At 36.9% G+C, this 71329-nt stretch overlaps 5 protein-coding genes and 1 long non-coding RNA gene across 10 annotated transcripts; 2 read left to right on the top strand and 4 right to left on the bottom strand.

The window, feature by feature from the left end:
- Positions 1-11534: 11534 nt before the first annotated feature.
- Positions 11535-14572, bottom strand: LOC107827260 (gibberellin-regulated protein 5). The gene is made up of 4 exons (XM_016654355.2): positions 14316-14572; positions 14120-14188; positions 13885-13927; positions 11535-11989 (listed from the first exon to the last, which is right to left on the bottom strand). The coding sequence occupies exons 1-4, from the start codon at positions 14382-14384 to the stop codon at positions 11721-11723; spliced, it is 450 nt and encodes a 149-aa protein (XP_016509841.1). The 5' UTR covers positions 14385-14572; the 3' UTR covers positions 11535-11720.
- Positions 14573-16867: 2295 nt separating this feature from the next.
- LOC107827261 (alpha-mannosidase I MNS5) lies at positions 16868-22792 on the bottom strand. Its single transcript, XM_016654356.2, has 15 exons — positions 22528-22792; positions 22223-22265; positions 22041-22106; positions 21871-21932; positions 21674-21773; positions 21273-21455; positions 20161-20209; positions 19839-20018; positions 19576-19696; positions 19340-19421; positions 19067-19152; positions 18816-18916; positions 18549-18690; positions 18260-18410; positions 16868-17321 (listed from the first exon to the last, which is right to left on the bottom strand). The coding sequence occupies exons 1-15, from the start codon at positions 22668-22670 to the stop codon at positions 17094-17096; spliced, it is 1737 nt and encodes a 578-aa protein (XP_016509842.1). The 5' UTR covers positions 22671-22792; the 3' UTR covers positions 16868-17093.
- A 1105-nt stretch (positions 22793-23897) lies between these two features.
- Positions 23898-37543, top strand: LOC107827262 (uncharacterized). 4 transcript variants are annotated; one of them, XM_075256029.1, is made up of 5 exons: positions 23898-24104; positions 24255-24316; positions 25243-27357; positions 32782-32842; positions 33418-37543. In XM_075256029.1, exons 3-4 carry the CDS (start codon positions 26607-26609, stop codon positions 32814-32816), a joined length of 786 nt encoding a protein of 261 aa, XP_075112130.1. In that variant the 5' UTR covers positions 23898-24104; positions 24255-24316; positions 25243-26606; the 3' UTR covers positions 32817-32842; positions 33418-37543. The 4 variants fall into 4 exon arrangements, 2 of the variants coding, with proteins under 2 accessions (XP_075112130.1, XP_075112129.1); XM_075256028.1 differs by lacking the exon at positions 33418-37543 and having other exon boundaries at positions 23902-24104; positions 25243-25303; positions 25892-27357; positions 32782-33374; XR_012710992.1 differs by lacking the exon at positions 33418-37543 and having other exon boundaries at positions 23930-24104; positions 25243-25303; positions 32782-33374.
- Positions 37544-37768: 225 nt separating this feature from the next.
- On the bottom strand, positions 37769-44771 carry LOC107760355 (putative DNA glycosylase At3g47830). 2 transcript variants are annotated; one of them, XM_016578390.2, is made up of 4 exons: positions 44278-44769; positions 42527-42727; positions 40168-40224; positions 37769-40099 (listed from the first exon to the last, which is right to left on the bottom strand). In XM_016578390.2, the coding sequence occupies exons 1-4, from the start codon at positions 44695-44697 to the stop codon at positions 39866-39868; spliced, it is 912 nt and encodes a 303-aa protein (XP_016433876.1). In that variant the 5' UTR covers positions 44698-44769; the 3' UTR covers positions 37769-39865. The 2 variants fall into 2 exon arrangements, with proteins under 2 accessions (XP_016433876.1, XP_016433877.1); XM_016578391.2 differs by having other exon boundaries at positions 39849-40090; positions 44278-44771.
- On the bottom strand, positions 37982-38626 carry LOC107760352 (zinc finger protein 5-like). Its single transcript, XM_016578389.1, has one exon. The coding sequence runs from the start codon at positions 38624-38626 to the stop codon at positions 37982-37984; it is 645 nt and encodes a 214-aa protein (XP_016433875.1).
- Positions 44772-54432: 9661 nt separating the features above from the next.
- Positions 54433-57796, top strand: LOC142182098 (uncharacterized). The gene is made up of 2 exons (XR_012710990.1): positions 54433-55421; positions 57497-57796. It is a non-coding gene; the product is annotated as an uncharacterized LOC142182098 (long non-coding RNA).
- The last annotated feature ends 13533 nt before the right edge of the window (positions 57797-71329 follow it).

Here is a 71329-nt window from a genome sequence, read left to right as displayed (position 1 = left end):
ACACCTTCTAGTTTGAACCCGCTACCTAACTTAAGATCCGCCGCCTGCCGTTGTAAATATTGACAAACCAGCTACCATTTCGATTCAGTTCAACTTTAGCTTTATTATATGAATTGGACTATTGGAATTAACTATGTGGAATACAAAGCCATTTTTTTAGCTCTTTTTACGATTTGCTGAAAATGCATCAATGCTTAAAAACTGTCATCAAGCTAACATTAATCACTAACATTTGAGAACTAACATTATTTACGTTGCTATTTAAAATGATGTTATTTACTCAAGTGAACTCGCAATTTCAGAATTAGACCTATTAAACCAACATGCTGGTTTCCATAAACTATTTGAACCTGTTTTGTGACATAAACTATTTGAAACTATTTCACGACTACTGGAAAAAAAATATAGTATATTTCATAACTAGTAATCACCAACTAAGATTAATTACAATTGATATTCCATGTTTGTAGAAATAGATTCAATCAGTCCATTTTATGCATTCCAAAGTCATTCCAATACATACTATGAAATATCAAGTGAACTACTGCTTATACATCAAATTAAACACAAAGAAACAGAGGAAATTCAGAAATCTATTCCAACAACTCTTTACTTCATTTCCCTTAAATTTGAGAGCTTTAGAACGTGTACCTGGATAACGGAAATACAAGAAGATGAAGGAGCAGTCAGCAACAGTAATAATACAACAACGCAGTGACAGAACAACCCAATGACAGATTAAAAAGGAAGGAGCCAGCAGAGTTCCAGCAACACCCAATGAAAACAGTAGCCAATAACCAATAGCAAACTCAGGAAGAACCAATTGAAACCCCAGAAATACCAAACACCAACACCAATGAAATAGCAACAGTACTAATTCTGATATTCAACAGTAAAAGAAAAGACTCACTTTTCAGTTTCTTAGCTCTCCAAACACTGAACCTTTAAGGATTAAAAACCAGTCTGTTTTTTACTCTCAAATTACAGAACTTTTAAATGTTAAAAATCCAGCCTAAACTCTCTGGAAAAAAACTGAAAGAGAACTCCTCTTTTCCTTCCAAAAAACCAGCCCCTTTTCTGTCTTGAAATGACCCTATTTATAACCCAAAAACAAGTATGGACAACATATTTTAATCAATCCTTTTTAAGCTTTTCATAACATTATGTTTTGTTCCCCACACTTGCATGCCGTGTTCCCCACACTTGCATGCCTTGTTCCCCACTAGCAAATGTCTTGTCCCCCACTATGTATTAAACAATGCCTTATTTTAATATTATTAGTGCTTAGTGGACAGAACACTCAAATTAATCATTTTTAAAACTTTAAATCCCAAAATACCCCTGAAACTATTAAAATTACCATTCTACCCCATCCGCTATATCCAATCCTCTTAATCAATTAACCAAACTATAGCAGTTATAACCAATCGTAATTGAGAAATCCTAACAATTGACTAATTAAACACATGAAACTAACTCCCAATCAACAACATTAGGACAATTAAACAAGGGCAGATTCATATAAGAACAAACTTAACAGAACAAACAAGTATATCTAAATCACTAAACACAATCATCAATTGAACTCAAAACAGTAGGAAAGTCGTCAAAACGCATACACATATAATTTCAACGAATATGTAGTAGGATACTTCATGCGAAAACTTTATCAACATGAACCCACATTAAAACGAAACCACAAATAGATCCATGAATAGCATAGATTTGAGGTAAGAGATATGACCTTTACTACTGCACTTTCTTGCTCCATTACGCACAGTGAAAACGAAACTCCAAAGAAAAAGCAAAAAATCCATGAACGAGCTACGACTAACCTTTATGCTAACGATCCGACGTCGAACAATGCTGAACTTTTGATGAAACACAGCTTTGTTCACAACACTGTTCGACGCTTGACAAACATACATGGACTCGGACGGAACCTCGACGCACTGCCTCGATGTACGACTGACCACGACCTCGGATGGCTGGTCTCGTTTTGGACTGGAGGGTGGATGGTCTCGTTTTGGACTGGAGGGTGGTTATGGAGAAGGTGATTCGATGGGTTGGGGGTCGTTTGGACGAAGCTGGTCATTTGTCTGCTGGACGTGGTTGTGGTGGACGTGAGGCGGGCTGTTTCAGCTGGTCGACGAGTAACGACGTTGGGTCTGATGGCATTGGACGTCGATGGAGAAGGCTGGAGCTCGCGACTGGCGGACTGGCTGGAGCTCGCGACTAGAGGGTCATAGACGTGAGGCGAGTTGTCGACGAGTTGATGGAGTTGCCGGTGGTCGTTGGTTCGAAGAAGAAGAAGAAGGGCATCCATGGATGTCGAGGGAGAAGGAGAGGTCGTTGGTTCGAAGAAGAAGGAGGAAGGCATCCATGGAGGTCGTTTGGAGCTGGAGGGGTTGTTTGGAGCTGATGAAGAGAAGAGGGCAGCCATGGGGGTCGAGGGAGAAGGAAGGGTCGTTGGTTCGAAGAAGAAGAAGGAGGGCAGCCATGGAGGTCGTTTGGAGCTGGAGGGGTCGTTTGGAGAAGATGAAGAAGGAGAGGGGGCGGGTGGTTTAGGGTTTTTTTTGTTAGGGGTTTAGAAATAAAAAATGAAGTGAAGAAAGGAGGGTGGTTGTTTGGGCTATGGGGCAGACCGGGTCGGGGATGGGGTATGGGCTGGGTATCCGGGTTTTAATTTCAAAGGGGAAGAAAAATTATTTGGGATGATGGACTTTAAATTGATTTGGCCCAAATATGACTTAACACTCTTTTATTTTGCCTTTCTTTTCTTAAACTAATAAAACTAAAAATTCCAAAAATCCTAAATTAACTTATAGGACTAGATTAATTTATAAAAGTACTAACTAACTTTTAATAACAATTAACACACACAATCAAATAAAATCACATAACTTGGACATGAAATGCTAAAAATGCAAAAAATACATTATTTGTGATTTTTTTCTCTTAAAAACAAAACATGGTTCAATTAATTCCTAAGTGCACAATTAAATCTTAAATGTGCATGCAACATATATTTTTATATTTTTAATTAATTAAAACAAACTAAGCATTCACAGACAAAAATAATTATCCAAAATGTCACGCAAAGTTCTCAAAATTGTACCCAAAGGCAATTTTGTTTTATTTTTCGATTTCTTTGGGAGTAGTTTTCGTGAAGCAAAAATCACGTGTTCACAGCTGCGTATATGCGAGGTGACGAATGTATATACTCCGTCAATTACTTGTTTCCATGCCTACCCGTATTTCATTAATTATATTATTCCATGTCTTGATTGTTACATGTCTTGATTGTTTCCTATGCCTTAACTTGCTATATGTCATTTATTATTCTCGCATTAAAAATACTAATTTCTTCCATATTTCCATGATTAATTGCTACTTGTCTTAATTGTCTTATTTGTATTCTTTAACTGTCATATATCTGACTTGTCTTGTTGCTCAGTATTAATTGCAGCCTTTCTTGATTTATAGCTTCCATATTCGTTAATCGTAGAGATGCTTGTGATTCGTGTTATTAAATTGATTGCACTTATTGATTTATTTATGGATCGGGTTGCACGCCGTAACAGGTTGAATAAGGAAGGATTTATATTGATATGGTGGGATCGGGTTGCACGCCGTAACAAGTGAAATAAAGGAGGATTGATATGGTGAAATAAGGGAAGATTATGATATTGACTCTGATTATATGGTGGGATCGGGTTGCGTGTCGCAACATATATTTACTTATTATTATTGATATTTACATGGTGTAATAAGGGAGGATCGTGTTGTACGGTAGGATCGGGTTGCGCGCCACAACAGTTTATGTGTTTTGTATTCCTTATTGTATTGTGTTGCCTTCGGTGCTTTTGTATGAAACTCTGAGGTTTGGTATTTCTTTATTTACTGGTTTTCGAGGATTGAGTTATTTTCATAAGTTAACTGCCTTATTTTTTTCGTATTTTCCTTTATTGTCATTATTTCTTTATACTACGTACAGGTTATTGTAAGTGACCCGCCTTAGCCTCGTCACTACTTCGTCGAGGTTAGGGTCGACACTTACAGAGTACATGGGGTCGGTTGTACTCATACTATACTCTGCACTTCTTGTGTAGATTTGGGAGTCGGTTCTAGCGGCAGTTAGTAGATTGCTCGAGTTGACTTTGGACGGAAACTTGAGGAATATTGCTTGGCGTTCGCAGTCCTGAAGTCCCCTTATACTTTATTTTAGCTGTGTATTTTCTTTCAGACAACTTTACTTTCATTCACACCTTAATCTGTATTATTCTAGTAGCTCGTGCACTTGTGACACCAGATCTGGGGTTGTATTTAGATATTTCGGTTGTTATGTCTTTTCGCATTTTGTTTCAGTTCCATATCAGTTATCTTAGTTTAGTTGGCATCAATTACTTGAATTGTTTAAAAATGACTTAAGACCATTCTTACATTGGCTTGCCTAGCAAGTAAAATGTTATGCGTCATCACGATCTCAAAGGTGGAGATTCCGGGTTGTGACATAATAATTCCTACCATCTTAACTATAATTTGAATTCATATTCGAGTAATTAATGATTACATGCGTCTAGCTAGTCGATATGAAGTCACGTACTTTTCTTATATTTCCATTGCATTTACGCAAATTTGTGTCTCAACTATACATCACATATTTTACACGCTAAAATGATTGCAGTGACAAATTTGAATTAGTCCAAATATAGAAGATAAGAGAAGGTATAGTATTTGGATTCTAGGGTTTCTGAGGTGTATCGTTATTAAGGAAGCTGAGAGGTACCTTCCTTTAACAAGATGAAATCAATCGTTGGTGTTCTGGAGCCTACGTTGTCTTGATTCTACATGTGCAGAGAGGTCCCCAGCCATGCTGCATAATTCATGCCATGCATATATATGAAAGGGCGGGGTCTCTGTCTCTCTAAGAGGTACTGTGAGTCTGTGACGGATACGTTCAAGAAAGTCTGTCTTTGCATGGCCATGCATGTGCATGGAGAATATTATATGGGACATGTTCTTTGGCTTTTACTTGTCTCTGATCTGCATTTTGTTATCGAATTATCTGATCCTCGCAGAATGTTTCAGAGCTACAAAATCAAAATAATTAATTAGAACATACTTCGTATTCTCTGTCTTAGTAATTCTTCTTGTCTATTTTAGAGTATAATATACTGTTCCTTCTGTCTCCATTTAACAATATATATATTGTGGATTTCCTTCGGATAATTTGATATAAGTCGGTCTCATGCATGTAACTTTGTCTGATAATCAACTGAGTCGTAATCGTATATACTTTGAAGAAAAACACATTAGTTTTGCATAATTTAATTAAGGAGAAAATATTGAAACAAGTGTGCACTTTCCTATAGGAGAAAATAATTCCTACTGTATATTTTTTACAAGTTGCTACGTTGATTAAAATTTTAGTTTGTGGGGTTAAACTGCCGGAAAATAACCTCTGTTAAATGGTTACAGCGGGCCGTAAAAAACTGCCACAAAATGATAACGGCGAACCTTACATCTGGGGTTTTGAAGACTGCACGCGATATCAATTAGCGGGGATTGTTGACCGCCACAAAACATGAAATTACCCTCCGCAATAGGCTATTTTTTTGTAATGCTAAAAAGAAAAGTTTTTAAAAAAAAACATAATTCAATCAATTTTTATGTTTTCTAGTACCAAAAAACTCATAACAAGTCCCATCTTTTTTAGTGAAAGAAAATTTGACTAAAATTAGTTAACCTACTTCCTATTTTGGACCGAAGTTGATACGAGACTAAACATGGGGCAACATAAGTCATCTTGAAAGTTTTTATAAATACTCATCTGAGCAGGAAGACGCGCGATTTTCTTGGATATAATAAGTTGATGCACGGAAAAATGACTGAACATTGGAACAAGCATGCTATGCGTTTGGCATATGGGAACATAGATCAGATGATGTAACTTGAGGTCCTGATATTTATGATTTCAAGTTCGTAAGACATAGTGTGTGCGCAGTGACGAAATCGGAAATTTCCTCAAGGGTGTTTGAACTTGAAAGAAGTAAAAATAAATTCATGTGAAAGGATATTCAATATAGGTTATATGACTTTAAGACCTAATATTTTACCTATAAATATAATATAATTTTTCGACGAGAGGTGATCAACTAGGTTGTAGCTTCGCCCCTAAGTGTGTGACATGGACCACATGGTTTGTGAGGGAGGTTAGCCATGACTCATGAGCTACTCAGCAATAAGAAGAAATTAAAATAGTGGCGCAACTACTTTTGTAATTTTATGCATCTCCATATAGGCATATACTGAAAGCCTCATGGGTCTTGACATACTGGTTTGTTTTTCTGACATAATAGGATAAGAATTAGGGTGTGTTTGGTACGAACAAAATATTTTTCAGATTGTTTTTTTAATTTTTTCAATTTTGGTTGATTTAAATGTTTTGAAAAATATTTTCCTCGTCAACTTATTTTCCTCCAATTGGAGGAAAATATTTTTCCCATCAAGAAAAGGAAAAATATTTTTCAAAACTCTTTTTCAATCTTTCTCACCATATTTCTCACCCCCACCAACCCCCACCAACCCACCCCTACCCACCCCAACCTCTACCAACTCACCCCCACCCACCCACCCTTAATAGAAATATAATTAGAAGTACTTTCTTTTCATGTAGTGGATAGAGTACTTTTTTTATTTTAACAAAATGAGAATTTTCTTCTCGTAATGTAAAAAAAATATTTTCTTTCATTTCAACAAAAAAGTACTTTCTTTTCGTGATATAGAAAAATTATTTTCTTTCGTTTCAACAAAATATAGTAAAAGTATTTTTTGTCACTTCAGCAAAAAAAAAAATTCTTTTTATGATGTAGAAAAAGTATTTCTTTCATTTCAACAAAATGAATACTTTCTTTTCATGTTGTAAAAAAAGTATATTTATTTTGTTTCAACAAGAAAAAGAGTATAAGGATTTTTTTTATTTCAATAAAATGAGTATTTTATTTCTTTTCTTGATGTAGAAAAAGTAGATTTTCTTTCGTTTCAACAAAATATAGTAAAAGTATTTTTTGTCACTTCAGCAAAAAAAAAAATTCTTTTTATGATGTAGAAAAAGTATTTCTTTCATTTCAACAAAATGAATACTTTCTTTTCATGTTGTAAAAAAAGTATATTTATTTTGTTTCAACAAGAAAAAGAGTATTTTCTTTTCAGTTATGGAGCTCAGTTTTCAACGTTCTCGTGTGAAAAAGCAAATCAACATATTAGTTCATTAGGATTTATGTGAACTTTTGAAAAGAATAATTTAATTCTTGAAAGAAAATAAAGTTGTGAAAATGCTGAGTAATTGTTTGGTTGGGGGGAGCACATGAAACATGGGAATTGGGGAAGGGTGGGGGTGAGGAGAGCATCATAGAAAATTATTTTCCTAAAAATAATTTTCTATTCTCTAACCAAAAACTAGAAAAAGTTTTTCATTCACCAAAACATGAGAAAATAAGTGATAACACCATTCATTTTCCAGAAAAATATTTTCCTTCGTACCAAACACACCCTTAATCCTTACATATCATGATATCAAGAGTCCGAGGCACCTCAAAAGTAGGCATCAAACACTTAATTATGGAGTAAAATATTAATCTTATCTCAATTAAAAAAAAAAATCATTTCACCAATTTCTTTGGGTTCAAATAGATGGCCTCAACTGACACAACTTATAAAAGCCTTTTTCTTTGTGAAAAAATTGTTTGGAGGAAAATCTATTTGCAAAAAGACGTGTTTGGATAATTATTAATTTTTTAAAACTTTTGCCAGAGTTTCATGCCGCTTCTCCAACCAAAAATATACTGAAAGCTTTTTCAGAGAATCTTACGTCCAGTTACATCTGGTTATCGAAATTAGCTGGTACTCCGACTGTCCATATTATATATTCTAGTTCGACTTGAATGTCTTTGCTTTATTTATTTGTGTCTATCACGAACAATGATTTACAGTATTTATTTAAAAATAAAAATTGCAGATTTAGAATGAAATATTATTTACTAATTAATCACCGGAATTAATTATTGAAATATTATCCTAAACCTTTTTCTCTTTGACCTACATGAGAGACTATCTCTATCTTATACTGTAGAAGCCCAACTTTCTCTTACCCTCTACGATTCTTTAGCTGGTTTCATTTGGGCTGACGAAGTCTGACACTACTCTGCCGGAAGCCAAAATATTGCAAAAATGTAACACCTTTTGGGTGGTTTTTAATTTTTGACCCCCGCTTACTTTATATGGATAGAATTTTAAGGTCAAAGATTAAAATTGTTGCCCATGGGCAAGCAAAGGGCAATACCGGTTAAACTTGAAATTCTGCCCGTTGGAAAATTGTACAAAAATTCAAGACTAGGAAAAAGCTATTTGAGTACGTCACCCACCGGAAGCATAGGAAAAATTATATTTTTGTGGTTATTAGCTAGTTGTTGCTACCATTTACTATATTACTTTCTATAACTATGTTTTCAGATTTTTTAGAGTGTATTCGATGTATTTAAGCTACTATATTCATGAATATAGTAGCATTTCTAGGCATGAAACGGGGGATTACAACTAGACAGATTTTTGTATTCAAGTGTATTCGACTGTATTCATGGCGTGAAATATTGGATTACAACTGGACAGATTCTTGCATTCGACTGTATTCACGACGTAAAATAGGGGATTACACTTTTTTTAAACGGAAAGTGAATCAATTAACATAATAGACTCCTAATATAACTCAAAAAACTCAATTATAACACACAAATTTTGTATTTCCAGTTATAAAAAAAGATTCTCAACCGAAAAACACTCCAAAAACATAGCAATCTTCAGAGAAATTGTATAATACATCTGATATACATAAATTATGTTAATTAAAAAAAACATATGAATACATTCATGGAATATAGCGAGATAGTGAATATAATGAAATACATAGAATACATTGAAATACAATGAAAAAAAGATAAGGAATACAATGAAATACATAGAATACAACGGGATGAAATACAATGAAAAAACCGGTAACAGACTCTTCAAGTTGCTCAGCCCCAAAACTCGGAATACAGCGATGTACATTGAAATACAATGAAAAAAAAGTAACGGACTCTTCAAGTTGCTCAACACCAAAACCCTATCGTCTTTGTTCAAGAATAACTCTAATGTCCTTTTGTCGATAGCAGATTTCGAAATTAACACAGCGAGATGCTATTGTCGACGGCTATAGTGCAGAAACAGTTTTAAGGGTTCATAATTTTTATTTGAATTGTTGGTTGGTGAATTAAGAAAAACGAAAGAGAAGAAAAACGGAGGGTACGGATGGATCGGTTACGGCGGAAAGGCCGTGGAAAGCCCGATCTAGTAATCTGTAAGAATTTCTCAAAAGTTTATTTTTCTAATCAACAAAACAAACAATTGAAGAGAGAGGGTGGAGAAAGAGATGGCAGCATATTTTATGAGAGAGAGGGTAACGTATTTTATGACTTAAGAGTAGGAGGTGACGATAAATAGATATTTGGCTATAAAAATTAAAAGGTAGTTATAGAATATAATTTTTTAAAATAGTATTTAATTAAAATAAATTGTGTATCAACATTTGCTATAGGAGGTAAAAATTTCAATTAAATGCGCCTAAACTCTGTAACATTCAAACAAGTGAGGAAAACTTCGCCCTAACCTGATTTTGCAACCCATTAATTTCACTCGATGTGATTAAATCAACTTTATTAAAATAAATCATTATAGGATTCTTAATTAAATAATGTATTCTGCTTTAACAAGTGACCTTGAAGCTCCTATTGTTCCATTATTATCAAGATAAAATGGTAGAGCAATCTCCACGGAGAATTTCTAATATTAAAAACTCACTAAAAATAACATATCAACTATCAAGATATACCTTTAACTTTAAGCTGGGTACAATATAGAAAATTTTACCTCCTATAAAAAATTATTACACCCTATTTATTATAAATTAAAACTATTTTAAAATATTACTCCATTATCTTTAGTTACCTTTTATATTTTATAATAAAATAAATATTTATTGTATACACTACCATATAGACGTGAAATACGATATTTATATTTTATCTCTCTCTTTCTTTCGGTTAACACATGTTCTCTCTCAAATCACAACAAGTTTTTTCTTCTTTGTCTCTCTATGATCTCTCTCTCACAACAAGATTGTAGGAACAAATTTCTCAGAATTGATCCTAAACGTTTTTGCTCCAAAAGTTCGTGGTAATTGGCTAAGCTTATGACCGGTTCACGCCAAATTACTCTGTCATTCTTCTTTTTCTCTTCACTCATTTTTTCAATTTTTTTTGCCATAGTTAGGTTTTAAGGAAGAAACTTCAAATTTTGTCTTCAATTATTTAAACAACTCCGAAGAGAGTTACAAGAGGTATACCTACTGAAGCACTCAATTTTGATCGTCTGCGTCAGAATCTTTGACGTTATCATCCACTATTGGCTCATCCTCTTAGTCGAACAGATCTGGCCATGGCTACGCCGGAGAAGATATTTGAGGACCGGTTTTTGATGTCTTCATTTTTAGTTTTAATACAATGTATACAATATTTTACTTGGCCGAAAAAGCCATCTCCGACGAACTTTCTTCTCTTCTTTGGTATTTTAGTCACATACAATGATACAAATATGTTGTATTCTGTACAAATATACTCAAATACATTATATTTTTGTATAAATATGTTATTTTTCGCATATATTTATGTATTCCAAAGCGCTGTATTTTTTTAAAACAACTGAATATCACTGTGTTTTGTGATTTTTTGTTGTTTAAATATAGTCGAATTGAATACCGTGAAGTGAATACAATATGTACTAGTGAATAATGAATATCTGTGAATTGAATACGATGTATGCAGTCAAATTGAATAGAACGGTATACACCATATTTCTTGATTACCTCACTGTATTTATAAATACAGTCATGCAATACAACACAATAGTAGCGAAATTTATGTAGAATTAATTTTGCTGAGTTAAATTAGGAGTGATACACGCTAATTGCTCCTCTTTCCGTTATTAAACAATTGGACTCACCTATTTTATAGGCAGATTCTGTAACTGAATTCATGAATATAGTAGCGAGAATATAGCGAATACAATCACACAAACGGACTATTCTATTACTATATTCATGAATACAGTAGCGCGGATACAACAAATATAGTCATGTAGCAGTGAAATTTATGTATAATTGCTTTTGTTGAGTTAAATTAGGAGTGATACACACTAATTAGTTCTCTATACGTTATTAAACAATTGGAGTCCCCTATTTTTTAAGCAAATTCCACTACTGTATTCGTGAATATATAGCGCGAATACAATGAGTACAGTCGCACAACTAAACGCTTCTATTTTTTAGGCAAATTCCGCTAACAGTAGCGCAGATATTACAGCGAATACAGTCACGTAGCAACTAAATAATAGCTATAAAAAGTAACTATAGAAAGTTAATAGCAACTAAACAATAGTAATTTCTCAAAATTCCTCTATAATATAGTAGGTAATTCAAACTAAAACCCACATGCCTTTGCAGCCAGATTTATCAATCATGCCAGACATGATTAATATTTTTGCCACAACTATCTCATATGATATGATGAAATTAAATAAGCTAGGTCCACACACAACACATTTGTAAATAAGATGAAAAATAATAATTAAGGGCACTTGGTCTTGTTTCCGTGAGTTGTCATTCCAGTGTAACATTTGCCACACATCTCTCTGTTGCCAAAGGTACCTGGTGGCACACATTTGCACCTTAGACAACATGTTCCACATGCCCTTATACACACTTTTGGCCGCGAGTGTAAACTGCATCTGTATTTGCATAACCCTCCACAATCCAATTGGCTTGGATGTGGAGCTGGTGCAGGTGCAGGTGCTAGAGCCAGATCCCCATTGTTCAAGTATTTTGCAAGCTTTAAAACTGCATACAGTAAATAACTTTATGCCTCGGTGTATAAAGAATTAAGGGCATCTCAGTGAGAAACAGTGGATGGTCTGTTGAGAATAATATATATAACTGGAAAGTTGCTGTACCTTCAATTTTACTAGCAAAACATAAGAGTTGCATATATACGGAAATTTGGATAACCTTCACAACATTGAAATACCATGTGTAATATTTAGCAAAAAAAAAAAAGAATAAGAAAAACTATATGCGATGCAAATCTAAGGCGTTGACTCAGCAAACCAATTGTGAACATGGTAGTATTCCTATGTTAGCATTCCTCGAAATGAAAACTTTCGTCACAAAAAAAAACGGAATATTAAAAGGCAGTACTAACATTTTTCAAGATAGTAGTGGCGAAATTAATAAATGTTGAAAAAGATAAATTTACAATCATGAATGTACTTTGGGGACCAGTTAAAAATTCATTACATATTTCCTTAAACTTGAAAAGATTAATTCCTCGGTTATATATTCCTCATGCCAATTTCACCATTCTTTTCATATTCTTTCTAAGGACATTTCACTAATAAAAGAATTTTTTTTCTTTACAGTGTTTTATACTATGTTTTTCGCCTTCAAGAGTAAGTTCAAGTAACACAATTAAAAGTCGCCGTAAAACCTATGTGTAATCCAATAGATATTTTAGATTGGGTCGAGTACATAGGGTTTTACATCGTATATACATTATACAAGATATCTAAAAAGTTATAAATGACTTGCACCACTCTATCCATTGTTGTATGATTTGTACTGGACGAGAATACTTGCACAATATAATCTTTTTAAAGCCACTACTGAATTTTTGTCCCATTTAGCTCAATTGGCTAAATCTTGATTTTAAAAGAGGTTTAATATTCGGATTTTTTTAGTCCCCTAGCTTAAGGGGTCATAATTCAAATAGTAGCCACACATAAAAAACATGTTAGTGAAAATGTGCCTATTGGATGTTCTAACTTATTTCATGTGGTATTAGAACCAACCTATTAGTTCTTACAGCGAGAAGTTTCATTGTGTGTCTCACATAACTGAGATTAGTTGCGTGAGGCTTCTTTCTGTCTTACAAATTTATGGACACAATCTTATATTTTTGGGTCCACAAAATTCTGGATTCACAAAACCGTGAGACAAAAGAAAAAAAAAACTCATTCAGTTAGGATCGAAACACAAAATAAAATTTTCAAAAAAGGAAGGTATACAACTAAAAGGGTTGGTGACTTGACTAGTCACACTCATCACTGTTTCACTTGCTGAGTCATCATGTGGTAAATTTAATTTCTTCACTTGCAGTTGGATTAATGTGACATTCAATTAGTATCCCTGTAAACCAAACCATCAGAGGTGCATTTATTTCCTACTAACCAGTCGAAGCACTTAAAGAAGTATATTCTTGTTAAATAGCGACACTTAAAAAAAAGCGTTACATGGTTAAATTCAGTGACAAAGCTAAAAAAAAATTCTAGGGCGTTCAAATTTGAAAGTAGTAAAAAGATTCTCCGACGAAGAATATTCAATATATGGTATATACCTATAAATCTAATATTTTATCTATATATTCAGTGTTATTTTCCCACTCTTTCAGACATATGGTTTCGCCCCTGGTTAAATCATTCAGTAAATGGTGTTTATAGCTCTTAAGAAACTTGATGTCTCCTTATATTCCCTTCCTTTACTTTTACTTGTGCTTTTTATCATCTCTTTTTATGTTTTTGAGTCGAGGGTCAATAAGGTCAGCATGCACATTATTTGTACAATTATACTGGTTGTTGTTGTTACTTTTATTTTTCCCCAATAAACTTTGCACTCCCTTGAAAAATAATAAATGAACTGTAACACCATAACAATGACATGAGTAGTATTTTATGACTCACCTACGCCTTGAACCAGCCGCCTGTTGGCCCCTCTGGTGAAAACCTAAAAATGAAAACCAATTAGTATTTGAAAAGATTGAAAAGCTAAGTATAAAATGCAGAGATACTTTGGTGTGAGACTTTTAGAAAAAAACAATATGTGGGATCTATGGGCCAGTTTAGCCCAATAGTACAGAAAAAAAGAAAGGAGAGAAGACTAGTATTAAAAGAAACGAAGTAGAGAAGATGCAAATACACGAAATGCCTGACTGAGGCCAAAATGTTGTGATTTATCTTCTTCAACCTTGAGATCAGTTAAAGAAACCTGCATGCATGAAATATAATACAGTCAGTCAATATAAAGATTTAGACCAAAGTAAGTATATGTAGAGATAAAAGACCACTTCTGCGATATCCCAGTGATCTAACTATGGTGGAAGAAGAGTATTTACCTTGGCCTTAACACCCAAAAACATAAGTAAAAGAGCCATTACAAAAACCAAACGAATCGCCACCGCCATGATCTGACTAGTTTTGTTACTCTGTCCACTCCAAGAACAGCTAGTTGTGCTCTTTTATAGTTGCAGATCTGTTCGTTTTTATTTCTTTCTTACCGTATTTTGGGACCCTCGTTAATTATCTTCTTATCTATCGCCTGTGTTTAATGGTGCACCACTAGTACAGCTGTTTCCTACATCTAAGTACACTATTGGTTTAGAATTTCGAGCTACAACAATTCTACAGTTTCTATCACATTAATGCTTTAGTTTCTTCTTTTGCGTCTGCTTATATGATATTTGCTCTTTTTTTCTTTTTCTTTTGCTATCATATAGCTGGTTTGGCCAAACTGCAAAAATCAACTTATCTTGAGAAGTGCTTTTTTTCAAAAATGTTTTTCTTAAAAGTACTTTTGGTGAGAAGTAGTTTGTGTTTGACTAATTAGTTTGAAAAACACATCTGAGCAACAATTAGTGTTTGGCCAAGCTTTAAAAAACTGCTTCTAAGTGTATTTTTCTCAAAATTGCTTCTCAAAAAAGTGCTTTAGGATAGAAGCTACTTTTTTCTGCTTCTCCAAAATTGCTTCTGCTTCTTTTTTTCCTTCCAAAAGCTTGGCCAAACACCTTAATTTTTGGCCAAAAGTGATTTTGGCAAAAAAAAAAAAATACTTTTTGGCCAAAAATAAGTTTGGCCAAATAGGCTAATAGTTATAATCTTTTGTCCTCGTAGTCATGTAAATAAAAACACTTCTCAGGGAGCACAAATGCTGGTTTAAGAAATATGAGAATTATGTTCCCCACCTTCTTCATGTGACCGTACCGCCATATATGAGAAAACATGTGTTTCCCTGCTTTTAAAAGTTTCAATTTCAACCGGTACAGTCAAACATTTTCAAAAAGATGAAATTATATTTTCCTTTGTGATAGATAAATTTAAAAAAAAAAAAAAGGAATACTTTTATATGAGCACATTTTCATTGGCCAATTGGATTTTTTGAAAACATAGTCGAATTAGAGTATCACGCTGTTATAAAGTCAAGATCCTATATGTGCAAAGCAGTCGAAGAGAAAACATTTTAATTACAGCCAGCTTTGCTGCGTACTCACTACCATCAACAAACCAGTAATGCCAGACCATCCAATCAGTATAACACTAACATTTTTTTAACACGTGTCTTTTGATGACGGGCCGTCGTCTTTGGATCCGGAAAATATCTCTTCGTCACATTATGGGCCGTACTTTTGGGCCTTTAATACACGTAAGGACAACAGAGAGATCAAGGAAAACGACGACGGGGCCCAATAACTTGGGTCGTGGCTTTGAAATTCGGGAGCCGAATTGACCTACTCTTTATCCCCAAAAGAGAAACAAAAAAGATTAGAAGTGTCAGCTGCCATGGGGTCCGTACAACCTTGTCATTTCACTTTCCCATCACAGTTCTTTGGAATCCAGCTGTTAGGACAGTAGATCGTGGAGATCGGCCCACTGTTTACAAGATTTGGGCCTGCCTCAAATCTTCTCTTAGTAAGGACTAGATCGTAAAACGAGTCCTCAATTATGACTAAATACTTTTTGTTTCATTCTCAATACGTTAAGAAACCGTTAGGTTGATGTTTGAAATAATACAATATTTGGTTGCCTGCAAAAGAAAAAAGTTATCTTGCATAATTAATATAGTGTTTGGTTGGCTATATTAAGTGGGCGTTTGGACATAAGAATTGTAAAATTCTGGAAAAAAGTGAAAAAAGTTTTTCGTGAAAATGATATTTTAAAATCAAAGTTTTGTTTGGACATGTATATAATTTCAGGTTATTTTTGAATTTTTGTGAATTATTTAAGTAAAATTTCGAAAAACAGCTTTTTGAAGTTTTTCAAATTTTCAAAAATTTCAAAATTCATCTTCACTGATTAAAAAAAAAAAAAAAGTGGAAAAAAGGTGAATTTTTTATAGCCAAACGGGCTCTAAATAATACATGTATTACGAGATGTATTATTTCATGCAGGATAAGAATACGTGTACTAGCAATATTAGAATGGAGGTGAAGAGTGAGGACTATTACACTTATATTAAAATCCCCAAACCAATGCATGGAACTTTTCCTAAAGGAGTTCATATCTTGGACTTCAAGATGTTTCCAAGAGTGGCAATGTCAACAAGTTAATACCTCTAAAAACGTAATGATTAACGAGGAAACCAACTAGAACAATGGCAAAATCAAATTAAACAAAGCTTCATGGAATATGATTATTGACAATAAAAAGGAAAAAAAAAATACACCAGACACAACTAGTAGAGATGTTAAACCGCAGAAGATACTGCAGAAATTTCTCAAAATTTTCCACCTGGATTACAAGAACAAGGTGAAAGATAAATAACAAATATCTACCTCTTTGCTTTCTCTTCCTTGTTTTCACCATGCTCGAACTGCTAATATAAGACATGCCACACAGCCACAGAGTAATAACAAGCCAACAACATGATTCTTATGGCAGCAAAATGCTTATCTTTTGATTAACTTCATTCCGGCACGCTCTTAATGCTTTTAAACATATAAACAAAATTCCTGTGACAACTTTTTGAGTGTGTTTTACATTTTAATCTTGACCTATATCTCATGAGAATGCTCTTAGTATTACCTTTTGACTCTTAAGATATAGTATACAAAAATGAACATTTTCCTAAAACCTGTGTACCTTGTCTGTTGCAAAAGAATATGAAGATATACATCCTTTTATATGTACGACCAGAGACCACAGTATCCAGCCATACTGCATGACCTCCGTCTACAGGTGTTGGCATCAAGACCACAATCAACATCACTGAAACATCTGTGATCAGCGCGAGTATCAGGGATGTGGCAAGCACTTTCAAGTCGCCTTTCATTCGATTCATGGTGAATCATAGCAGCTGGACAAACTCGAAGTGACATGGCACTGGTTCGTTTTATCTGCTCTCCATTCTACGCAAGTTAAATAAATAGTCATTCCTTGAGCTCATGTTTATCTGCTTTTACTAGTGTAAATGACAAGAGTTGTGCAATCAACTAAGCAAGAACTTGTGAACAGACCAAGGTAGACACACTCCTCAACTTGACAAGAACGAGCAGACCAAGTCCTTTGTTAGTTATCAAGCAATGTTCTGCTACTTGATAAAAATCATGATCCTATTTTCTTTAAATGTATCTCATTAATATACTAGTAAAGAGGGACTTTGTGAGTCCAGGAGAATATAGGTACCAATTGACCACCATTGAATACCATCAAATTTCTCGTCTAGGTTGAGACGGCCTAATAATGTTTAAAAAACATTGTCTTATATGAAAAAAAAAATAAAGTGCTTTTACTGGCCTTCGATTAAGAAAAAGCCTAACTAATAGAATCTGAATCACCCAAGCCCATTTAAACTGATTGACATAGGACGATTTATCGAGTTTTTACTCGTTTTCCACCTCTAGGTGGTACTTGAGAAACAACAACAATTACTATAACCTCAATCCCAAACAAGTTGGGGTTGGTTGTATGAATCCTCATAGACCATGTTACTTCATTTAAACTCATATCATGCCAATAGTATACAAAATAAAAGTACTAAAAGTTTCTGTATGTTTTCTACTCGTTTTCCACCTCTAGGTACTTGAGAAACTGAAAGGTAAGATAACAGAGATACGAATACAGCAGGATATATGAACACTGAAGGGTCAGCATTAAGATGTGCAAGTTTGTGATATGATGCAGCAGATAAGACTATTTCTCTTCAAGGACTGACTCAGGATGCACCCACTTGCCATTGGAAATGGAGGGAATGCTCATGGAAAGAAAAGCAGACGAAGAAACAAATTTACGTATAAAACTAGACAACACAGACCAAACACAATTGTTAGTGGGAAGGAAATTATACCTTGACAGAACTTCCATTACTTAGATTATAAGCCTCAGGAAGCCTCTCATGCCAACTGCGTCTAACAGGCAGGGGATGACCCTCAGTTGTAAATATGTAATTTTGATTAAGGAGAAATGAATCATCAAAAAGTAGATACAAATACTTGCACCTGCAGAAATCAGGAGAGAATTATGCAGCCATAATTGCATGGACAATCATCACATGTGGAGGGAGACTTGATCAAACATCAGTCAGCTTCCATACTGTACGTGTTATGCAAATAAGATGAAGATTCAAAAAGGCTTACGTTTCTGCTAGGAAGAAACTATGCTGATGGTCTTCTAATTGCATTGTAGTCACGTCCCTAATGCTGGCAAAGCCACCTTTAACTCTTGTGTGTGCATTCAGAGAATTTATTATTGATTCACCCACTTCCATGTACCATGGATCTGTTAAGAGAAAAATATTACTGAAAGTTTGAGAAGAGATTGTCTTTATCACAAATTTTAGAAGCTAAAAACGGCTATTTTGAAGAAACCAAAATTATGACTGGGCAAAAAGAAGAGTCATACACCTTTGGTTGCTTGGTATAAGTAAAATGTGGACTCTGCCAATTCAGGGCGTAAAGGATAGTATTTTTCAGTAGGATGCAACATCTGATGGTCCAGCAGATACCTAAATTATTGAAAAGGTTCCTATAAGGAAAACAACCATCACAGGTAAAACCAATTATGCTAGAGCTAGCTTATCGCAAGGAAAATAGTGGGAGAAGCAGGAAAAAGGGCTTAAGAAAACAAAGGAAAGAATGGAGGAGAAACATCTTACCTCTCTGGAAGTACTCCATATTGCTTCCACACCTTGAAAAATTCGCGGTGTGATGAATTAGCTGCATCGATATCCCCAACTTGAACCTGAGACCACAAAGATCACCTTGGTTATCACCTCCAGTTTTCACTAGAGTTTTTCTTTTACGTACATAAGAAACGAGTATTTTATTAAAGAGAACGGATGTGCAGACGTGGACTATATGTCCTCATTCACAACAAAGAATTACATAAGTTTTCCTATGAATTTATAAGCTACAGATTTCCTTCTTACTTGCAGACCGGGCCAGAATGCTTGAAGGCTTGTGAGCTGCCAGTATGTTGCTTTTCCAGTTCTCATGTCTGCTTCATGATACCTACACAAAATTAAATGTTGTGATCTTGGTCTGACTGCTGAATATGAGAACTGCCGAGGCTAATGAAACAATAATCAGATTAACTGCTTGAGATGATGGAGATACAACAACAACAAAGAATCCAAAATTTCCAGATAAGGTGTGATTATAGTACCACGGGCCATGCCTAAAGTATTTCTGCACAGCAATGTAAGCAGATTGAAACATCTTCCAGAATTCATCTCTTCCAAATAGAACATATGCTTTCATTAGATATTCATAGAATGAATCCACACCTAAAAAACAGCAAAAAAGCAATGACATATAAAGAGATTACATGTTGCTCAGAGACATGGATAAAACAAGGAAGGGTGGGGGCATTATCTAGCTACAGCAGTGGAGAATTCTCCTAAAATGTGCTATACTACAGAATCATACCAGCTCCAATTCCAGAAGAATACTCAATCCAGTTTCCAGTTGCTACATCCAGTGTAGTGCCAAGAAGATTTAGAGAACTCCGCATGCTCCATAACTTACGAAGAGCACGCAAAGCTGCCGTCTCAAATCTTGGATCACCGGTTAAACGTGATAATGTACCCATTTCAAGGATTAGAGAACCTAGTAAAATGGAAAAATAATCCAATAATGTTATGCTAAGACTTCATTGGAGGCTGGTCACTGGTGAAATCTATTTGATGGAAGCTATAAAAGTTCAGGGAAAGAGATAAAGAGGTAATGTAGGAACGAAGAAGTAATTTACCACATCCAGATGTGCTCGTTTCAGTTGTCTCATCCGCCATTACACCATGCTGTCACATGTTGCATTTACCGTGTCATAAGTTCATCTTTCACAGATCAAGTGCAACACATCACCCCCATAATTCTTCTAAAAACAAGTTCTACTTGCTATGCAAGAACTTATGTGACATACAATAGTGCAAGTCATGGACTGATCAATGGCAAGCAAGGTTTTGAAAATCTTTAAAAGTATTCTAAGACGAATTTAGGTGCAACAAAATATTTCCATAAGTCAACTGAATCTTTTTTTAGATGGAATAAATCAACAGAATCTTATTTTCTCATATTTCTGTCACAGTAACACGTATTAACTGGACAAGGGAAAAAGAAAATCAAAAGTTGGTTGCATATTTGTAGTATTTCTTATATCAAATGTACCCGGCATTATGCAGGACACAAGTCAATGGCGTAAATGGTCCGCCAAGCACATTTAAATTAGATGACCTGGTCTAAAGTTGGACCAGAGATATCAGTAAAGGGAGTTTTTATCATGAAAATAATAACTTTGAAAGCTTCAAACGCAACTGGCATTAGGCAGGAACTAAACTGCAGCTGATCGGGATGTAAGCATAATAAAAAATTGAGCTTCAGCGTAAGTAAACACAATTTGAAATTAATTATCTCAATCAAGAAATCATAAAATTAAGTGACTACACAAATAAATTGTCCAAAATCCAGTGCCTGTGTTCTTAATAACAGTAAATTCATAGAAAAGGTTCCCTTTTTATCCCCACTAATGTTGTCTTAATTATGTGCATAATTGTACTAGGTCAAGATGCCAAACTTGATAATTGAAGGGTATATTTTTGTTCTTTAATTTCCTTCCTTGATAAGACAGCTGTCATAATAAAGAATATCTTGCTAAAATGGTAATCGACAAGGTTATCATAATATCTTGACCTTAAAGTAAAAGCATAAACTAACTTGAATATCTCTTCAACTGATTTATTTCCATCAAGCATTTCCTTGCTTTTTAGTTATGTTGTCCAGAAGTACCTCTCTATGAGTATCTCTTGCATACATTGTGATAAGAATTACCAAACAAGAAAGCAGTAAGATTGATGATATGTACACCTTTAAGTTGATCCAAGCATAAGGTAATCCGGTTGGAGTATCGAAAGCAGGTAGAAAGCGTTGTCCCAAATCTTCAGCCAGGTCAAGGAGTTGATTCTTATAAGTTCCTTGAACCAACCTGTTCGTAGAATCAGTGGCAAGAATATGAGCAGAAACAAGTCCTCCAAGAACTCTTATGTTGCACTACAATTGGTGATCAGGAAAAGAGAAAAATTATTAAGCGACTTGAATAAAACGTGACCCAGCGCATATATCCTCCTTGATTGAGTGCTTGGAAATACTACTTAAATATGGTTATCAAAAGTACTAATTGCGAGAAAAAAATTGAAGATACACAAGGCAAGCACAATCACCCAATTAGACCTTACAAAGAAATGTAAATGTTACAATGTATGTATTACCTCAAACAGATTTATCCTTGCATCAACATCAAATGATAGATTTTCGGATAGCCAAAGAATAGCCTTTTCAAACTCAGTGTAGTTACCCAAGATTGCGAGGCTGGAACAAAATATGGATGAAAAAAAATAAATGGTCCAAAATAAAAATGATATATAATTGGTTCTGAGTTGCAAGAAGAACAACAAGTGTAACCCACCTGGAGAGTGATTCAATTAGGGTAAGAGCTGATCCATTGTACTGCTGCGGCAGATGTTCAAGCTAAATATCGCCACACATGGTAAAACGGTTATACAATTAGTAATAAAATAACTTGTGTTCTTCAATGAGAATTCTCTGAGTGACGTAAAATTAAAGACATACTCCTACCTTCAAATTTCCAAGTTCACTTAGAGAATCTGTGTAGGCTTTGCTCAGAGGTTTCAGCTCATCATGCTGCCACAAAAATTGGATAGCAAAAAAAAAGTACCTTGAGTTGGTATTATCTGGAGCCATATTCAATTGCAGCAGATGGTATGAATAGGAAAAATAAATGCAGAGGTTTGTCTCACCGGAAAAGCATACATCATGTAGTTATCATAAGCATGGTAAAACCTGCCACACCAGAAAACTTAATTTAATAATGTAGGATTTTAACAAGCAAATTATGTTAATTGTACTCTCCTCCCCTCTTGTATGCTAGAAAATGACAATGGAATATGAAAATGAGCATATTATATCTACTTCATGTGTAATTTGCGAGGAAATTAAACTTCAGACGATATACTCATCAAAAGCCTTTTCAAGTTTTTGAATAGGAAATCGTCTTTATTTGATATTAATTAAATATAGGCGATTGAGACAAGTTTAGGCTTACATTTCGCGAACTCTGTCGCTCATACGCTTCCTTTTAGCTGCCATAAGATTGGTTGGGTGTTGTTCTGACAAACAGATGATAAATATGGAGGGAGAGATGACAAGATAGAGCAGAATCCATATTGCCACCGCTGATCGAAACATATTTGATGCTTCTCTTTTGAGATAGGAAAATTAATGGAGGGAAAATTGGAGAAGAAGATGGGTATTGAGAAGCGAGGGACGAGGGGGTTGAAAGTGCAGTAGATCTTGGATCTGTTGTGATGTATTCAAAATTCCTTGTCAGCATTGCTTCGTTGGAGAGCCCAATCACAAGCCGCCATATCACGCAGTTATTTTGTTCCCTTTCTTGTCTAATCCTAATAATTTCCAAGAGATTCAACCTCCTATGACTCCTCACTATAATAAATTGTGGGTTATTCTATGCCTTTTTAAGTAATCTATTAATCAAAATCAGTATGTAAGGTCTTATAACTATTATGAGCTAATTATCGAATATCTGGTTCGTTAAATAGACATGCTAATACACAATTGTTGTGCCTTGAATTTTCTATATAATACATCATAGTGACATTTTTAAAACTATTTGACTATGACTTCTAGGATATATTTTTGCTCTATAAGTGCATTAGTAGTATATTTCATGTAGATATATTATTACTGTGCACCTTCAAAAAAAAATCGTATTTCTTTTTTACAACTTATGCTTTATACCTTATAACCTATCGTCCCATGATTAGTAACACACATGAGTCTACGCCTCAAAATTAAATATAAATATAACTACAATTAGTAGTTGATCTCGAATTACCATGAGACCGGCTTATTTTACTGAATCAAAGTACTTATATAGTTTCAGTCAAAAAAAAAACTTGGATTAGGGATCAAAGTATATTTATTGGTTTAATGTAAACACTAAATACAATTACTTTATGAGGCAAGACCTAAGCTAATACAACTACATATTTAAGCCTCGTATGTAGCAGGCCCAATGATTCGACAACCCAATAGTTTCTTTGTTTTTTTCAGCCCAAGTAGTAGTGACCCGTATTGTTAGCATTAGCTTAGCTGTTTTTGTTATTTAATTAAGTCCCTGCTAGATGGTTCTAGAGAAGGCATATGTAACACTCCCCCAAATTATAAAAGTTTCGAGACACGCTAACTATAGAACTAATTTATTACTATTTTTATTATTTTTATCTTGCCTATATATATATATATATATATATATATATATATATATATATATATATATATATATATATATATATATAAATTGGATATACAATTAAGAAAATATCAATAGTTTTAAAATTATTAATTTTCAAAAAAAAAAAGGGTATCATTAGTTAGTAGTAATTTAAAAAAAAATGGAAAAAGGCTTAAAAGCCCATAAAAAGGGTTGCTTGAAACAATAGCCTCCAAGCCTTAAAAGAGAGGCAGAACGTTATCAAAAAGGACGGAAAGCAAAAGCTAAAAAAAAAAACAGAATCGTTCCTCACGAAACAGAGGCTCCATTTATTCACAGGCAGCGGAAAAATCTAGGGTTTCTTACAAATCACTAATTCTTGAACTCAGGTATATAAAATCCCCTATTGTCAATTACTCTATAATAGTAATAGATAAGAATAGAATAGTTAATTCCCTTCTTCCTCTATATCAACAATAAATTTCATATTTTAGTGTAGTACCTTAAAAAAATTAATTAAAACGTACTGGTTATTGTAGAATCGATTGTTTGACTGGTGTCAATTGAACTGGGGCTACGTATTGGCTCGAGAAGTTTTGAGGTGAGTTAATATAACTCTTTACTAAAGTGGTTTAACTCACAAAAGCACGCATACAAGGTGTTTGATGAATTGCTTAAAAGAGTTTATCTTTATTTAATTAGAACGAGTGAGTACCCATTAATTTAGAATTGTTCTAGCAAAAGTTTAGATGATCTATTATGCTATATGTGCTTAAAATTTTCAGATTGTTGTGTTATTCTTACATGCTATTTTCATGTTGAAAATTATGAAGAAGAAAGAATCTTTAGAAATATTTTTATATGTTTATTTCATTCTTATGCCATGCTTTACATTTAAGGACACCAATATGAGCATGCACATAATGTTCTATAAAGAAAAGATTTAGACTTCAAAAGTCACAAGAAGAAGTTTTAGAAAGAAAAGATTTTTGGGGAGTATCTCTTATTCTGAGAAGGGGTCATCGTCCAGGTCGAGGGTCCTGACCAAGGCGTTGACTTCCTGAAACTACTTGTGCCAAAGTAGAGAGCACACAAGCTGAGGGTCTCGTTGCTGAGAATTTACTTAGTCATGCTAAGGTATGATATATGAGCGCTGAGAACCATAAAGTGAGTGGCACCTCGTGGATTGGGCCTATTCGATCAGGTTGGGATCGAACCCGTGTCGATCATACGGTGACTGAGACAGAATTAAGTCAGGATAGTTGGAACTCCCAAAGTATAAAGTGAAGTATTTTTTTTTTAAAGAAAGAAAAAGAAAAGAATTTCTTTTAGAATATTCGTAAATTGCTATTATGCAATTATTTTAGAATTATTCTTATAAGCTTTATGTCTTACATGCATTTAGAACCTTTGCTCGTAATGTTATGATATTAAAGTTTTTCCCCCTGTTGTTGAGACTCACTGAGTACAATAGATGGTACTGACGCTCTCTTTTGGGAACCTATGTTGGTCTGCGGTACAACGTAGGAACCGGATTTGCAGGCGAGCAGGCTACGAGTTAGGACTTCCTTCCCTTCCAGTGATATTGGTGAGCTCCGCTTTTGTTCGTGGAGTATTCTTAGAGTCATTTTCATTTAGCTATTTCTTTGTTTATTTAGAGAACTGGCCAGGAAATCTCATGTCCTGAGCAGTGCGTCAGTTTATCAGTAGAGGCTTCATAGACATAGTCATTGGGTTGAGATTCAGATGTTATTTTATAATAACTTAGCAGTAATTCAGTAGTTACTACAAATAAAGCTTTGGAATTGATTTATTTAAATATTTGAATTAATCAAAAGTATTTGTTTAGAGTATTGCTTTGTTGCATATAAAGTTTGGAGTTATAATAGGGTTGATAAGCAGAGATGGTTCGCTCGGTCATGTTTAGTGATCGAGTGCCGGTCTCGGCTTGTTCAGAAAATGGGTCGTGACAAACTTGGTATTAGAGCCTCAGGCTTATGGAGTCCTAGGGGTCTATGAAGCCGTGTTAGTAGAGTCTTGTTTATGTGTATGAAGCGGGCCATACTTATAAACATGAGGCTACAATCATTTAGGAAAAGTCTCTTTTTTCATACTTTAGATCGTGCAATAGAGTCTACCTCTAAGAAATTATCTAATTTATTTGTTTCTCCAAAAGTCGCAGAAATGGATCGTACTCGCAACTCTGACACCGACACTCAGGATGCTTCTTAAGAAACCATCGCTACTATTGTGGCTCAAGGTAGAACTAAGAAGGATTCGACTCAGAAAAGGAGGGGAAATCCGCAAAGGGAGTCCAAGTACCCCGGGTTGAACAAGAAGAAGGGGTGGAGCATGGTGATCCAGTACCTCAGGATCCAGTACTGCCCCCAACAGCAGCCCCGGCTCAGGCAACTATATCTCCCAATGTGGGTCAGATGTTTAATGCTGTCAACAGTGCTATGGAGATGTTTAAAGCCTTTATGGCCAACCAGAACGAGAGAAGAGATGAGATTCCACCTCGATTAAATAGACAGAGCAATTCTGAGTCCTCAAGAGTGAATGAATTTTTGAAGTTGAGTCCTCCAGTGTTCCATGGTTCTATAGTTGATGAAGATCCGATGTTGTGGCTGGAGGGTGTCAAGAAAGCCCTCCGAGTGATGAAAGCATTTGATGATGAAACTGTAGAGCTAGCTGTTTACCAGCTTAGAGATGTGGTCAGCGCTTGGTTTGAAATATGGGAAAAGGAAAGAGATGAAGATGATGGTCTGCCTACTTGGAAAGAATTTGAAGAGGCCTTCATGGCTAACTTTATCCCAGAAGATGATAAGGAAGCTAAGGCTACAGAGTTCGAATAGCTCAAGCAAGGGAATAAAAGTGTGCAAGAGTACTACATGGAATTCATAAGGTTAGCTAAGCATGCTCCTCACATGGTTAAGACTGAAAAAGCAAAGATTCGCAGGTTTGTGGGCGGTTTAGCTTACCACATTAAGGATACGACATCAGCTGCAGCAGTAGGGATGAAAGCCTTCTCCTCTGTTGTGGGATTTTCCAAGCACTTAGAGAAAGACAAACAACTAAGGAGAGAAGAAAAAAAGCTCAACAAGAAAGCCCGTACAACGGGCAGGTTTAATGGTACATCCAGCAGAGGTGGAAGGGATTCCTCTAATAAGGAGTCATTAGCACCAGCTCAGTTCAGTCATCAGTCAGGTGGTGGGTCTTCCTTCAGACGTACTCAGAGTAATGGAAATCAGTCTCACCAGAATCAGAATTTTAGGACATCATCCTCACATAGCCAGAATCATGCTGAGCAACATTCACACCAGCAAAGTCTTTGTGGAACATGTAAGCGACAACATTCAGGTCAATGCAAGCTCGGGTTTCATGGTTTCTACTATTGTGGAAACATTGGTCATATAAAGACCAACTGCCCAAAGTTGCGACGTAATTTCAGTGGTGGACTAACTCGTCCTTCTAGTTCCTCAGCTACTGCAGTTGCACCACCTCAGGCTCGTGGTTCTCATAATCAGATCAGGCAAGGAGCAGGCAGAGGTATAGACCGAGTTACTCAGGGAGGGGGACAACCCCGTTTGTTTGCTACACTTGATCGTCAGAGTGCAGAGACATCTGCAAAAGTTATTACAGGTATACTTTTAGTCTGCTCACATAATGCTTATGCCATAATGGATCCAGGTTCAACATTTTCATATGTGACTCCATACTTTGCAATTAACCTCGGACTAGAACCTGAACAACTTAGTGAGTCATTCCTAGTATCTACTCCAGTTGGCGAGTCAGTGAAAGTCACCAGAGTCTATAGAGGTTGTATAGTTTCAGTCCAAGGTCGCAACACCAAAGACGATCTCATAGAGTTAGAAATGGTGGATTTTGATGTGATCATGGGTATAGATTGGTTGTCTTCTTGCTATGCCATGTTAGATTGTCATGCCAAGATAGTCAGGTTCCAATTTCCAAATGAAGAAGTCTTAGAGTGGAAGGGTAGTTCAGCATCGCTTGTAGGTAAGTTTATTTCTTATCTTAAGGCACAACGAATGATCGGTAAGGGGTGTCTCGCCTATTTGGCTCACATTATTAATCCAGAATCAGAACCACCAGCTCTTCAGTCAGTGCCAATTGTTAGAGAATTTCCAGAAGTTTTCCCAGATGACCTTCCCGGACTTCCTCCCGAAAGAATCATAGACTTTGGCATTGATCTCATGCCAGGCACTCAACCCATATTTATTCCTCCTTATAGGATGGCTCCAACAGAACTTAATGAGTTGAGAGAACAGTTGAAAGACCTTCTTGACAAGGGTTTCATCAGACCGAGTGTTTCACTGTGGGGTGCCCCGGTCCTATTTGTAAAGAAGAAAGATGGGTCTCTCAGAATGTATGTCGACTATCGGCAGTTGAATAAAGTTACCATTAAAAACAAGTACCCACTGCCAAGAATTGTTGATTTATTTGATCAACTTCAAGGTGCAAAGTACTTTTCAAAAATAGACTTGAGGTCGGGGTACCATCAATTGAGAATCAGGGAAAAAGATATATCTAAATTAGCCTTTAGAACTCGCTACGGGCACTATGAATTTCTAGTGATGTCCTTCGGGTTGACAAATGCCCCAGCTGCATTCATGGACCTCATGAATAGAGTTTTCAAGCCATTCCTGGATACCTTTATTATTGTGTTTATAGACGATATTTTGGTGTACTCTAAGAGCAAGGAAGATCATGCAGAACACCTCAGAATAGCCTTGCAGACCTTGAAGGAGAATGAGCTTTATGCCAAGTTTTCAAAATGTGAGTTCTGGTTGCAGTCAGTGGTATTCTTAGGCCACGTGATATCTAGTGAAAGAATAAAAGTAGTCCCTCAGAAGATAGAAGCAGTCAAGAACTGGCCTAGGCCGACAACGCCAACCGAAATTAGGAGTTTCTTGGGGTTAGCTGGCTAATATAGAAGGTTTGTAGAGGGGTTTTCCTTACTTGCAGCTCCATTAACTAAGTTGACTCAGAAAGCAGTTAAGTTCCAATGGTCAGACGCTTGTGAGCAGAGTTTTCAAGAGTTAAAGAAGAGGTTGACCACTGCACCTGTATTAACCTTGCCGACAGGTTCGGGTGGGTTCACAGTGTATTGTGATGCCTCCAGAGTGGGCCTTGGTTGTGTTCTTATGCAAAATGGAAAAGTTATTGCTTATGCTTCCAGGCAGTTAAAGAATCATGAAAAGAACTACCCTACACACGACTTAGAGCTCGCAGCAGTGGTGTTTGCATTAAAGATATGGCGACATTACCTTTATGGCGAGCATTCTGAAGTGTTTATAGACCACAAAAGCCTCCAGTACATTTTCAAGCAAAAAGAACTAAATTTGAGACAGAGAAGGTGGCTCGAGCTATTGAAAGATTATGACATCAATATCTTCTATCACCCGGGCAAAGCTAATGTGGTAGCAGATGCACTTAGTAGAAAGTCAATGGGTGTCTTGGCCCATCTTGCAGTACAAAGGCGATCTTTGGGTCGAGAAATTCAAAAAACTAGCAAATGATAGAATTAGATTGGATGAGACCGAAGAAGGAGATATAACTGCTTATGCCTTAGTGCAATCCTCCCTTGTTACGCATGTTAAGGCTAAGCAAGACGAAGATCCGTACTTAGTGAAATTAAAAGAAGGAGTCAGAAGCAAAGAAATCACTACTTTCACTTTAGGAAGTGACTGAGTTTTGAAGTTGAATGATCGGTTATGTGTGCCTGATGTAGATGGTCTTAGGAAGGCCATAATGGAGGAAGCTCACAGTTCGAGGTACTCTATCCACCCAGGTGCTACCAAAATGTATCTAGATTTGAAAGAGTTGTATTGGTGGAAAGGCATGAAGAAACAAGTAGCAGATCATGTGGCTAAATGTTTAAATTGCCAGCAAGTCAAAGCCGAGCATCAGAGGCCTGGTGGCCTAGCTCAAGACATAGAGATACCACAGTGGAAGTGGGAGATGATTAATATGGATTTCGTAGTAGGTCTACCTCGCACATACCGTAAGCATGATTCAATCTGGGTTATTGTAGACCGACTGACAAAGTCCGCACATTTCCTACCAGTAAAGACGACAGATTCTGCAGAGCAGTATGTGCAGTTGTACATCAAAGAAATAGTCTGATTGTATGGTACTCTAGTTTCAATCATATCTGACAGAGGCCCTCAGTTCACGGCATATTTTTGGCAGGCATTTCAGAAAAGATTAGGTACCAAGGTCAACTTAAGCACTGCTTTCCATCCACAGACCGATGGCCAGGAAGAAAGGACCATTCAGACTCTCGAAGATATGCTGCGTGCATGTGTTATAGATTTTGGAGGTAATTGGGATGATCACTTGCCACTTATAGAATTTGCTTACAATAACAGCTATCAAGCCAGCATTAATATGGCTCCTTATGAAGCATTGTATGGGCGGAGATGTAGGTCTCCAATGAACCAGCAGAGTTGTCGTTGATTGGTCCAGAGTTTGTTTGTGAGGCCTTGGAGAAAGTTCAGCTAATTAGAGAAAGACTTAAAGCGGCTTAGAGTCGTCAAAAGTCTTATTCTGACAAGAGGTATCGTGAGTTAGAGTTCATGGTTGGTGATAAGGTGTTTTTGAAAGTTTCACCAATGAAAGGAGTTATGAGGTTTGGTAAGAAAGGGAAACTTAGCCCTAGATTTATCGGACCTTATGAAATTCTAGAAAAGAAAGGAAACGTGGCTTATAAGCTAGCACTACCCATTGAGTTGTCCTTTGTTCATCATGTATTTCATGTGTCTATGCTTAGAAAGTACATTCATGATGAGTCGCATATAATACCTGCCGATACCATAGAAATTAAAGAAGGCTTGACTTATGAAGAGGTACCTATAGAAATTCTCGATAGGCAAGTAAGAAAGTTGAGAACAAAAGATTTAGCATCGGTAAAAGTTTTGTGGAGTAATCATGATTCAAAAGAGGCTACATGGGAGGTCGAGGAAGATATGAGAAAGCAATATCCATATTTATTTGAGGAAAAAGGTATGTGAACCTAAGTTTGGTTTGACATTTATATTTCATTTATTAAATACAAGTTAGCAAATGTTTCTGTCCTTCCAAGATTATACTTAGCTGTTGTAGTAATTTAGTTTATGCTGTAGTATATTTAATTCATTAAAGTGATTTACTTGTGCTAAAGTTGTTGTGCTTTAGATTCTTGTTAGTTATTGTAGTACCTCCTTGCCGGAGTGTGAGTTATTAATTTATGAGCTGCGTATGGTGCCTATGAATGGCCTGTTATGGCATTATTGGTTGTTGTTGATGTAGTTGTGGTATTTGTGACAAGGATAATTTTTTTGGATAGACCAATTTACAAGAGAAACTCTGCCGAAATTTTTGAAAATTTAGGGAGTTAGCCAAATTTTTGAGTCCCTTGGGAGAGTGGGTAGTGCTAAGAAAATTTAAGAGGTTCAAGGACCTAAAGAATGATTGTTAGCTTAAGAATAAGGCCTTAGCAACATTCGAGGACGAATGTTTTTAAGGAGGGAAGATTGTAACACTCCCCAAATTTATAAAAGTTTCGAGACACGCTAACTATAGAACTAATTTATTACTATTTTTATTATTTTATCTTGCCTATATATAACTGGATATACAATTAGGAAAATATCAGTTGTTTTAATATTATTAATTTTCAAAAAAAAAGGTATCATTAGTTAGTAGTAATTTAAAAAAAATGGAAAAAGGCTTAAAAGCCCATAAAGAGGGCTGTTTGAAACAATAGCCCCCAAGCCTTAAAAGAGAGGCAGAACGTTATCAAAAAGGACGGAAAGCAAAAGCTAAAAAAAAGAAAAGAATCGTTCCTCACGAAACAGAGGCTCCATTTATCACACAGGCAACGGAAAAATCTAGGATTTCTTACAAATCACTAATTCTTGAACTCAGGTATGTAAAATCCTCTGTTGTCAATTACTCTACAATAGTAATAGATAAGAATAGAATAGTTAATTCCCTTCTTCCTCTATATCAACAATAAATTCCATATTTTAGTGTAGTACCTTAAAAAAATTGATTAAAACGTACTGGTTATTTTAGAATCGATTGTTTGACTGGTGTCAATTGAACTGGGGTTACGTATTGGCTCGAGAAGTTTTGAGGTAAGTTGATATAATCTTTTACTAAAGTGGTTTAACTCACAAAAGCACGCATACAAGGTGTTTGATAAATTGCTTAAAAGAGTTTATCTTTATTTAATTAGAACGAGTGAGTACCCATTAATTTAGAATTGTTCTAGCAAAAGTTTAGATGATCTATTATGCTATATGTGCTTAAAATTTTCAGATTGTTGTGTTATTCTTACATGCTGTTTTCATGTTGAAAATTATGAAGAAGAAAGAATCTTTAGAAATATTTTTATATGTTTATTTCATTCTTATGCCATGCTTTACATTTAAGGACACCAATATGAGCATGTACATAATGTTCTATAAAGAAAAGATTTAGACTTGAAAAGTCACAAGAAGAAGTTTTAGAAAGAAAAGATTTTTGGGGAGTATCCTTTATTCTGAGAAGGGGTCATCGTCCAGGCCGAGGGTCCTGACCAAGGCGTTGACTTCCTGAAACTACTTGTTCCAAAGTAGGGAGCACACGAGCCGAGGGTCTCGTTGCTGAGAATTTACTTAGCCATGCTAAGGTATGATACATGAGCGCTGAGAACCATGAAACGAGTGACACCTCGTGGATTGGGCCTATTCGATCAGGTTGGGATCGAACCCGTGCCGATCACACGGTGACTGAGACAGAATTAAGTCAGGATAGTTGGAACTCCCAAAGTATAAAGTGAAGTATTTTTTTTAAAGAAAGAAAAAGAAAAGAATTTCTTTTAGAATATTCATAAATTGCTATTATGCAATTATTTTAGAATTATTCTTATAAGCTTTATGTTTTACATGCATTTAGAACCTTTGCTCGTAATGTATATGTTATTAAAGTTTCTCCCCCTGTTGTTGAGACTCACTGAGTACAATGGATGGTACTGACGCTCTCTTTTGGGAACCTACGTTGGTCTGCGGCACAACGTAGGAACCGAATTTGTAGGCGAGCAGGCTACGAGTTAGGACTTCCTTCTCTTCCAGTGATATTGGTGAGCTTCGCTTTTGTTCGTGGAGTATTCTTAGAGTCATCTTCATTTAGCTATTTCTTTGTTTATTTAGAGAACTAGCTAGGAAATCTCATGTCCTGAGCAGTGCGTCAGTTTATCAGTAGAGGCTTCATGGACATAGTCATTGGGTTGAGATTCAGATGTTATTTTATAATAACTTAGCAGTAATTCAATAGTTACTACGAATAAAGCTTTGGAGTTGATTTATTTAAATATTTGAATTAATCAAAAGTATTTGTTTAGAGTATTGCTTTGTTGCTTATAAAGTTTGGAGTTATAATAGGGTTTATAAGCAGAGATGGTTCGCTCGGTCATGTTTAGTGATCGAGTGCCGGTCTCGGCTTGTTCAGAAAATGGGTCGTGACAGGACAGGTGTCAAATGATGAGTAGGTTTGTTAGGAATTCCAGATTGTCGTCCTTTTAGCTCTATATTAGTCCTTTTGCATTGTATTCAGAGCCTATCTATGACTGAAAATTTGCTTTCTTTAATTTTTTATTTTATTTTATTTTCCTAAATTATCTCAATATCAATAAAACTGCTACAATTTTGGTATCAGAGCGTCCGTCACTGGCAACGGACTGATGGTAGATAAACAACGAAGTCTCACCGGAGACGATGGGCTTCGGATGGTTGAAGCTCAGCTTTAATAGTTTATAGAAGAATCAGGTAAACGGATGGATAAATTCGAAGAGAAACAAACTGGTTTCGAATCAAAAATAGTAGAGATGACTGACACGACGAGGAGAATCGAGGATATATCGATCAAAATAAGTAATCAAAGCTTGGAACCATCATCGTCAGCAAGGTCACATGATGGTGGTATTTGTGGAGGGAGCTCAGCCATTAGTGGGAAGTAATCTACGTAATACCAACCTTTCTCCTTTACCCCAAGTCTCTTTGAGTCAACTAGGGGCCAAAGTGATAACCCCGCTCCGTTCTAAGCAATTACCAGCTCTTTCGATGTCGTTGTCGGAAGCTGGAAACCAAACTCTTAACCTTGCTGCCACTGCTTTTCGACCCACAAATAACTCCTATCCCCTGTCCACTCAACCATTTATTCCAGCAACCAGCTCATATCCTACAACCACCCAGCTTTTTCTTCCGATATCCAGTCCATATCCCATGTCAACACAACCCTATTACACATAAAACCTATCATTCTCATCAGCGCACCATGTGACTAGTACCATTATTTTTTTTTACTCAAGTTCTTATTCTCATCCCCTCATATCCCCATTAGCCCTGCACCAACTTCCCTTGTTCCTTTTGGATTGTTTCAACCCAATAATACTAGTTGGGCCCCTCCAAACCAAGTTGGGCCAAAGTCAAGTGGCTTTGTGTCTAAGCTCCAAAAGCCAAGTTATCATTCCCCGAGTTTGATGAGTTAAATACGAGGAGTTGGCTTCGACATTATGATAAATTTTTCGATTTTTATCAAGTTACCGATGAATAAAAGATGACATACGTGGCCATTTATTTGCGTGATTACGTAGATAATTGGTTCGACAGTTATGTGATGGACCATGGTGGTAAGGTAACATGGGCCGAGTTTTGATTTGATATATGTCAAAGATTTGGTAATAATATGCATATGGATATTGTTGCTGAGTTTATCGATTGGTGCAAACTTCAAATGTTGAAACTTATAAAAGGCGTTTTGAGGAGCTAAGGTGTCTATTAGTTTTAATAAACCCTTACGTCCATGAAGCATATTATGTGTTATGTTTTGTCGGTGGATTGAGATCCGATATTCAACCCTTAGTCCAAGATGCTCAACCAAGGACGCTGATGGACGCATGTAGAAAAGCCAAGTTACATGAAAAATCCTTCAATGCACTTTCCAAGCAATTAGCCACCACCACCAAAACCTTTCAAAAACCAGCCCAATATCCAGCCAAAATTGCCCCTCCCATTACGTACCCTGGAAATGCTCCAATCATTGTGAACACAAGAAACCTTAACCCAGGAATGGCTCTAGAATAGTTGAGGGAGAGGAATCTGTGTTACAAATGTTATGCCAAATATCATCCTGGCCATCAATGCAAGAATAAGGCCCTTAATGCTATGGAAGCTAAAGAATTTGTTGATGTTGTTGAAAATAGTGAGGAGCAGCCTGAGGTAGTAGAAGTTGAGGCCCAAGACCAAGACTAAGGAAAGGTGAGTCTTGCAGCTATGTTGGTCCATAATAAAGCCCCAAAAAATAGTCAGAATTGTTAGGTGGGTCAAAGGAGTAAAGATAATGGTATTAATCGATTGTGGATCCATCCACAGTTTATGGACCCACAAGTAGCAAAAGCGACCTCTACAAAGATAGAAGAACTGATTCGACCCATGAAAATTCGAGTAGCGAATGGTCAATATGGAAGAGCTACACAAACTTGCAAGGCATTCAAGTGGCAAATGCACAAGTTGGAGTTCAATTTTGAATTGAGGCTATTTAAAGTGGGTGGGTGTGATATTGTACTAGGAATGGTTTGGATTGACTCAGTAACACCGATTGTCATTCATAGCAGACCTTCTATTATTTCCTTCAGATATGGTACTGAGGTAGTGACATTGTTTGGAGTGACATATAGCGAAAATGTGACTAATGTTAACGTCAAGGTAATCTCCAAGTTGTTAAGAAAATGTCAATGCAATTTCATGGCCCAATTGTCTTTAATTGGGCCAATAGAGAAGGCTGAGGAAATTCCAAGGGAGATTATTGGGCCAATTTGAAGACGTTTTTCAAGAGCCCAAAGGGCTGCCTCCGGTCAGAGAATGTGACCATGCTATTGAACTGTTACCAGGAGCAAAGCCCATCAACTTAAGACCCTATTGTTATTCTTTTGAACAAAAGAATGCCATAGAAGATATGATTGCATAGATGCTAAAGGAGCAAACTGTCACTAAGCGTCTTTCCCCTTTTTGCCTCTCCTGTGCTTTTGGTCAAGAAAAAAGACTCATCTTGAAAAATGTGTATGGAATACAGAAAGCTAAATGATATTACGGTGAAAAATAAGTACCCACTTCCAGTAGTGGAAGATTTATTAGATGAACTCCATGGGGCAAAATTTTATTCTAAACTTGATTTATGGTCGGGATACCATCAAATTCGCATGAGGAAGGGAGATGAGTTTAAAACTATGTTTAGAACACACCACGGGCTTTGGGAGTTCAAGGTCATGCCTTTTGGGCTAACCAATTCCCCAGCTACATTCTAGGCCTTGATGGACCAATTTTTTGGCCCATTTCTACGTCAGTTTATTCTAGTCTTCTTCGACGATATACTAATTTATAGCACTTCTTTAGGTGATCATGTGAGTCATTTGCAGTTGGTATTCGACCTGTTGAGGGCTAATCAATTGTTTGTTAAGTGATCCAAATGTAGTTTTGGGCAGAACAAAGTAGAATATTTGGGCCATATCATTTCACATGAAAGAGTAAGCACTGATGAGGCAAAAATTGAAGCCATGGTGAACTGGGCTCAACCCAAATCAGTGAAAGAGCTGAGAGTATTTCTAGGCCTCACCGGTTACTATAGGCGGTTCATCAAAAATTTCGCTATCATAAGTAAACCTTTGACTAATTTGCTTAAGAAAGAAAATTTTTGTTGGACCATGGAGGCTACACAAGCATTTGAAGATTTAAAGCAGGCCATGGTCCAAGCTCCCGTCTTAGCATTGCCTAACTTCACAATACCCTTCGTCGTCGAAGTACATGCTAGTGGCAAGGATGTTGGAGCCGTTTTAATGCAAAATGGGAGGCCAATCACATTCATTAGTCAGACTTTGAGTCCTAAGTATTTGGGCTTGTCTACATATGAAAAAGAATTGGTGGCCCTATTACATGCAGTTGAAAAGTGGAAACATTACTTGCAACCCAGTCATTTTGTGATAAAAACAGATTATTTTAGCCTCAAATCCCTTAAAGAGCAGAGGATTACTACTACACTACAACATAAAAGAATTACTAAGTTATTAGGCTTGGATTATGAAATCCAATACCGCAAGGGGTGGAAAATATAGTTGCGGATGCTTTGTCCAGAAAATTTGAGGAAGGTAATTGTTGTGGGCTGACCATTGTCCAGCCCAAGTGGACTGAAGAGGTGACGAACAGCTACCAAGATGATGCTATAGCCCAAAACTTGATTATGCAATTAAGTTTGGATCCAGCAGTAGTCCCTGGTACTCAGTTACAATATGGTATTCTGAGACATGATGGAAAAATTTAGGTGGGAACCAATGGTTTCCTCAGACAAAGATTAATAACAGAAATGCATTTTACTCCATGGGGAGGTCATACAGGGATTCATGCAACTCAACAGAGACTACGAGCAGTGTTTTATTGGCCGACTTTATTACAAGACGTGAAAGACCAAATCAGAGAATGTGAAGTTGTCAACGCAACAAAGGGGAAAGTGTGGCATACCAGGGTCTTTTACAACCTCTGCCTATACCCTGGGAACATATTGCAATGGACTTTCTTTGTGTTTTCAGCCCAAGTAGTAGTGACCCGTGTTCTTAGCATTAGCTTAGCTATTTTTGTTATTTAATTAAGTCCAGCTACTAGATGGTTCTAGAGAAGGGACATGTGTCAACTGATGAGTAGGTTTGTTAGAGAATTCCAGATTGTCGTCCTTTTGCATTGTATTTAGAGCCTATCTATGAATGAAAATTTGCTTTCTCTAATTTTTTATTTTATTCCCTTTTCCTAAATTATCTCAGTTGTAAATGTCCAACTGAAGTATTATGTTAACCATAGTGCTAGCTGCTCCTTTTTCGATTAAAGCCAACCTCGCATTCTTTTAATTTAAAAATTCGTAAAAGGAAAGTTCGACAAGTAAGATGGATTTTGTCTAAGGGTTTTCTTGAACTTTTATTTTAGTGGTGGTCCCGAACCGTAAACATAAAGTAGTAATAAGAATATATTAAATCCAAAACAGGATATATTCAAAATAAGAAAAATGTAGTGTTAGTACAACCAGCTGCTATATCCTTGTCTGATAAAACATGAGCATATTCAAAGGCTACTAGCACACCACTTTTAGATGACAGCAACTTTCCAGCAAACTACTTAATGCTCAGGAAGTAGAGGGCACGATTACAAGGGATCTCTCCCTCTAAACTCACCACCCTGAATCACGGTAAAACGTTATTCTGCAAATATAGTTCACCAGGAGAACCATCAACAGTAAAATATGGGGGATTAGTGTCGTTCTGACAGTTATACACAGAGCTGAATCTGATATGTGAACTTCCGCAGACAATGGTGGGAACATAGGAAGAGTAAGGGTACATAATTCCATTGTTTATGATAATAGGATTAAGGTAGAACATAGAGCTACTAGCCATTTTTGCTTCAAGATCCATTCTTTTCTTCTTCAACCTCTCTTTTCGATGGGCATTTTGATGACCTCCCAGTGCCCGTGAGTTTAAAAACCTTTTCAAACAGAAGTGGCACTCATATTTAAGCTCCATCACAGCTGAGACATTCAATTTTCTGAGGTTCTCATTTGGGTTGGGGAGAACTATACCAGAGGAATTCAGACAGATGGAAGGTTTTTCCTCTGGTGTTTCATCCATAAATGTTTCTGAGGAGCTTACACTCTCGTGTCTTTCAGATCTTGAACAAATGCTATCCTTCAGACAAGGATTTACCTCAAAGCCGAAAATCCTAAGCTTTTTATCTGAAGCAGTAGTTTTGCAACAGAGAATATCTGTTCCATTCTTTCTGGTTGAAAGGAGATTAAAGTTGGTGGATTTTTGGTACACTGCCTCATCCATTGGACTGAAAAGTTCCCGGCATGCCAAATGTTTTGTAATGGTACATTTATAGGAGAGCAGTAGAACCACCAAAAGAACATGTCACAGTCATGCATATCCAACTAAATCATTATATAATGAAAAGATTCACATAAAGTTAGAACAAGGAGCCCTAGTGCATTACTGAATTAGGACTTTTTCCACTTTATCTTTATTTTCCAGTACATGCCATTAGTTATTCTTTCTGTTTTTTTTCCTAGACATGTCATTAGTTTTCTCGGGCTTCACTCAGAAATATCACCTCTTAAGGTAACTTAGTAGCACAAAACTTGCACCAGAAGGTAGCAAACTTGATAATCGATGTTTTTATAGACTCGTACAAGATGTGACCACATCCTCAAAAAAGAAACCAGCACCACAGCTTGTAAGCTGCATAATGGTTTTCATCTAAACTCCCATCCTAATTTAAGATTGAGAATTACATTTAAATTTCTACGGAATCCGGTTATTATTTCTTGTCAAAAGCATATGAGATCACTTTTTGATTACAAGAAAAATAAGATAAATTCTGAAGTGGATAATGAGAGAAGCAAATCTTTTAATCAATGTCACCAATTAGATCTGAGCATATCTGGTTTGAGCATAATAAATTTGTATCCAGCACCTAGAAAAACAGATTTACAGCTAAAGCAAGTGATTGGCATATATTAGCATTAGCAAGCAAAAGTTTTTTGTTTCCATATACCCAAGTTGGCTAAATGGACCACATCTTTGGAGCTTTTTTGCCATTTCAGAAACCTAATGGAATGTGTTGTAATACCACATTTTATTTGGTCCTTATCACCAATCATCTCAAGCCCCATCCCATTCTTCTCACTCAATTTACAAAAAAGTTCTATTCCATAATAAGGGGGTGAAAAACACAACAAAGGCAGAATGACCAGAGGATATAATTAGGCATTTACGCATATACTAGGTGTAGACGCATTACAAATCACTACTGAAAATAGATAGACTTGACCTGTTTTCTCTAAGAAGTGGTCCAAAGACAAGAAGTAATTAATTTTCCTATTTAATCTTTAAATACAGGACCCAAATGCAGCACCAAAAGTGAAGTGATCATGGAAGAGACTAAAAAAGAATGCAAAAACATCATGTACACGAATAGATGCATAGAGTTCAGGGATCATGAAAGAGAACAAAAAAGAAAGCAAAAACCTCATGTACACAGAATAGATGCATAGAGTTCATAATTTGGTTTCATATTGCATTAGAACTTTGGCACAGTAATGGGCAAAGTTTGTCACTGTGTTCCTTTTTGGGTTTGTCAGAACCTTTTCCAGAGCATTCTCTACAGACCTTACCATGGGTATAAATGAGACAATTAATGTCAAACTTTAGTTCATCAGGAATTCGCCGATTCAGATGAAGATATGTCTTTTTTACATCAGCTGCAGTGGGTACCCAACGAAGAGTCTTTGCAATCTGAAAAATCTGTAGTAAGTTTTGAATGTTAGGCGAGTACTTTGAACAGGCAATAAGTCTTTTAAGGTGAAACTCACATGTGTGTCCACTGGAAAATCATCTCGCTGAAGATGGAACATCAAGACACATGCAACCTGCATCAATTGCATATTGTTAGAATCACAGCAGCTGGTAAAAGACCAATTACAAAGGTTGCCGGTGATAAGATCTTTCAGTTTGCAAACACCACCATTAGCATACACCTTAAATTTTTCCCCATCACTGGTATGCACAACCAACATTTTTAAAGTCAAATATGGGAGTCAGACATTTTAAGGACACAGACGCTTTGAATAAATCTTTGCCACGTGTCTGAAGCATTTTCTAATCTGTCGTCATTATTGTTTTTTGCACAACCATACCCGCTATTTTTTAGAAGGTAACAACACCTATGTCCTCCATTTCAGACAAACATATCTTCCATGCACTGGGTGCGTGTGACGAGACTTGGAAACCAAATCAACTCTAAGTTTTGCTATTGCTCTCAGCTGCTTCAGGTTCTCTTCTTCTCTTCGATCTCCCTCTTGCTTTTCTTCTTTACTGGTGTTCCTTGGCTCTCCTTCTAATTCCCGGTCATTTGGTCAAGTCTTCTTATCTTTTCTTTTTCCTTTTTCATTTCGCATCTAAGCATAAAAACAATTTAATTGGGAGAGTTGGACTTTTAGAACTATTATAATATGGCAGCACTATATAGATTCTTTCTTAAGATCTAGTGAACTCTTGCAATGTAATTTTGCATTTTCCTTTCGCAGAGTAAGAATCATAATCTCTTTCTTACAATGTTATCTTTTCTTATTCCTTTTTCATTTCTCATCTAAGCATAACAAGTTAATTGGGATCCATAACGTGAGCAATTCTTGCAAGTCCCCAAAATTTTGAAATTTCAAGTTTTCGCTTCAGACACAAAAGTCAAGTCATGTCTGGTTTGGTACTTCTCATACAGGCACTACAATTATTCTAAGCACTAGGAAGTTCTAAGACTAGTGGAGACTCCACTAGATATTAATTATTCATTTTCCTTTTATAAGTAATACATCAGACATTACGAACAATGAAAAGGCTTGCTAAGCGGTTCTGACTTCAACTTCCAAGAGCAGAGGGAGATAGTTGTTTAGAGCCTATTTCTCATGTCAAACTGAAAGAACTCCTGTAAAGTTAACCATTTGATGCTTAATATTGGCTCGAAAGGTTTAAGGGATGGAAGGAAAGTGGAGGTTCACCAAAGTCATTATAGTTTATAGGACTCCCACCCCACTCTGCCCACGTCACTCTCGTCCCTCATGGTAAGGTGGGACTTGGATTGTAAACAAATATATATTTTATTCTACAAAACTTGGGTTGTAAACAATTATAGCAAGAAAAAGAAGTGTGATCGAGAATTCTCTACCACTTATTTACTCTTCTGAAAAGAGACAAGGAGAAAAATTCTCTTTGCTTGAAGGCACCAAAAAATTAGCCCCACACCCACCCCTCACCCTATAAAAAAAAGGTTATTACTTTAAAGCATGGTAATCAACCCAAATATGCAATCAATGTTATCAAAGGCGCGCTTAAGCCCTGAAGCGAGGGTCAAAACATGTTAAGCGTTTCGCCTCACTTAGCGTGCGCTTCAATGTTGTCATCAAGAGGCGACACTAAACAATTGATATTCAACTTTATTGTAAAATTTCTTCAATTTCTGTGTTCGTATATTTGGTATTCATGCTTATAGATATTAGTCTTGGACTACACATACATATTTGTAGTTTTTCTCCATTCGTGCGTTTTTTTCATTAAAGTCCACACTTTATTTGCGCTTTGCGCTTAAAGCCCCAAAAGGCCATAGAGCTTCTTTGAGCTTTTCGCCTTTGATAACATTGCATGCAGTAGAGGGTGGACAAAGCATTGACATCAGAAAAGCTTGGAAGCAATTGCAGTTTCTGAGGTACCACGAATAGAACAGAGCAGAAGGTGGGTATCTCAAATAGTGTAGGAATACACTATAAAGGCATTTTTATAGCTTAAAAATGAACTTCTCCAAAAAATTAATATTTTTCTTGTAATAATAAAGAATCTCCTAGTAAGTTTTCATAGTTCTGAGGAGGACAAATAACAAAGAGGAACAAGGTCCTCATTTTCTATTTACAGAGGTGCCGCTGTCAAGTTATCAACATGAAGAGAAGAAATGTGAAAATGTTATTTTTTTTTATCTGAATCCAGGCATGGTTGTTCAATTAATATGCCAATAGGAACTTGTGCATCTCTAAGAGACGAGTAATACCGAAAATAACAGTTACTGATACTGACAAATAGGCATACGCATATCAATATCCAAATCCAAACTCAACTCATATTGGACTTAAGCACGGTCCATTTATTCCATAAGCAAAATTTCAAGGAAAACTGAGCACAAGTTACCGTTTTGGGGCCAATCCCTCTGAAACAAGAGAGTTCCCTTTTGATTTCCTCTATAGATAGTTCTCTCAAGTACTCCAAGCACAGATTTCCTTTTTTCTGAAACAATGAACTCAATATTCCCTTGATACAAGAAGTTTTGGTGGGTGCTAAACCTCCACATCTTATGGCATCTTCAACAAGCTTTGCATCAGCAGCGAGAACCTAGGCATTTGAAGATAAAATTGCACAAATAAGCTGGTCCGAAGTGGCAAAGTTTATCCATTTCATTGGTGCACAATAAATCAATTATAGAGTAGTCAAGAAAATACATGAACATTCTTGGTTTTAAATGAAAATTGAGACCAAAACCCTGCCCAAAACTAAACTTATAGAGAGCGATAGTACAAAAAGCTAGTACTAAGCTTACTAACCAGCATTAATCATTCTTGTTCATCACTAACAAGTAAAGCACCATATAAAAAACAAAATGGATCAGCCAGTACCTACACTTGCAATGTAACACGAATCAGGTAAAATCCTATGAGCCAACATAAAATGTAAAAAACGCAAAATCCTAAAATAGACGAAAAGCACCTCAGAAGGGGTTTAGTCAGAGGAAGAGTTACCATTATAAACTTAAAGTAAAAATACTGTCTTTGGTTAATCAAATCCTTATCCATAATAAAGCAAGCATGCAGGGGCGGATCTACCTGGAGAGGTAGGGGTGGTATGGCACCCGCACGCTTCGGCTAAAATTTGAAAATGTATCTATATATCTAGTACAAAACGGATATATAACTTAAGTGCCACCCCCAATGCAAAAAGGAGAGTCAGGTGCCACTTGTTCAGCGAAGACTTTGAAGTCTTTTTGTTCCTACGGAACCCGAGGTCGAATCTCTATGGACGTATTAACTCGCTGCTGATGCCTGCTGCGTTTCAATTTCCTTGTTTCTATTCTTTTTTATTCTTTGTTTCCTTCTCTAAGCCTCACCTCTCTTTTCTTCCTTTTATTTACTATATCTCCCTCTCTAATTTTCTTCTTCTTCTTCTTCTTCTTTTCTGCTTCTTCCTTTCTTTTAAAAAAAAAATCTTTGCATAACCTTCCTTTTCTTCTCTACTAATATGTTTACTTCAGACTATTTCTTTCCATAAGTCATTTGAATTGATTTTAGTTAATAGATAGTATCTTCTTTTTTGGATGACGCGACATTATTCTATATATATTCATTTTTGAGTTGATTCTCGTATATTGAAAATTTGAAGCTTTTGCTTTGCAAAGAATTGCTATATAAACTTGGGAATTAAGATTAAAAAATAAACTCGAGAATACGGAAGGTAAATTAATCTAGTTAAACAAACAATTTGTAGTCGTTAAGCTATTTTTAAGCAAATTTTATAATTGGAGGTGCTCTTTCATTAAATTTTTTTCTGTGCAATTTCCTTTCACAATATAATTCAAATTTAAGCTTGAAAATAAAGTAACTAGACAAAATCGAACTTATTTGTTTATGTATGTGAATAAAAGGCTTAAAACCTAATCAGAGTAACAAAAACCATATCGAATCGACCCGCCCTTTCTATTTAGTCTTTGTGGCTAGAGGTAAATATGTGTATCCGCAACCTCTAAATTCTGGATCCGCCTCTGGCTAGAGGTAAATATATGGTGTACACAAAGAGTGGCACCGACAACCTCTAAATTCTGGATCCGCCTCTGCAAGCATGTATGAAGAAATTGAATTAATGGAGTAACTTAATTTGAAATAAAAGCTTACAGATTCCCATGTTGGAAAAGAGGATTTGAGGGAAGCAAAAGCCCTCTGAGAGTTAGCTTCAGTGGTGTTCTGCGACAAAATGGTGCTTATTAGACCGTCCAGTACACTCTCTTTACAGGGATCAATACCACTATGATCATCTTCATCTCCAATGTTATTATCATGATTGAGTGATCTTTGCTTGCGGTACTTGATGAATTCTTTGGGGAAACCATGGACGGCCAAGAGATCATCCCTCACAGTTCGGCATTCCTCTGGCGTGGGCCGATGGAAATCGGGGAATGGCTCACTGTCATTGGAGGAAGCGGTGGTAAGTTTAGCCGTTTTCGATGATTTTGAAGACGAACATGGAGAAGGTGAACATTGGTCTTCGGAATTTTTCCTCTTTCGGCTTTTTTGCGGCTTTGTCAGCTTGGTCATTTCTTCGGTAATGAACCCGGTGAAAGGCCCTGTGCTACATCAAAGTTCAGAAATTAGGAATTTTTAACCTAAATAACCCACTATTTAAGTCACTTAACCAAACTAGTATGTTTTTTTTTTTAAATTTAACCAAAATAATATAAACGTATTTCTCGGTAACAAAATAGAAAATATTTTATTCAAAAATTTTAATAGAAAAAAGTAACAGCTGACGGATTAAACGGAGGTATAAATCGTTTTTGCTGGATACATACACAAATTAATCGTGCCTGTCAGTGACATTTTTATCTTGCTGCTTAAATTTTTAAAAGTTATATTATAACGTAACCTCCACTAACGTTTTCAATGCAACGGAGGTATAAATCGTTGTCGTTGGATTGTCATTACTTTAAAAAAAAAATTATTGGACTAGTTCATAGGAGATTATCTTGACTTATGGAGATAATTTGCACGGATGAAGTGATTTACTAATTAATAAAGATAAGCATTGAACAAACTTTTTTTTCTTGGTTAAAATACTACTCCACTAAACTAGTAAAAATTTAGGAAATTTGTCATCTACGCGACATTGTTCATTGGGTAAACTTAAAGGGATAAGCTTTGTAAAGACTTATACCCCGCTTGCCCAAGCTGTAAAAATCAGCTTATTTTGAAAAGTGTTTTTTTCAAAAGTACTTTTGGTGAGAAACAGTTTATATTTGGCTAATTAGTTTGAAAAACACTTCTGAACAGCAATTAGTGTTTGACCAAGCTTTAAAAAACTGCTTCTAAGTGTATTTTTCTCAAAAGTGCTTATCAAAAAAGTGCTTTTGGAGATAAGTTACTTTTTTCTGCTTCTCCAAAACTGCTTCTGTTTCTCCTCGAAAGCACTTTTTTTCCTTCCAAAAGCTTGGTCAAACATCTCAATTTTTCGCCAAAAGTGCTTTTGGCAAAAAAAAAAAAACACTTTTGGCCAAAAAGAAGCTTGGCCAAACAGACTATTACTTCCTCACTGTCGGCAGTACTATGAGCCCGTTTGGCTTAGCTGATTTAGAGTAGCTTATAAGCATAAGATGCTGAAAATCACTTTTAAGTGCTAAAGTTGATTTAAAAAATAAGCAGTTACGTGTTTGGATAAAAGTGATGAAATTAATAATAAGCAGCTGAAGAACTAGGTATACGAAGAGTTTTGTTTTAGAAAGAAGTATTTTATGGATAAAATAGTAAATGTTTTGGTCAAACCTAAAGTGCTTATAAGCTGAAATTTGATAAGTTGTGGGAGACCAACTTATGACTTTTGGCTTATTTTTGGCTTATAAGCACTTAACTTATAAGCACTTTTAATTTTACCAAACGCATAGATAAGCCAAAAAAGTGCTTATAAGCTAAGCCAAACACCCTCTATGTCTTCATCTTCCCTTCTTCTTCTCCTTCGTCGCCTTCTTCTTTTCCTTCTTCCTCATCTTCATCCTCATCGAGACAGTCCCTAGTTATCAATCGAGTCTTGAATTTTTTGGGTAAAGTTAAATGTAGCACTTGTGTCTCAGCAACAATGTGGCACTAAACAATCCAATGTCTGTGGTAATCTTTTTGGAAGTCCTTTTCCCTCCTCGATCGTTGGATATATCGGATAAGTGACTAGAATCCCGCCATCGACGCAATTCCGGCAAACTAGTCAAGATTTCTTTTGCCCGATCAGATATCACGCATATATCTTTTCTGTCCTTTATGAGTGCTCAGATTTTTAAAAAATCACTTCCATGCCTCTTCGACTCCCTATGAACAATAGCAAATGCAAGAGGCGGAATGTTATCATTTCCAACAGCAATTAGTAATTTAATATCATATTTGTCATATGTATGTGTTCCATCTACTGAAATAATCGGGCGACTCGTCTTGAATCCATCAATCGAATTCCCAAAATACAAACTTGAAAGTCATTACCTCTGTTGAACTCATTGACTCCTCATGTTTTTATTTAACAACTGTACCGGAATTGAAGGGTTGAAAAGCTGCAAAAAAAGCGAAGAAGATCACTAAAAGATTTCTCGAAGTCACCATATACCAATTCAAATGCGCGTTTACGCCCAAGCCATGCTTTCCTGTATGTCACAATATGACCAAACTTTTCGTCAACTTTAGAAAGAACATCTACTACCAAGTATGTTGGATCTATTCCCATTTGGTTTACAATCAAATTCACATCTAGATTAGCATGGCCATTAGAAAGCCCTTCAATCTCGCATCTATGTTCACCGCAATACTTTCCTATCTTTCAAAGGTTTTCTCCAACTTTCCGACCTCGAAGAAACCATAGACAACCCGATGAATTATACAACCTACATCTTACAGCCCATAATATAATTGCTTGGATGACGTTAATACCTTGTACTCTCTATTCTTGTGCAAACTTCAAATCTTCACCCCCAGCTTTAGCTTTTCTTTACTGCTGAAATACATTCCCTTTTCCAAGTCCTTTTTTTCATCCTCGGACCAAATCGAAACACAATCCATCTCATATTCGCATTTTGGTTCTTTTGGACTCAAAATACTATTTTAGGTGGAAAAAAAGTTACCATTCTATATAAAATACGGTTCAGCGTTTTATACAAAACGCGATAACAAACCGCGATTTACCTGACAACTGATAAGACAAGTATATAAAGTGCGGCTCGTTACCGTATTTTACCTATTTTGTAGGTTCACCAATAACTCTTCTGCGCTTAACTGACATTACAATAATTCAAATATGTAAAATGCCTATTTAAATTGCGTTTTACTTCCAAAAATTTGACCCCCAGATTGGGCATTGCCTTATTTAAATGCGTTAAGGGTTTTGAGGATACTCATTCAGAAATACTCCAACTTCGTGATAAATTTTTCTTATTGTTAAATTCTCAAGCTTTTTTCATAATGTCTGAAGAGCGAAAAGTAAGGGTTTCATTATATTTGGGGAGGAGGGTGAGGTTGTGGTGACGAATAACTTAGTGAGCTATAGATTATCTCCATAGAATCATGTTAAGTTGCCACTTACAATGGAGTACGATAGACTGGTATCGTTGTTATGCAATAAAATGAGGTTGAGCAAATGTTCGGTGAATCTTAAAATAACCGGAAGATATCTGTATTTTGTGACTCCGCAAGGGGTTGCTTGTTACACTGAGTTTAACATCGAGGATGATGAAACTCTGAGAGATTTTTTGGGGACTCCGGATGAATACCGGGAACTTATTTTGATAAAAATGTTGGAAATATACGTGAAGCATGAAGTCGTTCGCAATAATGATGTTGCGCAAAACAGTGATAACACTCAATCATAGGGTGATTATTCTGGAGCAGTTTTAGCCCAACAGGTTCCGGTTGAAAGAGTTTGACCGAATCTAAACTTATCTCCACGGGCGAACGAGGAGCGAGGAAATAATTTCTCTCATACTTTACATAATCCACAAGACGACTAGTAAACTTCAATTTTCCTTTGTGTTCCAGTATTTATTTTTGTTGTATTGAATCTGTATTAACACTCATATATTCCACATGGGGTACCTCAGATATGAATTTTACAAGTTATGACCCCACGCCCAGTTGGAATATGCGTTTTTGGTGTGTTGGATCATGGTGGTCCATCCGGAAGTCATCACCAACATGATAATGTCCATCATGGAATGTCAATACATTACGACTTGTAAGTGAAGTAATATAGCTATATGTATAGTATTTATCAATTTGAGTAGCTTATTATTTTGTTGTTTGTGTAGTAAAAACGAGCAACTTGATGGTCCTGACCTTACTCAGTTGCCTGTAGACGACGTATTTACTCGAGATTTGGCAAATACGTAGAGTCAGGAAGATAATAGTGATTATGACAACAATGCAGATGAGTCTGGAGATGACACACCCTTCCCTGACGAGGGTGATGAGGAGGAGGAAGTGAATGTCGAACCTGAGCTGACGAGGGAGCATGCTCCACCTCCCGTTAGACCAAGAGTGTACGAGTCCCACATGCCGTTTCATTCAAGGCATATTCCCTACCTTTATAATTTTCCAAATATGCCGGATATGGATGCCTTCACAAGGGATCTTGATGAGATTCAGTTAGCAATGTGGGATGAGTCTAGACCAACAGTGTTGGCAAAGGGCATGTTTTTTCCCGATAAAGCCCGCCTAACCAGGGCTTGTAAAATGAACAGCGTAAGAGAGTATCGTGAGATGATAGTATGGGAGTCAAGTCCAGAGGTATACAAGGTTGTTTGTCGTAGATGGTTTATAGTTTGTCATTGGATGCTACGTGTGACCAAGAAGAAAACAAGGTTATGGAAAGTGGGTAAATATATTAGCACATCTGTTTGTGAAATGGACATATTCAATGGGAATCACTTCAACTTGGATGTTGAGTTGATTTCTCTTCAAAAATTTTTACTCAACTGAAAAAAGAAAATTAATATTAGAAATTTTTTACGTTATCTATTAGAAAAACACACTACGTATTTCTAATATTAATTTTTACTCAACACACACTACGTATTTCTCTCCATTAATATATGATTAAAAAAAAGAAAATTTTTACGTTCACTTTCGAGTTTCACTCTAAAATTATTAGAAAACTACATTGTCATATGAGGAAGATGTTTGATAAATAACTGAATATATATAGCGTGGTTAAATACTATATTTTGTGTGTTGTCTTGTTGATCGGAAAAGTTGCCTGACTGCAAAAAAGTTGTTCTATATCAGAAAGAATCTTTAACACACCAAGCATAACACAGTTAAATACTGTATTTTGTGTGAATATATATAGCGCGGTTAAATACTACATTTTGTGTGTTGTCTTGTTGGTCTAAAAAGTTGTCCGACTGTGAAAAAGTTATTTTGTATCAGAAAGAATCTTTAATACGCCAAGCATAGCGCGGTTAAATACTATATTTTATGTGAATATATATAGCGCGGTTAAATACTACGTTATGTGTGTTGCCTTGTCTATAAATAACGGGCGCCTTCTAGTTGTTTTCTGCGCTTAACCATAACAAATAGCAAAACTTTCTATAAAAGTAGGGTTTTTTTAGCTTTAACAAATGTCTGACCGCATGTATGTACCAATGTGGAAAATGTTGTATGTTGGCAGACTATTGGGATGACGGTCAAGTCGGGCGCAGATGCTGGATGTGTGTGAACAGGTTTGGAGGCAACAACAAAGAAATTTGCAACTTTGAGGTATGGCTTGATGAACCCTGTGAGCAGGAATGCTACAAAAAATCTTTGCAGTATCTTCATGATTTGACCAAAAAACAGTGGGAATATGAACGAGAATATAAACAAGAAATTGCGGAGTTGAAGGAGAAACTCAAAGAGGTGGAAGAAGAAAAAAATAAGCTGGAAGAGAAATTTAAGTGGTTGGAATAGAGAATACTAGACGATGGTGACTAAATAATGACATGTATGTGTTGAGTGTAGTACTTTATCTTTATGTTTTCTGTGTCGTGTGTTTTCATTAGTTGTACTGTATTTAAATTATGTTAAGTTTCTATGTTTGTGTTTGTATTGTAGTGTCAAAATAAAGAAGAAACGGGGAAATAAAAATATAATGCGCATATTATGTAAGTATAAAAATTATTGTTATTATTTACATAAAATAATATTTACATAGCATGCATAAAATACAAAAAAGAAAAGAAAATCAATGTGTCCCACAACCTGTGTGCTTCAATGCATCCGCTAGCCTGAGGCGCATCCCATCCTGCCCGGATACGCTATCAGGATCATCCTCATCATGTCGCCTCTTTCTATGAGCATGCGCTGCAGTATTATCGTCAGTAGTGCTGGCAGGATCGGTAAAAGGGGTCGTCGGTCCATCAGCAACATACAAAAGAATAAGTCAGCTCAGTATATGAAAATATATATTAGTAATGTACGTGTTAAGTTAAATTTTTTTTATTACCATGGTCTCGTCGGTCTCCTGAATATAAGCATCCGTCGCATCCTGCCCAGCATCTCACAAAGTGGCCTTCGTGATGGGTTGGGATGAAGCCTTAATAAGAAAATTATAAAGTTATTTATGGCGAATCAATGAGATAAAAACAAATTTAAATTTAATAGTAATACAAACATACCTGTTCCTGTGAATGATCCACAACACCCGTCGACGATAAGCCATAACTCAGCCGGCACCCACCATCCACATCTCGGATCGGCCAATCTTCAGCAACGTCGATGGGCCTGAAAAGAACTGCTCCCAATCTCCGGTAATGCTCGTGTCCATGATCAACAATGGATCTTGTCACGACCCAAACGGATGGGCCGCAACGGGTGCCTGAGTCCTACCTGTCAAACACCCCTAAGCATGCGTCTAAGATATGAACCTGAATAACATCTGCTGCATTACGAAAATAACATATGTTAAGGAAATCTGTCATCAAGGCATATGTACGTATACATGCAGAATATAGTGGGCGAGCTGGCAAGGGTGCTATAGACAACTATACATCTAAAACTGAAAGCCGACAAGGCCACATACAACCCAACTAGATATACTATCCACAAACCTCTAACAGAAACATAACTGTACAAAAACGGGACTGAGCCAAGTCATACCCATATATGTCACGACCTAAAATCCACTAAGGGTCATGATGGCGCCGGACACACTGTCAGGCAAGCCAACACCAAGAAGTTAATTAAATTCCAATTTTAGTATTTGTTTAAATCATTTTCTTTATACATTAAATAATAAATAATGGAATTCACAGAAATAACCATGAAGTCTTTAACAAACTTAATATTGAATAATCCCAAAATCATCCAAGAACCAGGTGTCACAGGTGCATGAGCTATCTCTAGGAAACAATATAATACAACAACCGTCCAGAATACAAATTGGACAGAAAGTAAATACAGTAATCTGAAAGACACTCTGCTGGTTGCAGGTCGTCTCGAGAAGTATAGCTCACCTAAGTCTCTGTATCAACCATGCTGCTATGCCCACTAGGCCACTAGAGATGCATGTGTCTGTGCAACAAAAATGCACAGCAAGTGTAGCATGAGTACGAAAACAATGTGTACCCAATGAGTATCCCGTCTAATCTTAAAGAAGTAGAGACGAGAGGTCGACTTCGACACTTACTAGTGGTCCAATAATAATATTTGTAAAAATGGGAGGAGATCATGGATTTATAAGCAATTATAAACTCATAAAGCCGAATAGCAGGTAAACAACTTCCCAAATAATAATGGATTTCCAAAGATTTAATTTTCATCATCTTTTATCAATTTATCTTCGGCCAGGAAAGACAAATATCAATATTTATAAATCTCACGCAAACAATAAAAGCATGCGCATATCATGCCGAGGTCGTACGACCCGATCCAATATAAATGTAAAATGTGCACTGCTGAGGGTCGAACGACAACCATAGATGCATCTATTTAATCTACCGAGGCATTTGACCCGTTCCAAAATAGATAAACATATTCAAACAGTCAATCAAGACTTCATCAAGGAGCAATTATTCAGGAAAAGACAAGTTTCTCTTTTAAAAGTCAAGAAGTGATATCTAGCCTTGCAGAAATTTATTATACATTCGATATGTGTTTAAGAATTTTTAATTGACAACAATGTTGCAAATATTACAAGTAAAGCATGCTTTTGGGCTCTAGAATACCCGGACTTAAGCATAATAGTAGCTACACGCGGACTCTCGTCACCTCGTGCATATGTAGCCCCCACAAATAGAAGCACATATCCAATTAATTTACCTATGGGGACAATTGCCTCTTACAAGGTTAGAAATGAGACTCACCTCGCTCTGAAGTTCCATAACCAGCATTCCACGCTCTTCCGAGGACTCAAATTGATGCACAACACTCCAAAACTAGACAATAATTATGCAAATCCATTAATATATGATCAACTACTCATAATAATCCAATTTATAACAATTCCTAACCCCGATCAAAAAGTTGGCAAAAACGCCCTCGGGCCCATGTGTCCGGATTCCGAAATTTTTCGAAGATAAAGTTTACCCATAACCTCACGAACTCAAATATATAATTTACTCTCAATTTCATGTCCAATATCGTGGTATAAATCCAAGAATACAAATTTCTAGGTTTTCCTCAAATCCCCAAATTTCTACAAATTTCCTTGTCTAAATCTATATATATAAACCTTGTATTTACTCAAAACTAGTATAAATAACTTACCTCATGCTTGGTGATGAAAATGTCACTCCAAAGTTTCTCCAAAATCGGCTCCCATGGAAGAAATAAAGTGAAAATGAGCCAAAACTCCGATTTTAAAAGAACAATGCCCAGGCGACCCTTCATCGCGAACACAGAACATCCCTCACGTTCGCGAAGCTCAGAAATTTCACACCCAGAAAATCCTTCTCCGCTTTCGCGCCCCCTGATCGCGTTCGCGAAAGCCAGCTGCCCAAACCTATCGCGTTTGCGTTATCCTCTACGCGTTCGCGTAGGCCAAATGGCCTTGGGCCCAACTCTCCCTTACCTTCTTCGCGTTCGTGTAGCCTTGGTCGTGTTTGTGAAGGATAAACTCAGCAGCCCCATCTACCATTCTTCGCGAACGTGGCAGTCCCTTCGCGTTCGCGAAGAAGGAAACCAGACACCAGCAAATAGTAGTTTCAAAATAGCCCGAAATGCTCTGAAACCACCCTGAAACACATCCCGTCTAATCACACCAACCAGTCCTATAACATAACATGGATCTGCTGGTGGCCTCAAATCACATCAAACAACATCAAAATCATGAATCACCTTCCAATTCAAGCTTAATGAACTTTAGAATTTCAAACTTCTACATTCAATGTCGAAACCTATCCAATCACGTCCGATTGACCTCAAATTTTGCGCACAAGTCTATTTGACATGACGGACCTACTCCAACTTCCAGAATCGTATTTTGACCTTGATATCAAAAAGTCCACTTCCGGTCAAACTCCTCTAAAACCTTCAAATTTCTATCTTTAGCCAAATGACTCCCAAAATGACACACGGACCTCTGAATTCACTTCCGATCGCGCTCCCAACACCAGAATCACCATACGGAGCTATTTCCAAACTCAGAATCCCAAACAGACATTGATAACACTGAAATGCACTTCAACCCAAACTTATGAAATTCTTCCAAAAATGCTAACTTTCACAATAGGTGCCGAAACATTCCCGGGTCTTCCAAAACTCGATCCGGACATACGCCCAAATCCGAAATCATCATACGAACCTAGTGGAACCTTCGAATTCTGATTCCGTGGTCGTTTACTTAAAAATCCAATCTTAGTTAATTCTTTCAACTTAAAGCTTCCGAAATGAGAATTCTCTTTCCAAATCAACTCCGAACTTCCCGAAATTTAATTCTGACCACGCATACAAGTCGTAATACCTGAAGTGAAGCTGCTCATGGCCTCAAACTACTGAATGACACGCTAGAGCCCAAAACAACCGGTCGGGCTGTTACAATATATATATATTGTAGACATGTGATTTTTGACCCTCCCCAAGATTTTTCATATTTTAGCGCAAAATATTTAATTTAGGCCTAATATAACTATTTTAATCAATTTTGACTCTTTTACTTTATTTTATTACAAGAAAACAAAAAATCACAAAAAATAGGTTCATTAATGTTTTGTAGTCATTTTTAATCTAGAGAAAAAAAATCTTTAAAAAAATATATACAACAATAGTATCGTATTTTTATTTTAATATGATATTTGAAAATACCAAAAACAGATTTGTTTTAATGGTTAATTTTATTTTAATAATTATTTGAATAGTAGGAATAATTAACAAATGGGACCGTATTTTTAATCTCGTTCTCAGCGAAAGAATAGAACTTGGGCTCGAGCAACCCATTTTTAGGCTTAATTTTGGACCTAGCCCACAATTGCCAAGCCCATAATTCCTAGGCCCATACCCCTTAACCTAAAACCCAACAACCTAGACTCTACACTATAAAATAATGCTTAAGACTAAATAATTAAGAAGAAGAGGCGGAAGGAACAAAAAAAGGCTGAGGGCTGAAATACACACAAAAGCTACGCAAAAACAGACCCCCCCTGCGCGTCATCTTCTCCAAACGACCCTACCTCTAAAAACGACCCCTCCCGTACTTCGTCGAACCAGCAACAAGAGAACACAGAAGGCTGAAAAACAAAAAGCTAAGGAGCAGCCATACACAAACGACCCCACCCCCGATCATTGTCTTCCCCGACCCACCCCACTGTCGTTCTCTTCTTCTTCAGTAACAGCCAGTGTCCAGCAGCTCCATCGACGACCACGCTTTAGCTCACCATCGTTGCTGAACCTCCTCGTGGCCTCCCAGTGACGTACCTCAACCCTAGAAGTCAGTCGCCGAGCTCCACCCAATTCCGTCGTAACACAATAACGACACCGACCCTCACGTCGTTCCTTCTTCACACCTCTTTAAACCATCCCTATTTTCGTTCATTTTCAGTCACAAAACACAGCATTTTCTCACCATTAAAATCTCTCTGAAACCACATAAAAATGACCCCAACTTCATCTCCGCTAGGCCACTGCTTTTTCCCGGCATTTCGCCGGAGTTTCACCATCTCTACCAACTCCTTTTTACTATAAGACGTAGCAGGTCGTCGAAGTTTCCAGCGATGTGGACTCCGGTTGCTGGGTTCGGCGAAGTTGTCGCTTGTAGATCGTTTGGATTTGCAATTTTGGAGCTCCTCTTTGTTGTAAACATTGGAAAACTCCAGCAATAGAAGGTTCATCTTTTGCACTCTTTTACTCTTTCGCGTAATGCACTGTTTGGATATGTTAGTTGCGTATATTTGAGCATGAATAAAGTTTTTTTTAGCATGTTATTAAGTTTAGTTTAATTATTTATTTGCGGGCTTCCGTCATGTTTACTGTTTCTTGTGATTTAAAATGCTTAATCATTTTCATTGGTCAATGTCGTTATGTGCCTACTTTAATTGGAGTTAATACTCATGTTGGTTTAATTACTATGGAAGTTTCGAGTATAATTCTATTTTTGTCTGATGTTTTAATAAATTGGCTTTGGGGAAAATTGAGTAGGTTTGATGAGATGCATTTTTAGAATTAAATGGGCCAGTCGAGTCGTTTCTGTTGAGCTCAATTTAGTGAGCCTGGCCCAATTCTTATATATATAAAAAATAGAATAGCGATCAATACCTTATCCTCAAAACAAAACCAGAGCATGCATTCGCGCAACTTTGGCCAAATTTTTCTTAATAAAGTGTTATTAATTGTGGACACGTTCGCGTGACATGATTTTTGACACGCCAAACAAATGGGTACATGTACGCGTGACTCGTTTCAAGATAATTTTCTTAATTTAGAAGCGGTAGCAGGTAAATGCACATAGGTTCTAAAATTAGTAATTATACAATTTAGTCAAGCAAAGTATGATCAAAGCGACCGTACTAGAACCACGAAACTCGGGAGTGCCTAACACCTTCTCCCGGGTTAACAGAATTCCTTACTCGGATTTCTGGTTCGCGGACTGTTAAACAGAGTCAATATTTCCTCGATTCGGGATTCTAAACTGGTGACCTGGGATACCATAAATCTCCCAAGTGGCGACTCTGAATTTTTAATAAAATGATCCCGTTTCGATTGTCACTTTAAATTGGAAAAAACTCCCTTTATACACCCCTCTCGGGGGTGTAGTGAAAAAGGAGGTGTGACAGCTCTAGCAACTCTGCTGGGGATCGAACCTAGAATCTCTGGTTCAGGGTTCAAGAATTTGATCTTGTTAATATGATTTTGCTTGGTTTTATTTATTGTTGATATTATTGTATTTTGTGAACTTTTTGTGCTAAATGTTATATGTTTACCGCTTTGATGTTGTTTGAGTTGTATATAACTGTCTTCTTACGCCACCCCTCTGAGTCTTCTGAAAATGGTGCATACGTTCGCGTAGCTCACTTTTTCTGTAGAAATTATACCAAATAGAACGAGGCTGGGCAAGCGACAAGGCCGGGTAGACTTCAGTGCTCCCGGTACATCACCCCTTCCTCTGCCTCAGTTATCCGCTCGGGTACCCCAAGTCTAGAACAAAACCCCAGGATTTAAACCTAGAAAAACACAGCCTTATGCCGGATCCCTAGTAGGAACGTTTGCTTCCATCACATTTGACTTTGCAGACTCAACACAGGGGTTGGGTCCGTCTAGGACAGGTGTACCCAAAATAAAAGACCATCCTGATGCATCTTATGTGCTATTTGCATTTATTCAAGGGTAAAAGGGTCATTTGGCGGACCAATGATAACTGAGGGTAAATGAAGAAGTGAAAAAAAAGAAAGAGAAAAAAGGGAAAAAAACAATGAAAAAAGAAAGAAGAAAAGGGGAAAAAAAGAGAAAGGAGTGTGAAAATAATGCAAGTAGGGTCTAGTTATATTTTTATTACATTTTTAAGAAAAAAGACAAAAAAAAACCATGAAAAATTCAAAAAAGATTTTGCACTTTTTCATCATTTTTCAAAAATCAAAAATCAAAAAAGAGAGAAAAAGAAAATCCAAAAAGATTTTGCATGTTTCGTCATTCTTCAAGAAAAAGCAACAAAAAATGTGATTTCTATGAATTAGTGGGTTTTTATTATTCTCGCCCGTATCCAATTTGCCCGAACTACGCGAACCTGATTCTCGTCTCTCGGGGTGAGATACGTAGGCAACCCACATCGGGTCCGGTCTTCCTAGTAAATCTTAAGTTCTTGGCTTTGCTGGGTCTTAACAAATTTTGCACTTCTACCCACCTTTTGGCCAAATAAGTCATTTTGCAAAAATAGTCTCAATTATGTCTTGCATGTGTTTAATAGGGAGTGTTATTATCTCACATCGTGCTGGTTGAAGATTTCTCATACAAGTGTGGATTTATTTACCGGAGTTTGAGCATGACAAATTCCCCATGACCATCCAGTCAGAATCACTCAGTCAGGAGTTGCTTAAGGAGATTTGTTTTATTTTTTATGTTTTGAGTTTGTTCCTTACTTTATGCCGTCTTTTACTCTCTACTTTTGTACAGTAATGTCAAGTCTTTTATTATTGTTATTTTCTGTTTTATATTTGAAAAAATGTGCTGTAACTCTAAAATCCAAAAAGAGATGTTGCATTTTATATTTCGTTATAAATTTTCTTTAGAATGCTATTTCTAGAAATGAGAAAATTTTGAGGTTGTTTTTCCTTTAGGCAATTAATATCTAGGACTTGAGATGAATTTTTTTAAGTTTCCTTTAGTATATTAGGACCAAAATTCAAAAAAAAAGAATTTTCTTTTAACACTTCTTTAAAAGCTTTCTTTAGGGTGTTACTTCCAAAATCCAAAAAGATTTTCTTTTGAGGTGTCTCTTTGGGAAATTAGTGAAAAATGAGGAGAAAAAATTCTTTTATTTTCATTAGAACTTTAGGATATTGTACATAGAAAAAATACTTTATCTTTTGTTTATCATTAGAATTTCCCCTTTAGGTAATCAAAAATTGAAATCCAAAAATATCGTTTATCTTGTTCATTTTTCACTTCGAAATCCTTCTTCAGGGATATCAAATGCAAGTTCAAAAAAGATTCTCTTCTAGGGTTTGTTCCCTAATAATTTCCGTAGAGTATTTGTCTCAAAAAGTAGAAGAATTCAAAAAAAGGAGTTTGCTTCTTTTATTTCTCTTTTCTCATCAGATTGTCAAAAAAATTAATAAGAACGTTGATTTGTTTACTTTATTTCCGATCTTTCAGAACTACGCAAAGATCTGATTCATGCGGCGTCATGATACATAGGCAACCTACATAGGGTTCGATCGAATCATTTTTTTTATTATTAAAAGAAAGAAAATGGAAAAAAAGAAAAGAAAAAGAGAAAAGAAAAAGAGGTGAAATTATGGATGTGAGATATGAGACAAAGAAAGGGTGATGATTAAAACAAAAAGAGAGAAATGAAGGAAAATGGGCAAGCCTGCAAGTGCTAGAAAGGCAATGAAAAACGAGGTTGAAATGAACAAATTGGGATGATGCTAACTGACCTTTGTACCCTCGAAGTCATTTTAGAACCGATAACTGTGGCTAGGTGCATTGCACATAAAGTGAAATTATCTTATGTTAAATGCCCTAACGCTAACGTGATGACTTCATTTTGTTATATTCATAGCAGAAGGGTGGTTGGTTTGTGGTTCTTAAAGTGGTAACTCTTCTCTACAACACAAAGTCAAAAGGCAATGGCAGACAACAACAGAACAGAGTTGGTTGATACCGGTACCCGAAAGCAGTCGGTTAAACAGGACAATGGGTTGGTTGAAGAGGTAAAGATGTTAAGACAACACATGGCGGACATGTATCAGGCCTGGATGACTGGGAAGGCACCACCCCCGCCACCACCTAGATTTCTAAATGCTACCCTTACCCAAACACCGGTCACAGTGCCAGATGACCCCCCATACTCTCCAGATTCACCTGCTTACCATGGCTTTCCCAACCACCCAAGTAGCTCCGTCACTCATCTTCCAATTACCTTTCCTAAAAATTGCCCTCCTGTCTTATCCACCACCCCCAACAATGAACACTCACTCAAAGCTCATGATGCCCAATATTACCCCTCAGAGGTTGCCCACAAAGTTCCCAACTCATACAAACAGAGCCCTCAGGATAAGTTGCATGTTGAAAATGAAAGGTTCACAGGAAGAGAAAGGAAAGATGGGATACCCAGGAGGCTGAAAGGCATAGAACAATCCTTGAAGAACAAACAAGGAAGGGAAGACCAAGGTAGCATGGCTTACAAAGAATTGTTTGTGTCCCCTAACATTCGCCTGCCCACGGGGTTCAAAGTGCCAAAATTTAACTTGTATGATGGGTGTGGAGATCCAGTAGCCCACCTGAGGGTCTATTGTAGTGAAATGAGAAGCGTTGGAGAGAAAGACGACCTGATGGCATATTTCAATAAGAGCATGACCGGGGCAGCTTTAAACTGGTATATTCGTCAAGATGTTGGTAAGTGGCCTACATTGGGTGACATGGCTCAAGATTTTGTTCGATACTTTTAGTACAGATCAGGCATTACCCTAGACCGCTCCTCCCTATCTAGAATGGAAAAGAAGCCGGAGGAAAGCTTTAGAGAATTTGGACTCAGATGGAGGGAGCAGGCTGCTCGAGTCAATACCCCGATTGGGGAAGAAGAAATGATTGAGCTCTTCCTAAAAGCTCAGGGGCCCACCTACTTCAGTCATCTGATCCTGGCCTTGGGAAAGCCTTTCAATGATGTGTTAAAAATGGGGGAGATGGTAGAAGAGGGAATCAAATCAGGCAAAATCATGAGTTGTTCGAAATACATTCAAAACGTCCCAGTAAGCTTGGGTGGAAGAAAGAGAAACAGAAAAGATGATCCGATGGGCTTTCCCGATCAACACTTCCAGCCTCGACATCGTCCCTCTGGATATCCTTGTGCACCAAATGATCCTCCCCAATACCACTTCTCTCCACAGAACCCCCAAAGTCGTACATCATTTTCCTAGTACCCAGCTCCACGAAATGCCTATCCACCCCCACGAAATGCCTATCCACCCCCACGAGCCTACCGAAAACCCCCTGGATCAGGTTTCCGACCCAATCAAGCATTTAAGAACGAGAGGTTGCTGAAAAAAGAAAAGGCTTTCACCCCTATTGGAGAATCATATGCCAGTTTGTTCCAAAAGTTGAAGCAATTGGACATGTTGAAGCCGATTCATATAAAAATGCCAAACCCTCTGTCAAAGAAGTTTGATTTTTCTCAAAGGTGCGCATATTGCTCAGATGCCCCAGGGCACGACATAGAGAAGTGTTGGAATCTGAAGAAAGTAATTTAGAAGCTTATTGATGCGGACATTGTCGTGCAAAATCCAGATGCAGCAGACACTAGCCAAAGTCCATCGCCTATTCGTAATGAGACGCATATGGTGAGTATGATTTGTTTTGAAAAGGAATATGAGAATTCTTCTGAGATCCTCGAAGGTCCATGCGCTGCAAAGTTTTCAGTGCTATAAGAGGTTGATCTTAAGAACGCGCCAGCAAAGGGAACCCAAAAGCAATTTATTAAGAACAATGTGATGGAAGTTTGTGAAGGTCCTTGTAATGTTGATGCGAAATTCAGTGGCTAAGATGCCGAGCTTGGCAATGGGAAAGACTTTCCTTTCTTGGTTAGCCAGGGGGGAGTTTTGGTGGTTTATTTTGTGGTCATTTCTGTTGTTCGGGTTATTTTAGGGTTGTAATCCGGATATTGTCTTGTGACTCAAACCCTTCTATACTTTTATTTTGACTAGTTTGTTTAGTCATAGTAGCCCGTCTAGTGTTGTCTAGGTTTGTTCTAGGTTTGTGACCCCAGTTTAGTTTGTTTGTTTTGTTGTTCAAACCCTTTCACCATCTGTCTAATGCAATTTTCTGTTTTCTGTAATTTTTAATCATTTTCATTTAGTTCTCTTTTCTTTTTATAGTTCTTTTCCTGATTGACTCTAGTGACATGACATGCACGCGTAATTCTCAACCTGGTTTTAAAAATCAGTTTAGTCACGAAGCAACGAAACAATGTTGAAGATGTAGGGACATTTGATGGAAATAAGTGAAGGCATTTTGAGATCACTTCAAGCCCGAATTGTGTGAAACTGAGGCAGGTGGAACATAAAAATACACTATTGAAATGCATCATGCTGCATCAGGTGAAGATAATGGCAAGTTTGCCCCAAATTTGTAGGGGGCCGTTCGTGGTAATGAGAGTGAGAGTGTTGTCCAATGAGGCTTGGTAATTAACAGATGAAAAGGCGAATGTGTGGATATGGTTATCAAGTCTAGTACAATCAAAAGATATTACAAATATTTTCCTTGGTCTGTTTAATTATATAGTTTACACTTGGCATGTTTTGAAGATTGGAATGACGAAGGCATTTTGTTCTACTATCTAAACACCTTATCCTTCGTTTCCCCTTTGAGCTTTGTTTATTTTCTTTCATACCCCTCTTTCGGAATCAGTAACAAAGATCAGAAACACAAGCGTGAAAGATAAGTAAAGGAAAAGGATAAAAGAAAAGAACGAAAAGGGAGAGAAGAAAAAATGAAAATTGAAAAAAAAGAAAAGAAGAAAAAAAGGAAGAAAAAAAAAGAGAGGAAAAAGAAGAAAGAAAAAACAACAAAACAACAAAAGAGAATAAGGAAGAAAAAAAAGAGGAAAAAGAAGAAAAAAAACAAAACAACAAAAGAGAAAAGGAAGAAAGAAAGAAAAGAGAAAGAGAAAGAGAAGAGAAAAATCACAACAATAGAGCAATTCCTATGTCATGAACTACGTTCGACCTGATTCCTTTTAAGGATACGTAGGCAGCCTCACGGTTCGGTCCCATCAAAATAAAAATTCAAAAGTCCCCAAGCAAGAAACTGGGGCAGAAGTTGTGGCTGTTGTAAGAAATCTGATTCCGAAAGTTGTAATTTTGCACCCATGTGAATTGTTTTGAGCATTTGATATCCTTTATTTTTAACCCTATACAAAAGCCCACGTTACGGTCCAAAAAAAGACCTTCCGATCAGTATTCGAGAGATGCCAAGTCAAGAAAGTGGAGGTGATTCATATCAAGAGCAACACTCTGGTCCAAGCGGAAAAATAATGAAAATGAGAGAGTCTTATTGGTGAAAACCCTCACGGCACCGTAAGGCGACGGGAGCTGAGAGAACTGAAAAATGAGAGAGTCTTATTGGTGAAAACCTTCGCGGTCACCTTGAGGCGACGGTGAGTTGAGAGAAAAAACAAATGAGAGAGGCTTGATGGTGAAAACTTTCCGGGCACTACAAGTCGAATAAGGGTTGTGTATCAGATTGGATAATTAGAGCATTAAAGCCCCATTTCACGGTTTAAAGGTACAACAAGAGGCAAACATCAGACTTGCTCAACAGAATAGGCCACAGGTGCATGTCATGGTCATTAGAGTTGGTATCCACATCTGATAGGTTTCTACTTCGTAGCTTTCTTGTTAGGAATCATCCCTTTCTTTTGCCCTTTACTCTGTTCCTTTTGTCTTGTTCACCTCCTCTTCCCGAGTCTGTTTGGTCATAACAAGTGAGAAATGATTTCAAAATTTTTCCACCAACCTTCCAATTGCACAAAACGGGATCTGGCCAGCACATCAAAGTAGCATAAGTTAGGAAAGAACAACAAGCGCACTGAGTTGGTAGCAATCAACATGCTTTGGGATCCATGAGAAATACAAAGGTTTGGTATATTTCAATTCGTGAACAGTGCAACAGATAGAAGATGTTGGGTGAACGGGTCAAAGGAATTCTCTGTGATGAGATCAACAAAGAAAGTGTTTAACCAGTGACAAGCGAGGTTTTCCTAGTAGAAATCAAAATTATCATGACAAGTGAGGGAACAATAGACTTCAAGGCCAAGGCAGTGATTTAAGTCAGGAAAGAACAGCATGCGCACTAAGTGGATGGCAATTAACGTGCTTTGGAATTCATGAGAAACACAAAGGTGCAGTACACGTCAACACAAAAGCACGATACAACAGATGGAGGATGTTAGGTGAACGAATCAAAGGTATTTTTGGTGAAACACAAAGGTTGGTAAATGTCAGTTTATGAGCAATGCAAAAGATAGAGGGAATTGGGTCTGAACGGAGAAGGGGTACTTTCTGTGATAAGGACGACAAAGAAAGTGGTTAGTCCATAATCAAACAAGGTCCTTGAGTGGAAATCAGTTATCATGGGAAGTAAAGGAGCAATCATCCTCAAAGTCAAGGCCACAAACCAACCACCACATTTTAAATTGACAAAATTTTTCTTTGATTAAAATAGGGGTAGGAAATTTCGGTTGTTTCGGAGAAACCCTCCGTGGAGAAAGGCAGACACCAAACAGGTTTGATTTTTGATTTTCAGGGCCCTCCTGGAAAATGGGACCTAGTTTAGAAATAGCGTAATCTAGCATAAATGCATCCCAAAGGAATATAAGCTGGTTTAGAAGTTTGCATGTTCGAGATAGGATTCAATTAGGAGGTTCCAGGACCCTCCTAAATAATGGGACTTAGCTTTAAGATTTCGATTAGGTAATAATATTTAGCGTAAACTCTGCTGTAGGGTAGTATAATTCAGACATGAAAGTTATCACCCTTAAGATAAAATTTGACCTTTGATTTTCAGGACCCTCCTGGATAATGGGGAGTAGTTTCAAGATTCTTTTAGATAGCAAGATTTAGCAGAAGTCACTCCTGTAGAAGATATAACTTAGATTTAAAATGGTCGTTTAGTTAAGAGTTGTCAGGACCCCCTGCATAATGGGACCTAGCTTTCAAATTCTTAGTAATATTTGGTAATATGATTCAGTTTAACACTCACATATGTGCCCAGATACCAAACTAGGGCAGACAAATTTTCTTTGTTTTGTCTATTTTGTTGAAATCAGGTACCCGCTTGGAGAATAGGGAGAAGACATTCAAATGCAGCAGTCAGGAGCTCGCTTGGAGAGCAGGGAACACTTTTAAGCGCAACAGTCAGGAGCCCGCCTGGAGAACAAGGGAGTACAATTTAAATTTTAACTCTCAAATTCTTTGTTTTGTCTATGTTAAAGTCAGGAGCCCGCCTGGAGAGCAGGGAATACATTCAAGTCAGCAGTCAGGAGCCCGCCTGGAGAACAAGGGAGTACAATTTAAGTTTTAGTTTTCAAATTCTTTGCTTTGTTTATTTTGAAGTCAGGAGCCCGCCTGGAGAGCAGGGAATACATATCAAGTTGAAGTCAGGAGCTCGCCTGGAGAGCAGGGAATACTTTCAAGCGCAACAGTCAGGAGACCGCCTGGAGAACAAGGGAGTACAATTTAAATTTTAGCTTTCAAATTCTTTGTTTTGTCTATGTTGAAGTCAGGAGCCCGCCTGGAGAGCAGGGAATACTTTCAAGTGCAACAGTCAGGAGCCCGCCTGGATAACAAGGGAGTACAATTTAAATTTTAGCTTTCAAATTCCTTGTTTTGTCTATTTTGAAGTCAGGAGCCCGCCTGGAGAGCAGGGAGCACTTTCAAGTTGAAGTCAGGAGCCTGCCTGGAAAGCAGGGAATACTTTCAAGTCAGCAATCAGGAGCCCGCCTGGAGAACAAGGGAGTACAATTTAAGTTTTAGCTTTCAAGTTCTTATCGATATTTGGTAATGTGATCCATTTTACACTTACATCTGTGCCTAGCCACCAAACCGGGGCAGAAAATTTTCTTTGTTTTATCTATTTTGTTGAAGTCAGGAGCCCGCCTGGAGAGCAGGGAATACATTTCAAGTTAGCAGTCAGGAGCCCGCCTGGAGAGCAGAGAATACATTTCAAGGTCAGCAGTCAGGAGCCCGCCTGGAGAGTAGGGAATGCATTTCACGTTAGCAGTCAAGAGGCCCCGCCTGGAGAATAGGGTCAGTTTTCACTTTAGTCAAGCTTAGTTTATAGTTTTCCTAGTCTTTGTTTAGTTTACTTTCATCATTGCATCAATAGTACAAGTGGTTTACAATTTTGCTAACAACTCACAAATCTTCCTAGTGCAAACTGGGGCAGAAAAAATTTCTTTTGTTTTGTCTTTTTTGTTGTAATCAGGCGCCCACTTGGAGAACAAGGGGAGACAACTCAAGTTTCTAGGGAAAGCAGTGTCGAAGGAAGACAACTCGAGTTTCAAGGGAAAGCAGTTTTGAAGGAAGACAACTCAAGTTTCAAATGCAGAAGTTGATGAAGGATGTGAGCTGCTCAAGACATGGCCGAGGTCACAAGCACTACATATCCGGTCTTGGTCCGAAGGTCTGAAGAAGAACGAGCTAGCACCTGCAGCTAACAAGCGCCAAGGTTCAAATCTAAAGTCTGCATGAAGAACCATTCAAGACTCAAGATCAAGCTTCAGAAGACTTATAGATAGGAACCTTGTAACTCGTAGTTAACAGGCTTAGTTAGTCTTTTCATTCCTTTTGATTTTGATGTAATAACAGGGATCGCGGACCAGAACCTCGGCGGAACGGCACCTCGACCAGATTTCCACCTCGGCATACTTTGTCATCTTACTCATCTCTGAACTACACGTGGCCTGATTCCTTTATAGCCAAGGATATGTAGGCATCCCAGCTACCAGGGCTCGGTCACATTCCTCTCTCTCTTAGTTTTAGTTTCTCCAAATAAGGGTCGGGTCAAAAAACCTGTCAGGTCAGTCATTGTCTGAAAACTCTGCGTGTTTCCAGTCAAAGAGGGGCAGCTGTAGACATGTGATTTTTGACCCTCCCCAAGATTTTTTATATTTTAGCGCAAAATATTTAATTTAGGCCTAATATAACTATTTTAATCAATTTTTGAATTTTTTACTTTATTTTAGTACAAGAAAACAAAAAATCACAAAAAATAGGTTCATTAATGTTTTGTAGTTATTTTTAATCTAGAGAAAAAAAATCTTTAAAAAAATATATACAACAATAATATCGTATTTTTATTTTAATATGATATTTGAAAATACCAAAAATAGATTTGTTTTAATGGTTAGTTTTATTTTAATAATTATTTGAATAGTAGGAATAATTAACAAATGGGCCCGTATTTTTAATCTCGGTCACAACAAAAGAATAGAACTTGGGCTCGAGCAACCCATTTTTAGGCTTAATTTTGGACCTAGCCCACAATTGCCAAACTCATAATTCCTAGGCCCATACCCCTTAACCTAAAACCCTACAACCTAGACTCTACACTATAAAAGAATGCTTAAGACTAAAGGAAAAGAAGAAGAATGAAAAGCAGAAAAAAAGTTGCGCATGAAGAGAACGAACAAAAAAGCAAAAAAAAAACGAAAAAAAAGAAACGGAAAACTTCTCCAAACGACCCTACCTCTAAAAACGACCCCTCCTGTACTTCGTCGAACCAGCAACAAGAGAACACAGAAGGCTGAAAAACAAAAATCTGAGGAGCAGCCATACACAAACGACCCCACCCCCGATCATCGTCTTCCCCGACCCACCCCACTGTCGTTCTCTTCTTCTTCAGTAACATCCAGCGTCCAGCAGCCCCATCGATGACCACCCTTCAACTCACCATTGTTGTTGAACCTCCTCGCGGCCTCCCAGTGACGTACCTCAACCCTAAAAGTCAGTTTCCGAGCTCCACCCAATTCCGTCGTAACATAATAACGACACCGACCCTCACGTAGTTCCTTCTTCACACCTCTTTAAACTAGCCCTATTTTCGTTCATTTTCACTCACAAAACACAACATCTTCTCACCATTAAAAGCTCTATGAAACCACATAAAAACGACTCCAACTTCATCTCCGCTAGGTCACTGCTTTTTCCCGGTGTTTCGCCGGAGTTTCACCATCTCCGGCCAGCTCTTTTTTACTATAAGATGTAGCAGGTCCTCGAAGTTTCCAGCGAGGTGGACTCCGGTTGCTGGGTTCAGCAAAGTTGTCGCATGTAGATCGTTTGGATTTGCAATTTTGGAGCTCTTCTTTGTTGTAAACATTGGAAAACTCCATCAATAGAAGGTTCATCTTTTGCACTCTTTTACTCTTTCGCGTAATGCACTATTTGGATATGTTAGTTGCGTATATTTGAGCATGAATAAAGTTTTTTTAGCATGTTATTAAGTTCAGTTTAATTCTTTATTTGCGCGCTTCCGTCATGCGGTTTCTTGTGATTTAAAATGCTTAATCATTTTCATTGGTCAATGTCGTTATGTGCCTACTTTAATTGGAGTTAATACTCATGTTGATTTAATTACTATGGAAGTTTCGAGTATAACTCTATTTTTGTCTGATGTTTTAATAAATTGGCTTTGGGGAAAATTGAGTAGGTTTGATGAGATGCATTTTTAGAATTAAATGGGCCAGTCGAGTCGTTTCTGTTGAGCTCAATTAAGTGAGCCTGGCCCAATTCTTATATATATAAAAAAATTCTCTTCAATTACTACATGGGTCAAATATTAATGAAATTCATAACATCTCCTTCACAGTCACTTCTCCATGAATCCTAGCTTCCCGACCCATCCTAAATTCGTTCGAGCAAAACAGTCCAAATTATCGTAGTTTGCTTTAGGCATGTTTAATAATTACCGTGGCCGTGGACACGTTCGCGTAACATGATTATGATCTTAAAAACAAAACCAGAGTATGCGTTCGCGCAACTTTGGCCAAATTTTTCTTAATAAAGTATTATTAATTGTGGACACGTTCGCGTGACATGATTTTTGATATGCCAAACAAATGGGTACACGTACGCGTGACCCGTTTCAAGATAATTTTCTTTATTTAGAAGCGGTAATAGGTAAATGCACATAGGTTCTAAAATCAGTAAATACACAATTTAGTCAAGCCAAGTATGAACAAAGCGACCGTGCTAGAACCACGGAACTTGGAAGTGCCTAACACCTTCTCCCGGGTTAACATAATTCCTTACTCGGATTTCTGGTTCGCGGACTGTTAAACAGAGTCAATCTTTCCTCGATTCGGGATTCTAAACCGGTGACTTGGGACACTATAAATCTCCCAAGTGGCGACTCTGAATTTTTAATAAAATGATCCCGTTTCGATTGTCACTTTAAATTGAAAAAAACTCCCTTTATACACCCCTCTCGGAGGTGTATTGAAAAAGGAGGTGTGACATATATATATATACAAACACACACAAACGTATCGTACCAAAACAAAAGCAGCTCCGGATTAAGTGGATCACGCCAACTCTCACTGATCAAGAATCCTAAGAAGGGGGACCGTCAGCTTGCCTACCTGCACCTGCGTGCATGAAACGTTGGCCCGTGAAATAGGGTGTCAGTACGAAAAATATATTGAGTATATAAATCATGAAAATTAGTACGTAAAAGACATAGATGAAACATGGAATAAGGAAACACATCTTTAAATCTGAATAACTTTATAAATTTTGAAACATTTATAATGTCATGCACGTGCGTATAAATGTCGTGCCATGCATAGGTATAGGTGTACATAATATCATCAAGCCATTGAGGGCATCCCATCATATCATCTCGGCCACTATGGGCAACATCATCAACATATACCAGCTGATCAGGTGGTGATGCATATATAACTCCGTAACCTTTTCCTATATTTCATATACATATATTTACATATATACGCGTATATAACACCATATGATCATGGGTCAATGCACATGTATAAATGAGTGAAATGCATGAAAAATACGTAAAAAAATCTCAATATTCCTTTCGGATAAACTTTTCCAACTGTGTATTATTCTGAGACATATGAACAGAAGATAATAATATTTTTTGTGGGGAATCAAGAATATAGACAATCCTAATATTTCTATGAATAGAGTAATTTATAAAAACTGTGTGTTTGCTCGTTTCTTCAGTATAATTTGGACTATGCCAAAAGAAAGAAGGGAGGACCTTAACATACATGTTCCTTGAATTATTTGCACGAAATGAAGCTTCTGCTTCTTTGAATTTGAATGAAATTGTTGCTTGGAATCTATATTACTGAAACGAAATTCTTTCTGCTTGGCTAAATTTTTGGGATGTTAGTCCCTTTTGTCCAAATCAAGAAAATCAATCTTCTGACCTTTCACGTTTTCTTGGAATGGATTGAACAAAATCTCCTACTAACTCATCTACTGTTTGTACTTGTAGTGGAAGGGAGAATGGGATTTTGTTGTTTTGGCAGAAAGCAACGTTTTGCTAAGTCTTTAAAATGCCAAGTCTTTCCAAGTTTTTGATTTCAAGTAGTGAAATGAATTGAAGCTTAAAATTGGATCAGATTATTCATGTCTTACCCAGACTTTAATGTTAAGTCATGACTTGGTCACATTAGGTAGACACCTATACCCATGTCAATATGACTCACCTTTCTTGAATAGTGGCCTTGTGCCACGTTCCTTTGGGTATAATTGATTAAATTTTGTCTTCTTATTAGTTAACTGGGTAATGTTCTGTTACCCGATATTTAATCAATTACTCGCATAATTTAAAAATTATTACAAATTACTTAAAATTTATTTATTTTTAAAATACTTCATATATACTTTATATATTATACTACCATTGTCATATGGTACCTTGCATGATACTAGTTTATAATTATCGGGTATTATTGCTCGACCCATATTTTATTCCAAATTGGCCACTTTCAACGAAACTCATTTTCTTTAATCCGCGTACCCCTTTATAACACTTATTTGTTGCTTGTTATAAATAGCGTAAGTACGTTAATGTCAAGATGATCTCATCCTCAAGTCTACGTAAATTAACCGAAGACAAAACTTTTAACATACAAAAACGCGAGATGTAACATCCTCCCCCCTTAGAAACATTCGTCCTCGAATGTTCAACTCCCCGTGGTCTATGTAAGGGTCGCCTCTGTAACAACACTACTACCAACTCTCCCTGTAGAAGCTTAATAGTCCAACGACACACAAGACCATAATTATGAATAACGACAATGGTCTCACATGACCAATGACAATAACCGACACAAAAATTTATACACGTACCTTATGGTTATGATGTCTCAGTCGGACCCTTCTTTGGAGGAGGAAATAAGTAGGGATATCTAGACTTCATGTTTTCCTCGGCCTCCCAAGTCATTTCTTCCATATTGTTGTTTCTCCAAAGTACTTTTACGGAGTCTACTTCCTTATTTTGCAGCTTGCGGATTTGTTGGTCTAAGATGGCAACTGGAACTTCCTCGTATGATAAGTCTTCTGTAATCTGTACATCATTCATGGGCACCACTCGGGTAGGATCGCCAATGCACTTTCGTAACATAGATACATGAAAAATCGGATGGACGGACTCCAAATCCGAGGGCAATTCTAACTCATAAGCTACTCGGCCCACTCTCCAAATGATCCTATAAGGCCCAATATACCGTGGGCTAAGTTTGCCTTTCTTGCCAAACCTCATCACACCCTTCATAGGTGACACCTTTAAGAATACCCAGTCATCAACCTCGAACTCTAAATCTCGATGCCGCACGTCAGAATATGACTTCTGACGACTTTGGGCTGTCAATAGTCGATCCAAATCAACTTTACTTTTTCTATGGCTTGCTGAACCAGGTCTGGCCCGTGTAATCCATATTCTCCAACATCAAACCACCCGATATGCGACCTACACTTCCGTCTGTAAAGAGCTTCTTATGGAGCCATCCGAATACTGTAATGGTAACTATTATTATATGCAAACTCAATAAGCGGCAGATGATCATACCAACTACCTTTGAAGTCTATTACACAAGCTCGTAACATATCCTCCAGTGTTTGAATAGTACGCTCAGCCTGTCTGCCTGTCTGGGGATGAAATGTTTTACTAAGACTTACTTGAGTCCCCAATCCTAAAGACCTCCAGAAGTTAGTTGTAAATTGAGCTCCTCTATCCGAGATAATAGATATAGGGACACCATTCAGTCGTACTATCTCCTTGATATAAAGCCTCGCATAATCCTCTGAAGAATATGTAGTTCTAATGGGCAGAAAATGGGCTGACTTTGTAAGCCTATCAACAATCACCCATATCGAATCGAACTTACACTGGGTACGAGGTAAGCTATGATGAAGTCCATATTGATTACTTCCCATTTCCAGGTCGGAATCTCCATAACTTGCAACAATCCACTGGGTTTTAGATGCTCAATCTTAACATGTTGACAGTTAGGATACTGAGCAACAAATTTTGCTATATCCTTTTT

The sequence above is a fragment of the Nicotiana tabacum genome, chromosome 6 (genome assembly GCF_000715075.1).
Source record: "Nicotiana tabacum cultivar K326 chromosome 6, ASM71507v2, whole genome shotgun sequence".
NCBI classification, from domain to species: domain Eukaryota; kingdom Viridiplantae; phylum Streptophyta; class Magnoliopsida; order Solanales; family Solanaceae; genus Nicotiana; species Nicotiana tabacum.
The sequence above is the reverse complement of the archived record's forward strand: the minus strand, read 5'-3'. Positions and strand labels throughout refer to the sequence as shown.

Coding starts and splice junctions, on each gene's coding strand:
- LOC107827261 (XM_016654356.2), bottom strand. CDS start 22,670: ATGTTTCGATCAGCGGTGGCAATATGGATTCTGCTCTATCTTGTCATC. Junction 21,774..21,870: donor CTAATTGAATCACTCTCCAG/GTGGGTTACACT, acceptor ATTTTGTTCCAG/CCTCGCAATCTTGGGTAACT. Junction 17,322..18,259: donor GTAATGGAAGTTCTGTCAAG/GTATAATTTCCT, acceptor TAACTTGCGTAG/AATGGAGAGCAGATAAAACG.
- LOC107760355 (XM_016578390.2), bottom strand. CDS start 44,697: ATGACCAAGCTGACAAAGCCGCAAAAAAGCCGAAAGAGGAAAAATTCC. Junction 40,225..42,526: donor GAGGGATTGGCCCCAAAACG/GTAACTTGTGCT, acceptor CAATTGATGCAG/GTTGCATGTGTCTTGATGTT. Junction 40,100..40,167: donor ATTTTCCAGTGGACACACAT/GTGAGTTTCACC, acceptor AACTTACTACAG/ATTTTTCAGATTGCAAAGAC.
- LOC107827260 (XM_016654355.2), bottom strand. CDS start 14,384: ATGGCGGTGGCGATTCGTTTGGTTTTTGTAATGGCTCTTTTACTTATG. Junction 13,928..14,119: donor GCCTCAGTCAGGCATTTCGT/GTATTTGCATCT, acceptor TTTCATTTTTAG/GTTTTCACCAGAGGGGCCAA. Junction 11,990..13,884: donor GCGGCTGGTTCAAGGCGTAG/GTGAGTCATAAA, acceptor TACTGTATGCAG/TTTTAAAGCTTGCAAAATAC.
- LOC107760352 (XM_016578389.1), bottom strand. CDS start 38,626: ATGGATGAGGCAGTGTACCAAAAATCCACCAACTTTAATCTCCTTTCA.
- LOC107827262 (XM_075256029.1), top strand. CDS start 26,607: ATGGAATTCATAAGGTTAGCTAAGCATGCTCCTCACATGGTTAAGACT. Junction 27,358..32,781: donor ATCTGCAAAAGTTATTACAG/GTATACTTTTAG, acceptor GGCACAACGTAG/GAACCGAATTTGTAGGCGAG.